Source organism: Diabrotica undecimpunctata, chromosome 9, assembly GCF_040954645.1.
Source record: "Diabrotica undecimpunctata isolate CICGRU chromosome 9, icDiaUnde3, whole genome shotgun sequence".
NCBI classification, from domain to species: domain Eukaryota; kingdom Metazoa; phylum Arthropoda; class Insecta; order Coleoptera; family Chrysomelidae; genus Diabrotica; species Diabrotica undecimpunctata.
In genome coordinates, this window is record NC_092811.1 from 17,967,818 (window position 1) to 18,029,883 (window position 62,066).

Here is a 62,066-nt window from a genome sequence, read left to right on the forward strand (position 1 = left end):
TCAGAAACATCCTGTGGGAATATCAAGCTTCCATTCAAGGGTATTTACAAGAAATAAGCAACAGAAACTGTAAGCCTTTAATTTTTATTACTATTTTTGTGTTAAACTTGCAATCACGGCAACAAACGATAAACACAGTTATTCGCTTAGGTCGACGACGGTTTTTAGTTCAAGCGAATCAACATCAGCAGAAATGTCTTCGGTAAATTTAACAAGCGAACAGTTTCAAGCCTTATTAAATACAATAGCAAGGCCTATTTCGGACTCAGGTAGTTTAGCAAAATGCGCTTCTCGCTTCGATGGATCAAAGGGGGCTGATGTAAAAGCTTTTATAGATGCGGTCGAGATCTATAAAGAGTGCACCCACGTGTCTGACGCGAACGCATTAAAGGGTATACCCATGCTGCTAGACGGTTTCGCCGCCACGTGGTTTCAAGGTGTTAAAAATACGGTAAACACGTGGGCCAGTGCCATTAATTTATTACGATCGACTTTTGGACCTCAAAAACCAGCCTACAGAGTGTATCGGGAACTGTTTTCGACGGAACAAGATGCTAAAACTCCGTGTGACATTTTTGTATGCAAAGCGCGCGCGATAATAGCTCAGTTACCGGCAGATACATTAACCGAAGCCACTCAATTAGATATGGTATACGGTTTGTTGCATAGGAGAATACGTGAAAAAGTAGCACGTGATAAGATCAATACATTTAAAATCCGAAATAAACATTAAAAACGAAAACGAATCAAAACGGGTACGGTGTAGCTTTTGCAAAAATCCAGGTCACGTGAAGGATGAATGTTGAAAATTGGCCGCAGTCAGAACCAGGGAAGCAGATTCTCGAAAATCTTCGGTTGAGCCCAAACCTAATCCTCTAGTAACTTCTCATACTAGCCCTAAACCAACCTTTCCTACTTCGAATCAGATTTCGTGTTATGGATGTAAGACTCCTGGATTCATTAAGAGTAATTGTCCAAAATGCAAATCATCCAGTAAATCCTCAGCAGTATCTGAATTTATGCTTGCTGAAACAGTTAATGTCGACCAACAGTTTGCCACAAACCTATCAACTAAACCCATTGTTCAGGTCACTATTGAAGGTCATGTAGGTCATTGTTATCTTGATTAGGGAGCACAGTGCAGTATTGCTGGCTCTCAGCTAAGAGATATCCTCTTGAAGGATGAGGTACCCTTTTCCACAAAAAGTGTAGACATGACCCTAGCGGATGGTAGGACTACTTCTACTACTGTTTTGGTCTTTGATTTAGTTGTTATCTTACAAAACCGCTCTCATAGCATTTCCTTAATTTCTGTGCCCACACACACAAATAGTCGTACCTTACTGGGGGCAGACTTCTTAAGAAAAGCTAACATCATTCTAGACATTCCTAATGACTCATGGTTTTATGGTGATGTCCCTAATATCCCCTACTCATTTGCTCCAGATCCAGCTCAGGTCAGCTCTCCTTGCCAGGTCAATAGCGTTACTCTTGCTCATTTAGAACTACGAGTAGATGAAGGAATTTCTCTATCCTTAGAAGAAAGATCCAATCTTAACAACATTGTTAAGGAAAATTCTGATTTATTCGTATATAATATAGACCCTACTCCATATGCTGAACACTCCATTGTATTGGTTGATGATGTACCAATATCTGTTCCACCTTACCGTATGTCAGAGCCCAAAAGGCAATTACTGCGTCAGGAATTAGATAAACTTTTGGCTCAAGGCATAATCGAAGAGTGTGAGTGTATTCAGCCATGGAGCGGTGTGGCTGTTACAATATATGTATAAATCACTGATCTCAAATATGTAAACACGCATGGGATAATGAACATAGGGTTCAATGGAATGATTCAAGTATAGGCTTAAAAGAAACGGATGGTAAAAAGGGAAAAATCAAAGAAGCGGCCCTAATTATGCTAAATTAATATGGGTTGCCCATATTAAAGAGGAAGTTATTAAAAGGAAAATATCAGTATAAGTCAGTAACATATCGAGGATACATCATTTATGTTTTTTAAACAACAAACAAATAAAATTAGAATTTGGTGTTTAATGTGAAATACTTACCATGTCGGGATAGTATTATGAAGTTTTTTTCCTGGTTTTACTTTCATGATTTATTATGGAATCACTAACAAGAGAATTTTACTGTCATCATGGCATGTGGTTGTCTTTTTAAAGACAAATTACATGCTATGACTTTTTCGACGGATATTCTCAAGTTAAAGTTGATTTCATGTAATCGAATGAACTATCTTACAAGTAAAGTCGTCCCACGAATGCAATTAACAATATTGGCAATATCATTTTAAAGTCGTCTACTTTAAAATGTATAATGCATGTCTGAATTGTCAATATAAATAAGTCAGATAAAATTAAATTATTATAGTCCTTTTCCATCATATTGATAGCACATTATGTATGCAAATCCTCATCAGGTCAAAAAACCATAGGCGTCACCCTATACTTGTTTTGAAATAAATAAAAAAAATTAATATTTTAAGATGCCGTCAACAATTCATTATCTTTTAAAAAATCTTCTGTAAAATAAGTGTCCACCAATCTCACCATACCTTTTTTGTGCGTAAAAAACGTCGGTATATATTCCACACGATTATTGTTAATTATACACGGGTGATTAACGAGAGAGTTCAATGTTTCACGAAATAAATTAATGTAAACAGTAATTTAAATTTTTTCGATTTTCCGGAAAAACGGTGCATAATTTCTAGACACATGTTATATTTTTTTAATCAGCAAGTCACCCTTAATCGAAATAATTCAAATTTCTAACAAAATATACACTTTTAATTTTCACGAAATATTCAGCAAAGACAGACATCCAAGTGGAAATTTTTCTCACGAACTGTTAGATCTAGGAAAATTCTAATTATGGCAGAAGAACGAGCAGCCACTTTTATGTAAGAAATGTCCATTCGCTTGACTCTCGGACCAAAATTGACACCAACATAGCCGATTAAAGAAATTTGATAAAAATCCAATGGTCTAAAGTTTTTTCGATTTTGCGGCAAAACGGTGCCTAATTTCTAGACACATGTTATATTTTTTAATCAGCAAGTCACCCTTAATCGAAATAATTCAAATTTTAAACAAAATATACACTATTAATTTTCACGACATTTTCAGCAAATACAGACATCCAAGTGGAAATTTTTCTCACGAACAGTTAGATCTAGCAAAATTCTGATTATGGCAGAAGAACGAGTGGCCAATTTTATGTAAGAAATGTACATTCGCTTGACTCTCGGACCAAAATTGACACCAACATAGCCGATAAAAGAAATTTGATAAAAATCCAATGGTCTATAGTTTTTTCGATTTTCCGGCAAAACGGTGCATAATTTTTAGCCACATGTTAGGATTTTTTTAATCAGCAAGTGACCCTTAATCGAAATAATTCAAATTTTAAACAAAATATAGACTTTTAATTTTCACGAAATTTTCAGCAAATACAGACATCCAAGTGGAAATTTTTCTCACGAACCGTTAGATCTAGGAAAATTCTGAGTATGACAGAAGAACGAGCAGCCAATTTTATGTAAGAAATGTCCATTCGCTTAACTCTCGGACCAAAATTGACGCCAACATAGCCGATTAAAGAAATTTGATATAAATCCAATGGTCTACAGTTTTTTCGATTTTCCGGCAAAACGGTGCATAATTTCTGGCCACGTATTTAGATTTTTTTAATCAGCAAGTCACCCTTAATCGGAAAAATTTAAATTTTAAACAAAATATATACTTTTAATTTTCACGAAATTTTCAGCAAATACAGACATCCAAGTGGAAATTTTTCTCACGAACTGTTAGATGTAGGAAAATTCCGAGTATGGCAGAAGAACGAACGAGCGGCCAATTTTATGTAGGAAATGTCTATTCGCTTGACCCTCGGACCAAAATTGACGCCAATATAGCCGATTAACCAAATTTGATAAAAATCCAAGGGTACCCCCTTGGAAAATTTTTGCCAAATTTTACAAAAAAAAATTTTGTTTAATGTTTTGGTATATGCACTTGATCCAGCTTATTCCAAAAATGTGTTTCTTTCTGATCCCTCAACCCCAGTTTGCCGGAAAAGAGGAAAAATAGAATTAAAAAAATTGCTGTTTTGGCATCACGTTGCTACGTTTTTTTACGACCGATAAGCGTTCTCGCGGGACAATTTGATTGACATCATCGTTGTTCTCGGAACCTTCTCCTCCTAACACCTGCTCGACAAACACTCTTCTTTCCTCAATTTCTGGTGGTTCTCTGCTGTCTGAATTTTGTAGAATCATCATAGCTTCAAGCTCTTGCATCACACTGTCGATGTTGAGATTGTTTTCGAACAGCTGGCGGCGTTCCATGATGGTATCCTTGTTATCATTGAACAGTTGTAGAAATTTATTGCTATCAAGACTGTCAGCTATTTCATTGCGGAAAGGCAAGAACAGCAATACCATTTCACGTTGATAATTAACAGTTTCATCTATTTCGTAGCGTCTGTATCGTATTATTCGTCCAATTTTTCGTCTGCGGTATTCATTTGATGTCGGCCTTCCCACAGTTGTCCTTTCCTCGGTCACCGGTTCTTCAATTTCGTCTTCTTGCACATCTACGTCATCTTCACTGTCGATGAAATCATGATAATCAGCGTAATACGAAGCGAACTCGGCCAAATATGAAGATTCCAGAGAGGGAGGTCGCTCTTCATATCGCTGAATGATGTTCTTGGTCCATACATCTGTACTGTCTGCTTCGATGTTTTCGCGATCCATTTGTTTCCGACGTTTGCGACAGCGTTGTCTTTCCGATGGCCAAACTGTTGGTATGTACATAATTTGACGGCTCGTTTCGCTCATCGGTTGCCGTAGTAAATACCATGCTGCTTCTTGAGCTGACATTTCAACTGCATTAAGAAGTTTGACACTCAATGCTTTCAATTGGCCCGTGTAGTCCCGGTCAGGATGCTCTTCCATCATCTTAGTCAGCTCACGATTCAAGTTACCCATTCCACGAGCTGATTTGTTCACATATTCTACGACATACTGTGCGCAGCTGTATTCATCCAAGATAAACTGGATATCGATGTTGGATTTGATTTCACCAGCGAGGTAAGGGTTGAATGTGTTCGTCATAAGTTGGTCGAAGTTGCGTTTGAACAACATAGATGGCCTGCGCAAAGTTGAACGCACTACGTCAAGGTATGCATCGAATGTCAAACTATGCTCCCTAAGAAAGTCGTCCATGCTAGCGTATGTACGTTCGCTGAGACAGTTGCGTAGCTCCTTGGCCTTTTTTTGGAATGCTATGCGGCGTCCATCAGTTTGAGGCATTGGGATCAATACACGGGTAGTGAGCATTGGCCAGTACGGGATTCCAAATCTACAAGTCGTTTCGCCTCGCTTCGTGCAGGTGAAAGTGTGCTTGTGGATTTGATTGGCGTAGATGGTATCGTTGGGCACATCTTCTTTGGCGACGGAACTCAGCTTCTCCACGAGCTCGATGGTCTTCGGCATATTTTCTGACACAGTCTCATGTGGATCATCGTGTAACCACAGTAAAATGTGAGCGTGCGGACTTACTCTATGTTGAAACTCAATGCGAAGGAAATAATCCTCCACGTAGTACTGGCCAAACGGATTGTATGACTGTTTTGATTTCAGCATTTTCATCAATGTACCAACGAGTTTGTGGAAATATATGCAGCATGTAATTGGATCGTCACTCACCAAGTTGCACCGCTCTGATGTGTTGAGATCTTCGGCGACTTTGCCAGGATATTTGTTGCTCAACTTGAGGAGTAAATTCAGCAATACTAACCAGCGTACCTCGTTTGCACTTAGAGTGAGAAAGATGGTCGGCTTACCAAGTTGACGGAGCATAGCGAAGAGATCTCGTTTACGAGAGGCCCAGTACTGGACAGAGTTTGGCACCGACTTCATAAAGGCGAGATTCTGCACAACGAATTCTTTGAGAAACTCCGGGTCCTCTAACATGCTTCGAGTTGCGCTCTCTGTGATCGAAACACTTCGGAATGTGCTGTAAATCCCATCGACCATTCGTAGACGTAGAATCTTCATTGCATCGTATAAGATTTTTTGAGGCGTGGCTCCGCGCCTGTCACTCCGTCGTATTTCACTGGTCGCCATCATGTACGGTGTCACTGAAATGTTCATGTTGAAACGGCGGGGCTCTCCGAAGTATATCGCAGGAAATGATAGTTCTTCTGCATGACGGTCATAAATGATGTTAAGAGGCGTTGCCCGATGTCCTGGTGCGATGTCAAGACAATCCTCTTCATTCCACAGTAGTGTGTGCTGTCTCGCAGCAAGAACTTCAGACTCGGGCGTATATTCGGCGGAGATTGCTTCGATCCGATTAGCAGGATCATCCTGAAGGCCTTCATCTGATGGCAATGCAGGCTGCAGTCTTGACAAATCTATTTTGATATCGTACAAACGAAATAGACTTGAATTTTGAAGTACATCTAACCATTCTTTGACCGTACGCTTAGACATGTACCCGCTGATGTAATTTGTTTTGTGTGCAAGATTCCTTTTGATGTTAACGTTGATAACATCGTCCTCTTCTAGATGGCGAGGCAAGCATTTTACCATGTCTTGTACGTTGACTGGGACGTTTATCACTTGTCCAATAATTCCATAAGAGAAATCATGACGCAGTCGACGCACTTGCATAAATGGAAGGCGCGGTGAGACCAAACGTTCACTGATAGGATCCAGAGGCGGTAGACCTGGAGGTATGTCAGGATATGAGAAGCCGTTGACCTTTGCGAGAGTAGGAAGCTTACGCTTATTCAGCGATTGTCTACAGGTGTTGCAAGACTTTGTATATTCTTCCTTGCGTAGCTGCCGATTTTCCTTAACGTACCAATCCGAGATTACCTTCAGTTGTAGTGCAGTGATGGTTTTAAGGTCATTCTTGAACCACAATCTGTCACAAACCGAGCAAGCATGGCCAAAATCGTTGTCCAGGAAAGTAGATTGAAATCTCCTTATTGACATTGACCATTTGGTATACCAGGTGGATTGTTCCAGTTGTATTGCTGTTTGGCTTGAAGAAGTATTCGGTTGTACATCAGTCCGTGAAGATGCAGCTCTACGTTGTCGGAATGCACGTTGCCGTTGAGCGTTAGTTAGGGGAACGCTCGTTCTCTCCGCCACGACAGGAACGCTTGTTCTCTCCACCACACAACAGGACGTTGAAGCAGGTGACTCTGACGTACCGCTGGTGAGGGCTATGTTAGCAGATTTACGTAGCTTGCACCTGCGTTGCCTCTCCGCGGCCGCTTTTGCAAAGGCTCTTGCTTGTTCAGGAGTTCTGGAGGCTGCTTGGCGTACTCTGGACTCACGTCGTTTCTCAGCGGCTTTTGCGAAGGCCGCCACCTGCTGCTCAGGAGTTCTGGTCAATGCTTGACGTTGTCTGTACTCACGTTGTCGCTGAGCATTCGTTCTGGCGGTAGAGGTGGTGTGTGGAACAACGAAAGGTACTGCAGACGTTGACGGCACGATATCCTCCGTCTCCACTGATGTACTGGACGTTGAAGGCATTTGCTCGTCCGTTTCCATTGTTTTGAGAGTGGTGATTCCTGTTGAACATTTGAAAATATATTAATTTATAAAACTTGTAAATTAAAATAATTCATTTTAAATTAAAAATGATAATAATATCATTTTTTATTTTATTTAATATTTATTTTATATATTATTTTATATTTTTTATATATTATTTTATATATTATATATTATTATATTATTATTTTATATATTATTTATATTTTATATATTATATTTTTATATATTATTTTATATATTATTTATTTTATATTATATTATTGATCTTATTATTTTCTACAAAATTTATTTGAAAATTTTTTCGATATATCAATTAGTTGCGGAGATATCGATCATTGAAGTTATTGTTTGCTACCAGTATTTTATATATTTATTTTTTTCAGTTATAAAAAATTACTATTTCCAATTGTGTCTACCAAGTATGGTCACATGTATTTGCCTACATATTAAATAATAATAAGTACAGATAATGTTATGTGACGTTCACTTCTGATTATATATATTTTAATATTTTTAATTTTAAAGAATCAATTTGAAAATCAAAACACTTATTCAGATCGAAGGTTCAAATTTTTGCTAAATAAATTTGAAATTAATTAAAATTTGTAATTGTAAATGGTAAAGTTGAAAATTAAAACATTTACTAAAATTGGAATTTGAAATTCTTGCTAAACACAGTTAAATTCTAACTCCGCGCGTGGTGATTGGTCGGTTTAGTTCGTTTGTTTGGTCGCCCTGTTTTGACAGGTTAGAGGTTATAATTTGTTATTTTAAATGTTTGACTAGCAATACGCGCTGTTTCTTCTCAATCGACTGAATTACGATTGATTGCAGAGTGATTTAAACTAATAATTTACTTAACACTATCAACATTTGTCAATAGTATGACATAACCTATAAACTCAGTTTCTCAACTTTTGTGTCAATCTAACAATTAATCAATCAATCATAGTTTGCGATAATGAAATATTAGTGTACAATTATTTACCTTTATTGTCGTAGTTGTTGTAAATGACGAATCTAAGCACTCCACATTTTCACTACAGACACAGCTGACGATACTTTAACCACACGTGTGAACTTGTATTATGACGCGTTCTCGGTTTTCCAACGACAAGAACGCTCGAGAAAGACAGAGACACAAGCACGCACCGATTCAACGCGCCTAATTCTCTAGTGCTGCGCGCGCAGCGGACCGATCATGTTTGAGTGGGAGAGAGACGCAAGGCATTCGCCGGTCCGGCGGGCCTCTCTCTCATTCGGTGACTCATCGTAACAGACGTGAGCGGGCGTTACACTTTTTCATGAGTGACTCCGAGCCACAACCTAATTTAAGACGTTGTCACGTCAAAATCTACAGTTTTTTCGATTTTCCGGCAAAACGGTGCATAATTTCTAGACACATGTTATATTTTTTTAATCAGCAAGTCACCCTTAATCGAAATAATTCAAATTCTAAACAAAATATACACTTTTAATTTTCACGAAATTTTCAGCAAAGACAGACATCCAAGTGGAAATTTTTCTCACGAACCGTAAGATCTAGGAAAATTCTGATTATGGCAGAAGAACGAGCAGCCACTTTTATGTAAGAAATGTCCATTCGCTTGACTTTCGGACCAAAATTGACGCCAATATAGCCGATTAACCAAATTTGATAGAAATCCAAGGGTACCCCCTTGGAAAATTTTTGCCAAATTTTACAAAAAAAAAAATTTTTGTTTAATGTTTTGGTATATGCACTTGATCCAGCTTATTCCAAAAATGTGTTTCTTTCTGATCCCTTAACCCCAGTTTGCCGGAAAAGAGGAAAAATCGAATTAAAAAAATCTACAGTTTTTTCGATTTTCCGGCAAAACGGTGCATAATTTCTAGACACATGTTAGGATTTTTTTAATCAGCAAGTCACCCTTAATCGAAATAATTCAAATTTCTAACAAAATATACACTTTTAATTTTCACGAAATTTTCAGCAAATACAGACATTCAAGTGCAAATTTTTCTCACGAACCGTTAGACCTAGGAAAATTCTGAGTATGACAGAAGAACGAGCAGCCAATTTTATGTAAGAAATGTCCATTCGCTTGACTCTCGAACCAAAATTGACACAAACATAGCCGATTAAAGCAATTTGATAAAAATCCAATGGTCTACAGTTTTTTCGATTTTCCGGCAAAACGGTGCATAATTTCTAGACACGTATTTAGATTTTTTTAATCAGCAAGTCACCCTTAATCGAAAAAATTCAAATTTTAAACAAAATATACACTTTTAATTTTCACGAAATTTTCAGCAAATACAGACATCCAAGTGGAAATCTTGGATTTTGGGACTCTCGGACCAAAATTGACACCAACATAGCCGATTAAAGAAATTTGATAAAAATCCAATGGTCTACAGTTTTTTCGATTTTCCGGCAAAACGGTGCATAATTTCTAGACACATGTTATATTTTTTTAATCAGCAAGTCACCCTTAATCGAAATAATTCAAATTTTAAACAAAATATACACTATTAATTTTCACGACATTTTCAGCAAATACAGACATCCAAGTGGAAATTTTTCTCACGAACCGTTAGATCTAGCAAAATTCTGATTATGGCAGAAGAACGAGCAGCCACTTTTATGTAATAAATAACCATTCGCTTGACTTTCGGACCAAAATTGACGCCAATATAGCCGATTAACCAAATTTGATAGAAATCCAAGGGTACCCCCTTGGAAAATTTTTGCCAAATTTTACAAAAAAAAATATTTTAGTTTAATGTTTTGGTACATGCACTTAATCTAGCTTATTCCAAAAATGTGTTTCTTTCTGATCCCTTAACCCCAGTTTGCCGGAAAAGAGGAAAAATTGAATTAAAAAAATCTAGTTTTTTCGATCTTCCGGCAAAACGGTGCATAATTTTTAGCCACATGTTAGGATTTTTTTAATCAGCAGGTCACCCTTAATCGAAATAATTCAAATTTCTAATAAAATATACACTTTTAATTTTCAAGAAATTTTCAGCAAATACAGACATCCAAGTGGAAATTTTTCTCACGAACCGTTAGATCTAGCAAAATTCTGAGTATGGCATAAGAACGAGTGGCCAATTTTATGTAAGAAATGTACATTCGCTTGACTCTCGGACCAAAATTGACGCCAACATAGCCGATTAAAGAAATTTGATAAAAATCCAATGGTCTACAGTTTTTTCGATTTTCCGGCAAAACGGTGCATAATTTCTAGACACATGTTATATTTTTTTAATCAGCTAGTCACCCTTAATCGAAATAATTCAAATTTCTAATAAAATATACACTTTTAATTTTCACGAAATATTCAGCAAAGACAGACATCCAAGTGGAAATTTTTCTCACGAACCGTTAGATCTAGGAAAATTCTGATTATGGCAGAAGAACGAGCAGCCACTTTTATGTAATAAACGTCCATTCGCTTGACACTCGGACCAAAATTGACGCCAATATAGCCGATTACCCAAATTTGATAAAAATCCAAGGGTACCCCCTTGGAAAATTTTTGCCAAATTTTACAAAAAAAAAAAATTTTTGTTTAATGTTTTGGTACATGCACTTGGTCCAGCGTATTCCAAAAATGTGTTTCTTTCTGATCCCTTAACCCCAGTTTGCCGGAAAAGAGGAAAAATCGAATTAAAAAAATCTAGTTTTTTCGATTTTCCGGCAAAACGGTGCATAATTTTTAGCCACATGTTAGGTTTTTTTTAATCAGCAAGTCACCCTTAATCGAAATAATTCAAATTTCTAACAAAATATACACTTTTGATTTTCACGAAATTTTCAGCAAATACAGACATCCAAGTGGAAATTTTTCTCACGAACCATTAGATCTAGGAAAATTCTGAGTATGACAGAAGAACGAGCGGCCAATTTTATGTAAGAAATGTCCATTCGCTTGACTCTCGGACCAAAATTGACGCAAACATAGCCGATTAAAGAAATTTGATAAAAATCCAATGGTCTACAGTTTTTTCGATTTTCCGGCAAAACGGTGGATAATTTCTAGACACATGTTATATTTTTTTAATCATCAAGTCACCCTTAATCGAAATAATTCAAATTTTAAACAAAATATACACTATTAATTTTCACGACATTTTCAGCAAATACAGACATCCAAGTGGAAATTTTTCTCACGAACCGTTAGATCTAGGAAAATTCTGAGTATGGCAGAAGAACGAGCAGCCAATTTTATATAATAAATTTCCATTCGCTTGACTCTCGGACCAAAATTGACGACAATATAGCCGATTAACCAAATTTTATAAAAATCCAATGGTCTACAGTTTTTTCGATTTTCCGGCAAAACGGTGCATAATTTCTGACCACGTATTTAGATTTTTTTAATCAGCCAGTCACCCTTAATCGAAAAAATTCAAATTTTAAACAAAATATACACTTTTAATTTTCACGAAATTTTTAGCAAATACAGACATCCAAGTGCAAATTTTTCTCACGAACTGTTAGATGTAGGAAAATTCCGAGTATGGCAGAATAACGAGCGGCCAATTTTATGTAGGAAATGTCTATTCGCTTGACCCTCGGACCAAAATTGACGCCAATATAGCCGATTAACCAAATTTGATAAAAATCCAATTTTTGCCAAATTTTACAAAAAAAAATTTTTGTTTAATGTTTTGGTATATGCACTTGATCCAGCTTATTCCAAAAATGTGTTTCTTTCTGATCCCTTAACCCCAGTTTGCCGGAAAAGAGGAAAAATCGAATTAAAAAAATCTAGTTTTTTCGATTTTCCGGCAAAATGGTGCATAATTTTTAGCCACATGTTAGGATTTTTTGACGTGACAACGTCTTAAATTAGGTTGTGGCTCGGAGTCACTCATGAAAAAGTGTAACGCCCGCTCACGTCTGTTACGATGAGTCACCGAACGAGAGAGAGGCCCGCCGGACCGGCGAATGCCTTGCGTCTCTCTCCCACTCAAACATGATCGGTCCGCTGCGCGCGCAGCACTAGAGAATTAGGCGCGTTGAATCGGTGCGTGCTTGTGTCTCTGTCTTTCTCGAGCGTTCTTGGCGTTGGAAAACCGAGAAAGCGTCATAATACAAGTTCACACGTGTGGTTAAAGTATCGTCAGCTGTGTCTGTAGTGAAAATGTGGAGTGCTTAGATTCGTCATTTACAACAACTACAACAATAAAGGTAAATAATTGTACACTAATATTTCATTATCGCAAACTATGATTGATTGATTAATTGTTAGATTGACACAAAAGTTGAGAAACTGAGTTTATAGGTTATGTCATACTATTGACAAATGTTGATAGTGTTAAGTAAATTATTAGTTTAAATCACTCTGCAATCAATCGTAATTCAGTCGATTGAGAAGAAACAGCGCGTATTGCTAGTCAAACATTTAAAATAACAAATTATAACCTCTAACCTGTCAAAACAGGGCGACCAAACAAACGAACTAAACCGACCAATCACCACGCGCGGAGTTAGAATTTAACTGTGTTTAGCAAGAATTTCAAATTCCAATTTTAGTAAATGTTTTAATTTTCAACTTTACCATTTACAATTACAAATTTTAATTAATTTCAAATTTATTTAGCAAAAATTTGAACCTTCGATCTGAATAAGTGTTTTGATTTTCAAATTGATTCTTTAAAATTAAAAATATTAAAATATATATAATCAGAAGTGAACGTCACACGTAGTTAAGTTTAAGTTTACATGTACAATGTTTTAGTAAACAAAATTTATTTCTATAGTTAAAATTTGTGCAATTCTTATTTTCATTCAATTCCTTGTTCCTATTGTGCAATTTAATAATATTCATAACAATAAATATTCTACCGAGAAAAAGACGTTGTCACGTAAAATCTTCGCCCGTAAAACCGACTTTACAGGCAACCGATTTTATTTAATCAGCAAGTCACCCTTAATCGAAATAATTCAAATTTCTAACAAAATATACACTTTTAATTTGCACGAAATTTTTAGCAAATACTGACATCCAAGTGGAAATTTTTCTCACGAACCGTTAGATCTAGGAAAATTCTGAGTATGGCATAAGAACGAGTGGCCAATTTTATGTAAGAAATGTACATTCGCTTGACACTCGGACCAAAATTGACGCCAACATAGCCGATTAAAGAAATTTGATAAAATCCAATGGTCTACAGTTTTTTCGATTTTCCGGCAAAACGCTGCCTAATTTCTAGACACATGTTATATTTTTTTAATCAGCAAGTCACCCTTAATCGAAATAATTCAAATTTTAAACAAAATATACACTATTAATTTTCACGACATTTTCAGCAAATACAGACATCCAAGTGGAAATTTTTCTCACGAACAGTTAGATCTAGCAAAATTCTGATTATGGCAGAAGAACGAGCAGCCACTTGTATGTAATAAATGTCCATTCGCTTGACTTTCGGACCAAAATTGACGCCAATATAGCCGATTAACCACATTTGATAAAAATCCAAGGGTACCCCCTTGGCAAATTTTTGCCAAATTTTACAAAAAAAAAAATTTTTGTTAAATGTTTTAGTACATGCACTTGGTCCAGCTTATTCCAAAAATGTGTTTCTTTCTGATCCCTTAACCCCAGTTTGCCGGAAAAAAAGAAAAATCGAATGAAAAAAATCTAGTTTTTTCGATTTTCCGGCAAAACGGTGCATAATTTTTAGCCACATGTTAGGATTTTTTTAATCAGCAAGTCACCCTTAATCGAAATAATTCAAATTTCTAACAAAATATACACTTTTAATTTTCACGAAATTTTCAGCAAATACAGACATCCAAGTGGAAATTTTTCTCACGAACCGTTAGATCTAGGAAAATTCTGAGTATGGCATAAGAACGAGTGGCCAATTTTATGTAAGAAATGTACATTCGCTTGACTCTCGGACCAAAATTGACACCAACATAGCCGATTAAAGAAATTTGATAAAAATCCAATGGTCTACAGTTTTTTCGATTTTCCGGCAAAACGGTGCATAATTTCTAGACACATGTTATATTTTTTTAATCAGCAAGTCACCCTTAATCGAAATAATTCAAATTTTAAACAAAATATACACTATTAATTTTCACGACATTTTCAGCAAATACAGACATCCAAGTGGAAATTTTTCTCACGAACCGTTAGATCTAGCAAAATTCTGATTATGGCAGAAGAACGAGCAGCCACTTTTATGAAATAAATAACCATTCGCTTGACTTTCGGACCAAAATTGACGCCAATATAGCCGATTAACCAAATTTGATAGAAATCCAAGGGTACCCCCTTGGAAAATTTTTGCCAAATTTTACAAAAAAAAAATTTTAGTTTAATGTTTTGGTACATGCACTTAATCTAGCTTATTCCAAAAATGTGTTTCTTTCTGATCCCTTAACCCCAGTTTGCCGGAAAAGAGGAAAAATTGAATTAAAAAAATCTAGTTTTTTCGATCTTCCGGCAAAACGGTGCATAATTTTTAGCCACATGTTAGGATTTTTTTAATCAGCAGGTCACCCTTAATCGAAATAATTCAAATTTCTAATAAAATATACACTTTTAATTTTCAAGAAATTTTCAGCAAATACAGACATCCAAGTGGAAATTTTTCTCACGAACCGTTAGATCTAGCAAAATTCTGAGTATGGCATAAGAACGAGTGGCCAATTTTATGTAAGAAATGTACATTCGCTTGACTCTCGGACCAAAATTGACGCCAACATAGCCGATTAAAGAAATTTGATAAAAATCCAATGGTCTACAGTTTTTTCGATTTTCCGGCAAAACGGTGCATAATTTCTAGACACATGTTATATTTTTTTAATCAGCTAGTCACCCTTAATCGAAATAATTCAAATTTCTAATAAAATATACACTTTTAATTTAAACGAAATATTCAGCAAAGACAGACATCCAAGTGGAAATTTTTCTCACGAACCGTTAGATCTAGGAAAATTCTGATTATGGCAGAAGAACGAGCAGCCACTTTTATGTAATAAACGTCCATTCGCTTGACACTCGGACCAAAATTGACGCCAATATAGCCGATTACCCAAATTTGATAAAAATCCAAGGGTACCCCCTTGGAAAATTTTTGCCAAATTTTACAAAAAAAAAAAATTTTTGTTTAATGTTTTGGTACATGCACTTGGTCCAGCGTATTCCAAAAATGTGTTTCTTTCTGATCCCTTAACCCCAGTTTGCCGGAAAAGAGGAAAAATCGAATTAAAAAAATCTAGTTTTTTCGATTTTCCGGCAAAACGGTGCATAATTTTTAGCCACATGTTAGGTTTTTTTTAATCAGCAAGTCACCCTTAATCGAAATAATTCAAATTTCTAACAAAATATACACTTTTGATTTTCACGAAATTTTCAGCAAATACAGACATCCAAGTGGAAATTTTTCTCACGAACCATTAGATCTAGGAAAATCTGAGTATGACAGAAGAACGAGCGGCCAATTTTATGTAAGAAATGTCCATTCGCTTGACTCTCGGACCAAAATTGACGCAAACATAGCCGATTAAAGAAATTTGATAAAAATCCAATGGTCTACAGTTTTTTCGATTTTCCGGCAAAACGGTGGATAATTTCTAGACACATGTTATATTTTTTTAATCATCAAGTCACCCTTAATCGAAATAATTCAAATTTTAAACAAAATATACACTATTAATTTTCACGACATTTTCAGCAAATACAGACATCCAAGTGGAAATTTTTCTCACGAACCGTTAGATCTAGGAAAATTCTGAGTATGGCAGAAGAACGAGCAGCCAATTTTATATAATAAATTTCCATTCGCTTGACTCTCGGACCAAAATTGACGACAATATAGCCGATTAACCAAATTTTATAAAAATCCAATGGTCTACAGTTTTTTCGATTTTCCGGCAAAACGGTGCATAATTTCTGACCACGTATTTAGATTTTTTTAATCAGCCAGTCACCCTTAATCGAAAAAATTCAAATTTTAAACAAAATATACACTTTTAATTTTCACGAAATTTTTAGCAAATACAGACATCCAAGTGCAAATTTTTCTCACGAACTGTTAGATGTAGGAAAATTCCGAGTATGGCAGAATAACGAGCGGCCAATTTTATGTAGGAAATGTCTATTCGCTTGACCCTCGGACCAAAATTGACGCCAATATAGCCGATTAACCAAATTTGATAAAAATCCAATTTTTGCCAAATTTTACAAAAAAAAATTTTTGTTTAATGTTTTGGTATATGCACTTGATCCAGCTTATTCCAAAAATGTGTTTCTTTCTGATCCCTTAACCCCAGTTTGCCGGAAAAGAGGAAAAATCGAATTAAAAAAATCTAGTTTTTTCGATTTTCCGGCAAAACGGTGCATAATTTTTAGCCACATGTTAGGATTTTTTGACGTGACAACGTCTTAAATTAGGTTGTGGCTCGGAGTCACTCATGAAAAAGTGTAACGCCCGCTCACGTCTGTTACGATGAGTCACCGAACGAGAGAGAGGCCCGCCGGACCGGCGAATGCCTTGCGTCTCTCTCCCACTCAAACATGATCGGTCCGCTGCGCGCGCAGCACTAGAGAATTAGGCGCGTTGAATCGGTGCGTGCTTGTGTCTCTGTCTTTCTCGAGCGTTCTTGGCGTTGGAAAACCGAGAAAGCGTCATAATACAAGTTCACACGTGTGGTTAAAGTATCGTCAGCTGTGTCTGTAGTGAAAATGTGGAGTGCTTAGATTCGTCATTTACAACAACTACAACAATAAAGGTAAATAATTGTACACTAATATTTCATTATCGCAAACTATGATTGATTGATTAATTGTTAGATTGACACAAAAGTTGAGAAACTGAGTTTATAGGTTATGTCATACTATTGACAAATGTTGATAGTGTTAAGTAAATTATTAGTTTAAATCACTCTGCAATCAATCGTAATTCAGTCGATTGAGAAGAAACAGCGCGTATTGCTAGTCAAACATTTAAAATAACAAATTATAACCTCTAACCTGTCAAAACAGGGCGACCAAACAAACGAACTAAACCGACCAATCACCACGCGCGGAGTTAGAATTTAACTGTGTTTAGCAAGAATTTCAAATTCCAATTTTAGTAAATGTTTTAATTTTCAACTTTACCATTTACAATTACAAATTTTAATTAATTTCAAATTTATTTAGCAAAAATTTGAACCTTCGATCTGAATAAGTGTTTTGATTTTCAAATTGATTCTTTAAAATTAAAAATATTAAAATATATATAATCAGAAGTGAACGTCACACGTAGTTAAGTTTAAGTTTACATGTACAATGTTTTAGTAAACAAAATTTATTTCTATAGTTAAAATTTGTGCAATTCTTATTTTCATTCAATTCCTTGTTCCTATTGTGCAATTTAATAATATTCATAACAATAAATATTCTACCGAGAAAAAGACGTTGTCACGTAAAATCTTCGCCCGTAAAACCGACTTTACAGGCAACCGATTTTATTTAATCAGCAAGTCACCCTTAATCGAAATAATTCAAATTTCTAACAAAATATACACTTTTAATTTGCACGAAATTTTTAGCAAATACTGACATCCAAGTGGAAATTTTTCTCACGAACCGTTAGATCTAGGAAAATTCTGAGTATGGCATAAGAACGAGTGGCCAATTTTATGTAAGAAATGTACATTCGCTTGACACTCGGACCAAAATTGACGCCAACATAGCCGATTAAAGAAATTTGATAAAAATCCAATGGTCTACAGTTTTTCGATTTTCCGGCAAAACGCTGCCTAATTTCTAGACACATGTTATATTTTTTTAATCAGCAAGTCACCCTTAATCGAAATAATTCAAATTTTAAACAAAATATACACTATTAATTTTCACGACATTTTCAGCAAATACAGACATCCAAGTGGAAATTTTTCTCACGAACAGTTAGATCTAGCAAAATTCTGATTATGGCAGAAGAACGAGCAGCCACTTGTATGTAATAAATGTCCATTCGCTTGACTTTCGGACCAAAATTGACGCCAATATAGCCGATTAACCACATTTGATAAAAATCCAAGGGTACCCCCTTGGCAAATTTTTGCCAAATTTTACAAAAAAAAAAATTTTTGTTAAATGTTTTAGTACATGCACTTGGTCCAGCTTATTCCAAAAATGTGTTTCTTTCTGATCCCTTAACCCCAGTTTGCCGGAAAAAAAGAAAAATCGAATTAAAAAAATCTAGTTTTTTCGATTTTCCGGCAAAACGGTGCATAATTTTTAGCCACATGTTAGGATTTTTTTAATCAGCAAGTCACCCTTAATCGAAATAATTCAAATTTCTAACAAAATATACACTTTTAATTTTCACGAAATTTTCAGCAAATACAGACATCCAAGTGGAAATTTTTCTCACGAACCGTTAGATCTAGGAAAATTCTGAGTATGGCATAAGAACGAGTGGCCAATTTTATGTAAGAAATGTACATTCGCTTGACTCTCGGACCAAAATTGACACCAACATAGCCGATTAAAGAAATTTGATAAAAATCCAATGGTCTACAGTTTTTTCGATTTTCCGGCAAAACGGTGCATAATTTCTAGACACATGTTATATTTTTTTAATCAGCAAGTCACCCTTAATCGAAATAATTCAAATTTTAAACAAAATATACACTATTAATTTTCACGACATTTTCAGCAAATACAGACATCCAAGTGGAAATTTTTCTCACGAACCGTTAGATCTAGCAAAATTCTGATTATGGCAGAAGAACGAGCAGCCACTTTTATGTAATAAATAACCATTCGCTTGACTTTCGGACCAAAATTGACGCCAATATAGCCGATTAACCAAATTTGATAGAAATCCAAGGGTACCCCCTTGGAAAATTTTTGCCAAATTTTACAAAAAAAAAAATTTTAGTTTAATGTTTTGGTACATGCACTTAATCTAGCTTATTCCAAAAATGTGTTTCTTTCTGATCCCTTAACCCCAGTTTGCCGGAAAAGAGGAAAAATTGAATTAAAAAAATCTAGTTTTTTCGATCTTCCGGCAAAACGGTGCATAATTTTTAGCCACATGTTAGGATTTTTTTAATCAGCAGGTCACCCTTAATCGAAATAATTCAAATTTCTAATAAAATATACACTTTTAATTTTCAAGAAATTTTCAGCAAATACAGACATCCAAGTGGAAATTTTTCTCACGAACCGTTAGATCTAGCAAAATTCTGAGTATGGCATAAGAACGAGTGGCCAATTTTATGTAAGAAATGTACATTCGCTTGACTCTCGGACCAAAATTGACGCCAACATAGCCGATTAAAGAAATTTGATAAAAATCCAATGGTCTACAGTTTTTTCGATTTTCCGGCAAAACGGTGCATAATTTCTAGACACATGTTATATTTTTTTAATCAGCTAGTCACCCTTAATCGAAATAATTCAAATTTCTAATAAAATATACACTTTTAATTTAAACGAAATATTCAGCAAAGACAGACATCCAAGTGGAAATTTTTCTCACGAACCGTTAGATCTAGGAAAATTCTGATTATGGCAGAAGAACGAGCAGCCACTTTTATGTAATAAACGTCCATTCGCTTGACACTCGGACCAAAATTGACGCCAATATAGCCGATTACCCAAATTTGATAAAAATCCAAGGGTACCCCCTTGGAAAATTTTTGCCAAATTTTACAAAAAAAAAAAATTTTTGTTTAATGTTTTGGTACATGCACTTGGTCCAGCGTATTCCAAAAATGTGTTTCTTTCTGATCCCTTAACCCCAGTTTGCCGGAAAAGAGGAAAAATCGAATTAAAAAATCTAGTTTTTCGATTTTCCGGCAAAACGGTGCATAATTTTTAGCCACATGTTAGGTTTTTTTTAATCAGCAAGTCACCCTTAATCGAAATAATTCAAATTTCTAACAAAATATACACTTTTGATTTTCACGAAATTTTCAGCAAATACAGACATCCAAGTGGAAATTTTTCTCACGAACCATTAGATCTAGGAAAATTCTGAGTATGACAGAAGAACGAGCGGCCAATTTTATGTAAGAAATGTCCATTCGCTTGACTCTCGGACCAAAATTGACGCAAACATAGCCGATTAAAGAAATTTGATAAAAATCCAATGGTCTACAGTTTTTTCGATTTTCCGGCAAAACGGTGGATAATTTCTAGACACATGTTATATTTTTTTAATCATCAAGTCACCCTTAATCGAAATAATTCAAATTTTAAACAAAATATACACTATTAATTTTCACGACATTTTCAGCAAATACAGACATCCAAGTGGAAATTTTTCTCACGAACCGTTAGATCTAGGAAAATTCTGAGTATGGCAGAAGAACGAGCAGCCAATTTTATATAATAAATTTCCATTCGCTTGACTCTCGGACCAAAATTGACGACAATATAGCCGATTAACCAAATTTTATAAAAATCCAATGGTCTACAGTTTTTTCGATTTTCCGGCAAAACGGTGCATAATTTCTGACCACGTATTTAGATTTTTTTAATCAGCCAGTCACCCTTAATCGAAAAAATTCAAATTTTAAACAAAATATACACTTTTAATTTTCACGAAATTTTTAGCAAATACAGACATCCAAGTGCAAATTTTTCTCCGAACTGTTAGATGTAGGAAAATTCCGAGTATGGCAGAATAACGAGCGGCCAATTTTATGTAGGAAATGTCTATTCGCTTGACCCTCGGACCAAAATTGACGCCAATATAGCCGATTAACCAAATTTGATAAAAATCCAATTTTTGCCAAATTTTACAAAAAAAAATTTTTGTTTAATGTTTTGGTATATGCACTTGATCCAGCTTATTCCAAAAATGTGTTTCTTTCTGATCCCTTAACCCCAGTTTGCCGGAAAAGAGGAAAAATCGAATTAAAAAAATCTAGTTTTTTCGATTTTCCGGCAAAACGGTGCATAATTTTTAGCCACATGTTAGGATTTTTTGACGTGACAACGTCTTAAATTAGGTTGTGGCTCGGAGTCACTCATGAAAAAGTGTAACGCCCGCTCACGTCTGTTACGATGAGTCACCGAACGAGAGAGAGGCCCGCCGGACCGGCGAATGCCTTGCGTCTCTCTCCCACTCAAACATGATCGGTCCGCTGCGCGCGCAGCACTAGAGAATTAGGCGCGTTGAATCGGTGCGTGCTTGTGTCTCTGTCTTTCTCGAGCGTTCTTGGCGTTGGAAAACCGAGAAAGCGTCATAATACAAGTTCACACGTGTGGTTAAAGTATCGTCAGCTGTGTCTGTAGTGAAAATGTGGAGTGCTTAGATTCGTCATTTACAACAACTACAACAATAAAGGTAAATAATTGTACACTAATATTTCATTATCGCAAACTATGATTGATTGATTAATTGTTAGATTGACACAAAAGTTGAGAAACTGAGTTTATAGGTTATGTCATACTATTGACAAATGTTGATAGTGTTAAGTAAATTATTAGTTTAAATCACTCTGCAATCAATCGTAATTCAGTCGATTGAGAAGAAACAGCGCGTATTGCTAGTCAAACATTTAAAATAACAAATTATAACCTCTAACCTGTCAAAACAGGGCGACCAAACAAACGAACTAAACCGACCAATCACCACGCGCGGAGTTAGAATTTAACTGTGTTTAGCAAGAATTTCAAATTCCAATTTTAGTAAATGTTTTAATTTTCAACTTTACCATTTACAATTACAAATTTTAATTAATTTCAAATTTATTTAGCAAAAATTTGAACCTTCGATCTGAATAAGTGTTTTGATTTTCAAATTGATTCTTTAAAATTAAAAATATTAAAATATATATAATCAGAAGTGAACGTCACACGTAGTTAAGTTTAAGTTTACATGTACAATGTTTTAGTAAACAAAATTTATTTCTATAGTTAAAATTTGTGCAATTCTTATTTTCATTCAATTCCTTGTTCCTATTGTGCAATTTAATAATATTCATAACAATAAATATTCTACCGAGAAAAAGACGTTGTCACGTAAAATCTTCGCCCGTAAAACCGACTTTACAGGCAACCGATTTTATTTAATCAGCAAGTCACCCTTAATCGAAATAATTCAAATTTCTAACAAAATATACACTTTTAATTTGCACGAAATTTTTAGCAAATACTGACATCCAAGTGGAAATTTTTCTCACGAACCGTTAGATCTAGGAAAATTCTGAGTATGGCATAAGAACGAGTGGCCAATTTTATGTAAGAAATGTACATTCGCTTGACACTCGGACCAAAATTGACGCCAACATAGCCGATTAAAGAAATTTGATAAAAATCCAATGGTCTACAGTTTTTTCGATTTTCCGGCAAAACGCTGCCTAATTTCTAGACACATGTTATATTTTTTTAATCAGCAAGTCACCCTTAATCGAAATAATTCAAATTTTAAACAAAATATACACTATTAATTTTCACGACATTTTCAGCAAATACAGACATCCAAGTGGAAATTTTTCTCACGAACAGTTAGATCTAGCAAAATTCTGATTATGGCAGAAGAACGAGCAGCCACTTGTATGTAATAAATGTCCATTCGCTTGACTTTCGGACCAAAATTGACGCCAATATAGCCGATTAACCACATTTGATAAAAATCCAAGGGTACCCCCTTGGCAAATTTTTGCCAAATTTTACAAAAAAAAAAATTTTTGTTAAATGTTTTAGTACATGCACTTGGTCCAGCTTATTCCAAAAATGTGTTTCTTTCTGATCCCTTAACCCCAGTTTGCCGGAAAAAAAGAAAAATCGAATTAAAAAAATCTAGTTTTTTCGATTTTCCGGCAAAACGGTGCATAATTTTTAGCCACATGTTAGGATTTTTTTAATCAGCAAGTCACCCTTAATCGAAATAATTCAAATTTCTAACAAAATATACACTTTTAATTTTCACGAAATTTTCAGCAAATACAGACATCCAAGTGGAAATTTTTCTCACGAACCGTTAGATCTAGGAAAATTCTGAGTATGGCATAAGAACGAGTGGCCAATTTTATGTAAGAAATGTACATTCGCTTGACTCTCGGACCAAAATTGACACCAACATAGCCGATTAAAGAAATTTGATAAAAATCCAATGGTCTACAGTTTTTTCGATTTTCCGGCAAAACGGTGCATAATTTCTAGACACATGTTATATTCTTTTAATCAGCAAGTCACCCTTAATCGAAATAATTTAAATTCTAAACAAAATATACACTTTAATTTTCACGAAATATTCAGCAAAGACAGACATCCAAGTGGAAATTTTTCTCACGAACCGTTAGATCTTGGAAAATTCTAATTATGGCAGAAGAACGAGCAGCCAATTTTATGTAATAAATTTCCATTCGCTTCACTGTCGGACCAAAATTGACGCCAATATAGCCGATTAAAGAAATTTGATAAAAATCCAATGGTCTACAGTTTTTCCGATTTTCCGGAAAAACGGTGCATAATTTGTGGCAACGTGTTTAAAATTTTTTAATCAGCAGGCCACCCTTAGTCGAAATAATTCAAATTTTAAACAAAATATACACTTTTATTTTTACGAAATTTTCAGCAAATACAAACATCCAAGTGGAAATTTTTCTCACGAACGTTAGATGTAGGAAAATTCTGAGTATGGCAGAAGAATGAGCGGCCAATTTTATGTATGAAATGTGTATTCGCGTGACTCTCGGACGAAAACTGACGCCAATATAGCCGATTAACGAAATTTGATAAAAATCCAATGATCCACAGTTTTTTCGATTTTCCGGCAAAACGGTGCATAATTTCTGGCAACGTGTTTAGATTTTTTTAATCAGCGGGTCACCCTTAATCGAAATAATTAAAATTTTAAACAAAATATACACTTTTATTTTTACGAAATTTTCAGCAAATACAAACATCCAAGTGGAAATTTTTCTCACGAACCGTTAGATGTAGGAAAATTCTGAGCATGGCAGAAGAACGAGAGGCCAATTTTATGTACGAAATGTTCATTCGCTTGACTCTCGGACCAAATTGACGCCAATATAGCCGATTAACGAAATTTGATAAAAATCTAATGATCTACAGTTTTTTCGATTTTCCGGCAAAACGGTGCATAATTTCTAGACACATGTTATATTTTTTTAATCATCAAGTCACCCTTAATCGAAATAATTCAAATTTTAAACAAAATATACACAATTAATTTTCACGACATTTTCAGCAAATACAGACATCCAAGTGGAAATTTTTCTCACGAACCGTTAGATCTAGGAAAATTCTGAGTATGACAGAAGAACGATCGGCCAATTTTATGTAAGAAATGTCAATTCGCTTAACTCTCGGACCAAAATTGACGCCAACATAGCCGATTAAAGAAATTTGATAAAAATCCAATGGTCTACAGTTTTTTCGATTTTGCGGCAAAACGGTGCATAATTTCTGGCCACGTATTTAGATTTTTTTAATCAGCAAGTCACCCTTAATCGAAAAAATTCAAATTTTAAACAAAATATAGACTTTTAATTTTTACGAAATTTTCAGCAAATACAGACATCCAAGTGCAAATTTTTCTCACGAACTGTTAGATGTAGGAAAATTCCGAGTATGGCAGAAGAACGAGCGGCCAATTTTATGTAGGAAATGTCTAATCGCTTGACCCTCGGACCAAAATTGACGCCAATATAGCGGATTAACCAAATTTGATAAAAATCCAATGGTCTACAGTTTTTTCGATTTTCCGACAAAACGGTGCATAATTTCTAAACACATGTTATATTTTTTTAATCAGCAAGTCACCCTTAAACGAAATAATTCAAATTCTAAACAAAATATACCTACACTTTTAATTTTCACGAAATTTTCAGCAGACAGACATCCAAGTGGAAATTTTTCTCACGAACCGTTAGATCTAGGAAAATTCTGATTATGGCAGAAGAACGAGCAGCCACTTTTATGTAATAAATGTCCATTCGCTTGACTCTCGGACCAAAATTGACGCCAATATAGCCGATTAACCAAATTTGATAAAAATCCAATGGTCTACAGTTTTTTCGATTTTCCGGCAAAACGGTGCATAATTTCTAGACACACGTTATATTTTTTTAATCAGCAAGTCACCCTTAATCGAAATAATTCAAATTCTAAACAAAATACACACTATTAATTTTCACGACATTTTCAGCAAATACAGACATCCAAGTGAAAATTTTTCTCACGAACCGTTAGATCTAGGAAAATTCTGAGTATGACAGAAGAACGAGCGGCCAATTTTATGTAAGAAATGTCCATTCGCTTGACTCTCGGACCAAAATTGACACCAACATAGCCGATTAAAGAAATTTGATAAAAATCCAATGGTCTACAGTTTTTTCGATTTTCCGGCAAAACGGTGCATAATTTCTAGACACAAGTTATATTTTTTTAATCAGCAAGTCACCCTTAATCGAAATAATTTAAATTCTAAACAAAATATACACTTTTAATTTTCACGAAATATTCAGCAAAGACAGACATCCAAGTGGAAATTTTTCTCACGAACCGTTAGATCTAGGAAAATTCTGATTATGGCAGAAGAACGAGCAGCCACTTTTATGTAATAAATGTCCATTCGCTTGACTTTCGGACCAAAATTGACGCCAATATAGCCGATTAACCAAATTTGATAAAAATCCAAGGGTACCCCCTTGGAAAATTTTTGCCAAATTTTACAAAAAAAAAAAATTTGTTTAATGTTTTGGTACATGCACTTGGTCCAGCGTATTCCAAAAATGTGTTTCTTTCTGATCCCTTAACCCCAGTTTGCCGGAAAAGAGGAAAAATCGAATTAAAAAAATCTAGTTTTTTCGATTTTCCGGCAAAACGGTGCATAATTTTTAGCCACATGTTAGGATTTTTTTAATCAGCAAGTCACCCTTAATCGAAATAATTCAAATTTCTAACAAAATATACACTTTTAATTTTCACGAAATTTTCAGCAAATACAGACATCCAAGTGGACATTTTTCTCACGAACCGTTAGATCTAGGAAAATTCTGAGTATGACAGAAGAACGAGCAGCCACTTTTATGTAATAAATGTCCATTCGCTTGACTCTCCGACCAAAATTGACGCCAATATAGCCGATTAACCAAATTTGATAAAAATCCAATGGTCTACAGTTTTTTCGATTTTCCGGCAAAACGGTGCATAATTTCTAGACACACGTTATATTTTTTTAATCAGCAAGTCTCACTTAATCGAAATAATTCAAATTCTAAACAAAATATACACTTTTAATTTTCACGACATTTTCAGCAAATACAGACATCCAAGTGGAAATTTTTCTCACGAACCGTTAGATCTAGGAAAATTCTGAGTATGACAGAAGAACGAGCGGCCAATTTAATGTAAGAAATGTCCATTCGCTTGACTCTCGGACCAAAATTGACGCCAATATAGCCGATTAACCAAATTTGATAAAAATCCAATGGTCTACAGTTTTTTCGATTTTCCGGCAAAACGGTGCATAATTTCTAGACACACGTTATATTTTTTTAATCAGCAAGTCACCCTTAATCGAAATAATTCAAATTCTAAACAAAATATACACTATTAATTTTCACGACATTTTCAGCAAATACAGACATCCAAGTGAAAATTTTTCTCACGAACCGTTAGATCTAGGAAAATTCTGAGTATGACAGAAGAACGAGCGGCCAATTTTATGTAAGAAATGTCCATTCGCTTGACTCTCGGACCAAAATTGACACCAACATAGCCGATTAAAGAAATTTGATAAAAATCCAATGGTCTACAGTTTTTTCGATTTTCCGACAAAACGGTGCATAATTTCTAAACACATGTTATATTTTTTTAATCAGCAAGTCACCCTTAATCGAAATAATTCAAATTCTAAACAAAATATACCTACACTTTTAATTTTCACGAAATTTTCAGCAAAGACAGACATCCAAGTGGAAATTTTTCTCACGAACCGTTAGATCTAGGAAAATTCTGATTATGGCAGAAGAACGAGCAGCCACTTTTATGTAATAAATGTCCATTCGCTTGACTCTCGGACCAAAATTGACGCCAATATAGCCGATTAACCAAATTTGATAAAAATCCAAGGGTACCCCCTTGGAACGTTTTTGCCAAATTTTACAAAAAAAAATTTTTGTATAATGTTTTGGTACATGCACTTGTTCCAGCTTATTTCAAAAATGTGTTTCTTTCTGATCCCTTAACCCCAGTTTGCCGGAAAAGAGGAAAAATCGAATTAAAAAAATCTAGTTTTTTAGATTTTCCGGCAAAACGGTGCATAATTTTTAGCCACATGTTAGGATTTTTTTAATCAGCGAGTCACCCTTAATCGAAATAATTCAAATTTTAAACAAAATATACACTATTAATTTTCACGACATTTTCAGCAAATACAGACATACAAGTGGAAATTTTTTTCACGAACCGTTAGATCTAGGAAAATTCTGAGTATGGCAGAAGAACGAGCAGCCAATTTTATGTAAGAAATGTCCATTCGCTTAACTCTCGGACCAAAATTGACGCCAACATAGCCGATTAAAGAAATTTGATAAAAATCCAATGGTCTACAGTTTTTTCGATTTTCCGGCAAAACGGTGCCTAATTTCTGGCCACGTATTTAGATTTTTTTAATCAGCAAGTCACCCTTAATCGAAAAAATTCAAATTTTAAACAAAATATACACTTTTAATTTTCACGAAATTTTCAGCAAATACAGACATCTAAGTGCAAATTTTTCTCACGAACTGTTAGATGTAGGAAAATTCCGAGTATGGCAGAAGAACGAGCGGCCAATTTTATGTAGGAAATGTCTATTCGCTTGACCCTCGGACCCAAATTGACGCCAATATAGCCGATTAACCAAATTTGATAAAAATCCAAGGGTACCCCCTTGGAAAATTTTTGCCAAATTTTACAAAAAAAAAATTTTTGTTTAATGTTTTAGTACATGCCCTTGGTCCAGCTTATTCCAAAAATGTGTTTCTTTCTGATCCCTTAACCCCAGTTTGCCGGAAAAGAGGAAAAATCGAATTAAAAAAATCTAGTTTTTTCGATTTTCCGGCAAAACGGTGCATAATTTTTAGCCACATGTTAGGATTTTTTTAATCAGCAAGTCACCCTTAATCGAAATAATTCAAATTTCTAACAAAATATACACTTTTAATTTTCACGAAATTTTCAGCAAATACAGACATCCAAGTGGAAATTTTTCTCACGAACCGTTAGATCTAGGAAAATTCTGAGTATGACAAAAGAACGAGCAGCCAATTTTATGTAAGAAATGTCCATTCGCTTGACTCTCGGACCAAAATTGACACCAACATAGCCGATTAAAGAAATTTGATAAAAATCCAATGGTCCACAGTTTTTTCGATTTTCCGGCAAAACGGTGCATAATTTCTAGACACATGTTATATTCTATTAATCAGCAAGTCACCCTTAATCGAAATAATTTAAATTCTAAACAAAATATACACTTTTAATTTTCACGAAATATTCAGCAAAGACAGACATGCAAGTGGAAATTTGTCTCACGAACCGTTAGATCTAGGAAAATTCTGATTATGGCAGAAGAACGAGCAGCCACTTTTATGTAATAAATGTCCATTCGCTTGACTCTCGGACCAAAATTGACGCCAATATAGCCGATTAACCAAATTTGATAAAAATCCAAGGGTACCCCCTTGGAAAATTTTTGCCAAATTTTACAAAAAAAAAATTTTTGTTTAATGTTTTGGTACATGCACTTGGTCCAGCGTATTCCAAAAATGTGTTTCTTTCTGATCCCTTAACCCCAGTTTGCCGGAAAAGAGGAAAAATCGAATTAAAAAAATCTAGTTTTTTCGATTTTCCGGCAAAACGGTGCATAATTTTTAGCCACATGTTAGGATTTTTTTAATCAACAAGTCACCCTTAATCGAAATAATTCAAATTTCTAACAAAATATACACTTTTAATTTTCACGAAATTTTCAGCAAATACAGACATCCAAGTGGACATTTTTCTCACGAACCGTTAGATCTAGGAAAATTCTGAGTATGACAGAAGAACGAGCGGCCAATTTTATGTAAGAAATGTCCATTCGCTTGACTCTCGGACCAAAATTGACGCCAATATAGCCGATTAACCAAATTTGATAAAAATCCAATGGTCTACAGTTTTTTCGATTTTCCGGCAAAACGGTGCCTAATTTCTAGACACATGTTATATTTTTTTAATCAGCAAGTCACCCTTAATCGAAATAATTCAAATTTTAAACAAAATATACACTATTAATTTTCACGACATTTTCAGCAAATACAGACATCTAAGTGGAAATTTTTCTCACGAACCGTTACATCTAGGAAAATTCTGAGTATGACAGAAGAACGAGCGGCCAATTTTATGTAATAAATGTCCATTCGCTTGACTCTCGGACCAAAATTGACGCCAATATAGCCGATTAACCAAATTTGATAAAAATCCAAGGGTACCCCCTTGGAACATTTTTGCCAAATTTTACAAAAAAAAAATTTTTGTTTAATGTTTTGGTACATGCACTTGTTCCAGCTTATTTCAAAAATGTGTTTCTTTCTGATCCCTTAACCCCAGTTTGCCGGAAAAGAGGAAAAATCGAATTAAAAAAATCTAGTTTTTTAGATTTTCCGGCAAAACGGTGCATAATTTTTAGCCACATGTTAGGATTTTTTAATCAGCGAGTCACCCTTAATCGAAATAATTCAAATTTTAAACAAAATATACACTATTAATTTTCACGACATTTTCAGCAAATACAGACATCCAAGTGGAAATTTTTCTCACGAACCGTTAGCTCTAGGAAAATTCTGAGTATGACAGAAGAACGAGCGGCCAATTTTATGTAAGAAATGTCCATTCGCTTGACTCTCGGACCAAAATAAACACGAACATAGCCGATTAAAGAAATTTGATAAAAATCCAATGGTCTACAGTTTTTTCGATTTTCCGGCAAAACGGTGCATAATTTCTAGACACATGTTATATTTTTTTAATCAGCAAGTCACCCTTAATCGAAATAATTCAAATTCTAAACAAAATATACACTTTTAATTTTCACGAAATTTTCAGCAAAGACAGACATCCAAGTGGAAATTTTTCTCACGAACTGTTAGATCTAGGAAAATTCTGATTATGGCAGAAGAACGAGCAGCCACTTTTATGTAATAAATGTCCATTCGCTTGACTCTCGGACCAAAATTGACGCCAATATAGCCGATTAACCAAATTTGATAAAAATCCAAGGGTACCCCCTTGGAAAATTTTTGCCACATTTTACAAAAAAAAAAATTTTTGTTTAATGTTTTGGTACATGCATTTGGTCCAGCTTATTCCAAAAATGTGTTTCTTTCTGATCCCTTAACCCCAGTTTGCCGGAAAAGAGGAAAAATCGAATTAAAAAAATCTAGTTTTTTCGATTTTCCGGCAAAACGGTGCCTAATTTCTAGACACATGTTATATTTTTTTAATCAGCAAGTCACCCTTAATCGAAACAATTCAAATTTCTAACAAAATATACACTTTTAATTTTCGCGAAATTTTCAGCAAATACAGACATCCAAGTGGAAATTTTTCTCACGAAACGTTAGATCTAGGAAAATTCTGAGTATGGCAGAAGAACGAGCAGCCAATTTTATGTAATAAATTTCCATTCGCTTGACTCTCGGACCAAAATTGACGCCAATATAGCCGATTAACCAAATTTGATAAAATTCAAGGGATACCACCCCCTTGGAAAATTTTTGCCAAATTTTACAAAAAAAAATTTTTGTTTAATGTTTTGGTACATGCACTTGGTCCAGCTTATTCCAAAAATGTGTTTCTTTCTGATCCCTTAACCCCAGTTTGCGGGAAAAGAGGAAAAATCGAATTAAAAAAATCTAGTTTTTTCGATTTTCCGGCAAAACGGTGCCTAATTTCTAGACACATGTTATATTTTTTTAATCATCAAGTTACCCTTAATCGAAATAATTCAAATTTCTAACAAAATATACACTTTTAATTTTCACGAAATTTTCAGCAAATACAGACATCCAAGTGGAAATTTTTCTCACGAAACGTTAGATCTAGGAAAATTCTGAGTATGGCAGAAGAACGAGCAGCCAATTTTATGTAATAAATTTCCATTCGCTTGACTCTCGGACCAAAATTAACACGAACATAGCCGATTAAAGAAATTTGATTAAAATCCAATGGTCTACAGTTTTTTCGATTTTCCGGCAAAACGGTGCATAATTTCTAGACACATGTTATATTTTTTTAATCAGCAAGTTACCCTTAATCGAAATAATTCAAATTCTAAACAAAATATACACTTTTAATTTTCACGAAATTTTCAGCAAAGACAGACATCCAAGTGGAAATTTGTCTCACGAACCGTTAGATCTAGGAAAATTCTGATTATGGCAGAAGAACGAGCAGCCACTTTTATGTAATAAATGTCCATTCGCTTGACTCTCGGACCAAATTGACGCCAATATAGCCGATTAACCAAATTTGATAAAAATCCAAGGGTACCCCCTTGGAACATTTTTGCCAAATTTTACAAAAAAAAAAATTTTTGTTTAATGTTTTGGTACATGCACTTGTTCCAGCTTATTTCAAAAATGTGTTTCTTTCTGATCCCTTAACCCCAGTTTGCCGGAAAAGAGGAAAAATCGAATTAAAAAAATCTAGTTTTTTAGATTTTCCGGCAAAACGGTGCATAATTTTTAGCCACATGTTAGGATTTTTTAATCAGCGAGTCACCCTTAATCGAAATAATTCAAATTTTAAACAAAATATACACTATTAATTTTCACGACATTTTCAGCAAATACAGACATCCAAGTGGAAATTTTTCTCACGAACCGTTAGATCTAGGAAAATTCTGAGTATGACAGAAGAACGAGCGGCCAATTTTATGTAAGAAATGTCCATTCGCTTGACTCTCGGACCAAAATTAACACGAACATAGCCGATTAAAGAAATTTGATTAAAATCCAATGGTCTACAGTTTTTTCGATTTTCCGGCAAAACGGTGCATAATTTCTAGACACATGTTATATTTTTTTAATCATCAAGTCACCCTTAATCGAAATAATTCAAATTTCTAACAAAATATACACTTTTAATTTTCACGAAATTTTCAGCAAATACAGACATCCAAGTGGAAATTTTTGCCAAATTTTACAAAAAAAAATTTTTGTTTAATGTTTTGGTACATGCACTTGGTCCAGCTTATTCCAAAAATGTGTTTCTTTCTGATCCCTTAACCCCAGTTTGCAGGAAAAGAGGAAAAATCGAATTAAAAAAATCTAGTTTTTTCGATTTTCCGGCAAAACGGTGCCTAATTTCTAGACACATGTTATATTTTTTTAATCATCAAGTCACCCTTAATCGAAATAATTCAAATTTCTAACAAAATATACACTTTTAATTTTCACGAAATTTTCAGCAAATGCAGACATCCAAGTGGAAATTTTTCTCACGAAACGTTAGATCTAGGAAAATTCTGAGTATGGCAGAAGAACGAGCAGCCAATTTTATGTAATAAATTTCCATTCGCTTGACTCTCGGACCAAAATTAACACGAACATAGCCGATTAAAGAAATTTGATTAAAATCCAATGGTCTACAGTTTTTTCGATTTTCCGGCAAAACGGTGCATAATTTCTAGACACATGTTATATTTTTTTAATCAGCAAGTTACCCTTAATCGAAATAATTCAAATTCTAAACAAAATATACACTTTTAATTTTCACGAAATTTTCAGCAAAGACAGACATCCAAGTGGAAATTTGTCTCACGAACCGTTAGATCTAGGAAAATTCTGATTATGGCAGAAGAACGAGCAGCCACTTTTATGTAATAAATGTCCATTCGCTTGACTCTCGGACCAAAATTGACGCCAATATAGCCGATTAACCAAATTTGATAAAAATCCAAGGGTACCCCCTTGGAACATTTTTGCCAAATTTTACAAAAAAAAAATTTTTGTTTAATGTTTTGGTACATGCACTTGTTCCAGCTTATTTCAAAAATGTGTTTCTTTCTGATCCCTTAACCCCAGTTTGCCGGAAAAGAGGAAAAATCGAATTAAAAAAATCTAGTTTTTTAGATTTTCCGGCAAAACGGTGCATAATTTTTAGCCACATGTTAGGATTTTTTAATCAGCGAGTCACCCTTAATCGAAATAATTCAAATTTTAAACAAAATATACACTATTAATTTTCACGACATTTTCAGCAAATACAGACATCCAAGTGGAAATTTTTCTCACGAACCGTTAGATCTAGGAAAATTCTGAGTATGACAGAAGAACGAGCGGCCAATTTTATGTAAGAAATGTCCATTCGCTTGACTCTCGGACCAAAATTAACACGAACATAGCCGATTAAAGAAATTTGATTAAAATCCAATGGTCTACAGTTTTTTCGATTTTCCGGCAAAACGGTGCATAATTTCTAGACACATGTTATATTTTTTTAATCATCAAGTCACCCTTAATCGAAATAATTCAAATTTCTAACAAAATATACACTTTTAATTTTCACGAAATTTTCAGCAAATACAGACATCCAAGTGGAAATTTTTGCCAAATTTTACAAAAAAAAAATTTTTGTTTAATGTTTTGGTACATGCACTTGGTCCAGCTTATTCCAAAAATGTGTTTCTTTCTGATCCCTTAACCCCAGTTTGCAGGAAAAGAGGAAAAATCGAATTAAAAAAATCTAGTTTTTTCGATTTTCCGGCAAAACGGTGCCTAATTTCTAGACACATGTTATATTTTTTTAATCATCAAGTCACCCTTAATCGAAATAATTCAAATTTCTAACAAAATATACACTTTTAATTTTCACGAAATTTTCAGCAAATGCAGACATCCAAGTGGAAATTTTTCTCACGAAACGTTAGATCTAGGAAAATTCTGAGTATGGCAGAAGAACGAGCAGCCAATTTTATGTAATAAATTTCCATTCGCTTGACTCTCGGACCAAAATTGACGCCAATATAGCCGATTAACCAAATTTGATAAAAATCCAAGGGTACCACCCCCTTGGAAAATTTTTGCCAAATTTTACAAAAAAAAAATTTTTGTTTAATGTTTTGGTACATGCACTTGGTCCAGCTTATTCCAAAAATGTGTTTCTTTCTGATCCCTTAACCCCAGTTTGCCGGAAAAGAGGAAAAATCGAATTAAAAAAATCTAGTTTTTTCGATTTTCCGGCAAAACGGTGCCTAATTTCTAGACACATGTTATATTTTTTTAATCATCAAGTCACCCTTAATCGAAATAATTCAAATTTCTAACAAAATATACACTTTTAATTTTCACGAAATTTTCAGCAAATACACACATCCAAGTGGAAATTTTTCTCACGAACCGTTAGATGTAGGAAAATTCTGAGGTCTAATCCTCTCGGTTCAAGGCATGCTCCTCCTCCAAACCTGTCGATTCCATCGCTCTGCTAATTCCTTCATTCCATGAGCGTCGAGGTCTACCTCTTTTTTTTCTTCCAGGGGGCTTCCGTTTGTGAGGTTTTTGGGGCCAACGTTTGTCAGGCATTCTCAATAGATGTCCAAACCATTTTGAACCTCTTCTTTCTATTCTGTCAATGACCGTTTCTGTAGCATTCATGTTATTTCGTTGAGTATATAGATTATGTAGATGTATATAGATTCGTTGGTATTCCTTTGCTGCCTTGATGTTCTAGCACTTCTTCTCAAATAATCCATTTTAACTGCCAGCAATCTTCTCTTCAGGTGTGCATTAATTGTCCATACTTCAGAGCCATAACAAAGAATAGATTCAACCATGGTTTCCCTATTTTTTTTTTGTTCCTTTTGGAAATGTGATCCCACCATAAGGAGTTCAGACATCCTACAATTTTACGTCCCTGATTAATTCGTGTTTAATTTCGGTTTCTTCCAAGCCGTTCGTAGCAATGAGTTGACCTAAATATTTAAATTTTTCCACTTGTTTGATTTCCACGTCCTTGTCTATCAACACTTCAAACCTTGCATCTGAATTGATAACTAAGTAAATATTCTGTTTTCTTCATGCTGACTTGTAACCCCCATTTTAAAAATTCTCTCTATAGACGCTTTATCATAAATTCTGGATCATAAGAATCTTGAGCTAGGCTGACTTGGTCATCCGCAAAGTTCAGGGAGAACAGTACGTCATTTCCTATGGGGATTCCCATTCCCTGGCAGTGGTTTTTCCAATTTTGGAGGGCTGCCTCAATATATAAATTAAACAGTAAGGGTGACATACTGCATCCTTATTTTAGTCTTTTAGTTACTGTTATTGGCTCTGATAGTCTATATCCGATTTTTAGGTAAGTAGTGTTATCCCTGTATACTTCTGTGATTATTCCTAAAAGGTATGGACTAATGTCAAGTTGTTGTTAAGCTTGCCACAATTTAAGTCTTGGAACTGTATTATACGCCTTTTCTACGTCGATGAAGGCTAAATGTACTTCGGTACCAAACGCTATTCTTTTTTCTATTAATTGTTGGAGTATAAACAAGTTATCAGTGCAAGATGAAAGATTCAAACGTCAATAAACTTATTTTAACTTTCAATTGCGACTTATTCCCAATAAAATAGTAATTAGATCTTATCTCTGTCGTTAGCCCGGTTGGTGTTTCTCTTTTTCTTCTTTCTTTTTAATGACTGCTCGGATGTAATTGTGAACACTATTCCATTCCTCCGTATTTCCCGTCATCTTCACGATCATCTCTCTTACAGTCACAGGGTTCATACCTATTTCTTTATACATTCTGTTTCTCTCCACTGTACATCTATTACACACCAGCATTGTGTGAGTAACAATGTCGGAATATTCGCAGTATAGGCATTTATCTGTATCTGTCTTTCTGAACCTATGAAGATACGCCGTAAAACAGACAATATACCCAGTCCCTTAGACTCGAGATCAGCATCTTTGTCCACTGAGCAACATATTCCTTGTTGTTCCACTCTTCTTGCAATCTTTCCATTGAGCTTTCCCTTTCTTCTTTTTTTTATAGCTGTTGTCAAATGCTTTCTTCTCCCACAGAGATGTCTCTTTTCTACTGCTAACACATGAAGAGGAACACAACCAATGACAAGGCCGCCGCAGATACAGTCCTGTAGGCGCATGCTACTCGCAACAGACTCGTTCTGTCTACTTTTTCATAAGCCTAATATTAGGTATCTATATCTAAATATAATGAAAAATATTATTAGTTATTGTGTATTTATACAATAATTATTGTGTTCTACATATTTAAAGTGGTAATTGAATTATTCAATCAGCGTTTTGGATTTGTTGTATTGTGTGTGAAAGACACGTTACATTTTCCTACTATTCTTTATATATTGTTTACTTTATATGCCCTGGGGGGGGGGGGGGGGGGTGCCACAGAATCAGTCAGGTTTTCATAAAAAGTATTCATGCGAAACTGCACTGCAACTGCCACTTTGTAAATTTAGGTCTGAATTGGACAATGATAATTATTTAGTAGTAGTATTTCTTGATTTAAAAAGAGCTTTTGAAACGATTGATCATAATATACTCTCACTAAATTAGAAGACTATGGTATTGGAGGAAATGTTCTTGAATGGTTTAAAGATTACTTATTGGATAGAAAGCAACAAGTGAGGATTGATGATATTACTTCGTCTGCAATAAGTGTTAATATTGGGGTACCTTAAGGTAGTGTCTTAGGACCGCATTTGTTCATATTGTATTTAAATGATATAAACTTATTTGTTAAATGTGATTTCTTTAATTTGTATGCAGATGACACCCTACTTGCATGTTTTGATTCAAACTTAGAAAATGCTGTATCTAAAATGAATTCAGCATTGCAGTCTGTTAATAAACATTTAAAGATCAACAAACTAAAGTTAAATGTATTAAAAACGAAGGCCATGATAATAACAACCAAATACAAATACTCAAATATTGATATAAATACTACTGATCTTCAAATTGACAATGACAAAATAAAAATCATCACAATTAAGTACCTTGGTTTTCAATTGGATAATTTATTATCTTTTAATGACCATTTTAATTACATATAAAAGAGATTTCTAAAAAATTATACTTTTTTCAAGAATATCTAAAAATTTGTCAACTTGAACTAAAATTACAGTTTTTATTGCAATTATTCAACCTCACTTCGATTTTTGCTCGTCAGTTATTGTTCTCTTCAATTTAAATCAATCGGCCCAGTTGCAAAAATTACAAAATCGTGGAATGAGAATCATTCTTGGTGGAAGTAGATATACACCTATAGCAACAATGCTTAGCAGGCTGCAGTGGGTTTTAGTTCAACAAAGGGTCTTTTACCTTACAATGGTGTTCATTTATAAAATTCTAAATAATTTGGCCCCTGCTTACTTTTGTGAGTTTATTACACGGAATTGTGATATTCACAATTACCCTACTGGGGGTAAGTGCAATTTACACATTGTGAAAATAAAAAGGACGGCTTCAAGAAACTCTTTGTTGTTTAAAGGTTTCGATCTTTTTAATAAGCTTCCTCAAACAGTTAAAAGTTGTTCATCTACACAAATGTTTAAAAGCAAATTAATGGACCATATTAAAAGCACCAGTAGTTAGGTAGTTGTTTTGTTGTCATGTTTTATGTTATATATTATTGTTTTATATTTTTTAATAAGTGTAGGTACTATATTTTAAGTGTAATTGAAGGGCTTGGGGGAAAAAGGTAACAAGCCACATAAATCTAAAAAATTAGATTTCCTCTAAAAGATACCTGCAAGTGTGCAACGAAACTGCTGATCAATTATTTCAGCTATTGATAAAGAGATGGCGCCTCTATACGCGAATTTTTTTCTTAACAATTGCCAAAATTCAGAACTTTTTGGTTAGAAAAGGAACATGCTACAGGCGATTTTCAAGATGGATGACTATAAATTACGCCGAGCTAAAAGAAAAGTTGATTTTGAGAGTAGTAGTGGAAGTGAATTCTCTGATTTTGATTCCGATGACGATCTGAATGATAAAGAGTACAGTGTTACTGAAAGTGACTGTTCAACAGGAGTTACACATATATTGGTAAGTTTATTTCTATGCGGCTTATTCCCTTTTTTAGCAAAATATTTTGTTATTTTTAAGCTATATATATAAATAGATGTAAAATTTCATATTTTACCTATGTATCGAAATATGTATTGTTTCCTTTACGTACAATACGTCTACATAACGCAGTAATGTTGTGTAACTACGATGTGTACTGCGTTATATCTCCGGCTGCAATATTTTTGTTCATATGCCTAGCAGAATTTCTACGAAAAATGTGTGTGGCTTATTATTTATTGCAAAAATTTATAAATCTTTTTTTTTTTCAGGACGAAAATGAGTCCAACGATCCCTCGGATCAGAAACAAGATATTTCTAGAGGTTATCTGAGTTTTCCAGAAAATTCAACGCCCTCATGCTGGAGAAAAGTTCATTCTAAGAAACGGGACCGGGAGAAAACAAGAAGAAATCTGGGCCATGGATACAAAACATACCAAGGGACTGAAATGGAACCTAAAGCTATTGGAGAACCATGTAAATGAAAAAACCCAAATGTAGAACAAGCCTGATGGATGAAGAAGAAGAAATTGTTCATGCATTTTGGAATCTGGGGACTCGACAGCAACAAAATAACTACTTATTTGGTAAAATAAAATGCATTCCCAAAAAAAGAAGTTACCCAAAAAAAATCAAACGCCAAACATCTTGTAGAAGTGTATCATTTAAATATTATATAAAGATTAATGCCACCGACAAAGAAGTATGCAAATCTGAATTTTTGGCAGTTCATGGTCTCCAGCAGTCAAAAAAGCGGATATATAATATCTGTTGCCAAATAAAGGAAGGAAAGTCTACTCCAAAAACTAATATCTGAATAGAGAATTCTGTCCATCCATTGACATATTCAAGCAATACCCAAATATTCCAGCCACTACAGCAGGCAAGATAACTCCAACCGCACTTACATCAATCACGATTTATCCATATCATCTTTATATACAGATTATTATATACCTTGGTGCAATGCCAAACATATTGTCCCAGTGAAAGAAAATTATTACAGAAGAGTTTTTTGCTCACAATACAATATAGGATTTAAACTGCCAAAAATGGATACATGCCAAACATGCGATTCATACAATGTCTTGCTCGAATCAAATAAAGAAAATGCTGAAGAATATCAACAAATTAAGTTAAAGTTAGAGTTGCATCAAAGAAGGGCTGAGGCGATGCAACAGGACTTGATAAAAGAGTCTGCACACAGCAAATTAACAGATGAAAAGGAAGTAATTTCATTTGATTTACAACAGGCATTGCTAGTGCCGAATTTGACTGTGGGAAAAGCATTTTATTTGAGAAAGGCATGAATGTACAATTTGGGCATCCATAACTGCAACAAAAAGCCGGGGTACATGTTCACTTGGACCGAAAATGTGGCAAAGAGAGGTAGTGATGAAATTGCCAGTGCACTACTGAAATATATTGAAATGTTCCTAACAATTACTGACAATAAAGAGCTTATCATTTACACCGATAACTGTGGAGGTCAAAATAAAAACTGGGCTCTGATGTCAGTATATATGCAACTAGTCAGAGAAAAACAGTTTTTGGCTATCGAACATTGTTTTCTTGTAAGTGGGCATATGCGCTTACCCTCAGATCGTGATTTCGCCCTAATTGAGAAGAAAAAAATATTTACGGCACAAATCTACCATCCCAATCAATGGTGCGACGTTATAAGAAAAGCCAAAAAACCAATCCATTTGAAGTTATCAAGATGCAACAAAAAGATTTTATTTCCTTTGACGAGCTGCAAAGGCAAACTAACAAAAAACAGACGACAGACGATAAAGAACCTTTACGTTTTAGTCAAGTTAGATGTTTTAGATTTGAGGCGGATAAACCCAACACAATGCTTGTGAAACACTTTTTAAACGAAGAGTTTAAATCGGTCAATATTGGTAAGCGAGGAGTAAAAGATGGAAATCGAATAAAAAATCAAAGAGAAGATCTTCCTCCAAAATAAACATCTGTAACTCTTAACGAAAATAAGCTAAAAAATTTAAGGGAACTCATGCCTTATATTCCTTTAGTTTATCACGACTTTTACGTTGAGCTGGGCGTTCGACAACAGCCAACAGACCTGGCAGAAGATCCGGAAACAGAGAATTTAGACTTGGACGAGTAAAATAGAAACATCGCCTTAGATAAGAAAATCTTACAAAAATATTTTTGTAAAAAAGGAGTAAGCGACGTTGTTCAAGAAAAATATTTTTTCTCTTTTAGTTAAGACTTGTTTGTTTTTTTTTAGTTTGTAAATTGCTTATATTCTGTTCCTGGTCTGGTTTTTCTGATATTGTTAAACCTAGTCTTTTATCTTGAGTGAGGCCTTCTATATATTCTTTCCATTTTCATAAGTGTCTTTTTAAGTTCTTTTACTGAATGTTTGCTTTTTTGTTATCAGTTGTAGCTTGCTGTAGTTCTTGATTTATCCTTTTTTCAATGTTAAATAGTTTTGTTTCCCTGTTTCTTGGTATGGAAAGATCGATGTTGTGTCTATTTTAGCTCTGTTTGTTTTAGATTTAACATGAACTCATCAAAAACTGGATTGTGGTCAGAAGCTGTATCAGAGCTTAAATACATCTTTGCGAATTTGATAGAACTTCCATATCTTCTTCATATCATAATAGAGTCTATCTGGTTTCTTATGATTTTATCCTCTGTATCCTGAAGCACTTTTAATCTTGGTGAAAGCTTGTCTAACATGTTTTTTATTACCATATTAACATGTTTTTTATTACCTTATTCCTTAGGCAATAATAATCCTTACACTTTTCTTATACAGGTTAAGAGTGTGACTTTTTAATATTACATGGTTTTATATTATTAGTCTGCCGCTCGCCTTACATCTCCTTCTTTATAGAAAATATCACATACGTTTCTTTGTTTAACAATTAGTTAACTCTTTCTAGATAGGTGTGTGGTTATGTATGGCATTAAATATTAAATAAACATACCATAGATCATGGTTGCAAAACATAATAACACATAGTATTTTATAACTGAAAGTTAATATACTTAATTTTCTCTTATATTTGAAAAATTATTTGAGAAATAATTTTTCATTTTATTTGGGTATTGCGTTTTCCAAATCCATTGTATAGCAATTTTTTAATGGCAATTAGAATTGTTGACAATGAAGAAATTTCAATCAGAAAGGAATAGTGGTAATAGAAATATTGAAGAAGATAATTCCAAAGTATGATTTAATTTTATGTTAGCTCATGAGTAGGTATATTGAAAATTCTACAATACTGCACACCACCACTGTAATTTGCCTACCTTTGGCACAACTCAGCTACTTACAATGATGTTAGTCAATTGCTATATTAACCTATAATTGTTACTTTTATTCTAAACATTTTGTGTTTTTTTTTAACATTTAACCAACTTTAACTTATTGTACCTATAACTTTTAACATTTGTGGGGATACCTATTATTAGACAATTAAAAGGAAATAGTTGTACTAGTTGGCAAGATGAGAGCAGTTTAATTTACATAATTGCTTTTTATTTACTTACCATCATCTTGTTCTATTTTAGATTTTATTGGACATTTCTTTACGTCTAAATAATCAAATGTATCATTATTTGTACTTTCACTAGGTTCCTCTTTAATTTCAATTTTAAAGGTATCCAGTAGAACATCATCCACCTCATTATCTATTTCTCTTTTACACGTCGTCTCATCAACTTCTTGTTTTACTTTCGTTTGATTAAACATTATTTTATGTGTTTCAGAGATTTGTTTACCTTATCCTTGTATTACAAAATTTGGCAAAAATATAGAGAAAGTGCTGATGAAGTTAGCTACAAATGAGGGACAAATTTGTACTTGGCAGGGTTGCCATATCACAAATAAATCACGAAAGAGTTTTTAAAAGAAGTTTAATTAATTTAAATTTAATTTATTATAATTTAAATTATCTTTAACTTTTTAAGCTTTTAAATTCTGAAGTTTTTAAGGTATTCAGGTACCACTCCATTCCAAAATTATAAGAAAATAGGCATAACATTGAAATATGCTGAACATCTGTTGCGATCTGGCAACTAGTGTTTTCAAAGTTTTGACAATATTGCAGGTTTATTTGCTAATCTACCAAAGGCCAATTATAAATTTTTTTTTCTAATAACTAACTGCAACTAATTTCAAAAGGCACAAATGTTGTATATTTAAGAATTAAGTTTTATGTTTAGAGTAGAATCTAAGTTTTATTTTAGACATTACTGTTTGTGTTAGTCTGTATGCAGCTTAAGATCATGAACTTTAGTGTGTAGACAGCTTAAGCTGACAGACAACAATGATGGCCGCTAGTTAGAGCCGGTAATGTAAGTTTATATGTTTAAAAAATAATAAAATAAAGTTCTCCAGAATAGTTATTTTTATAATATCCACCACCAACGAAATAAAACATGGTATCAAGTGTGTTTTAACGTGCTTGTAAGTGGCGATTCGTAGCAGAAAGTGTGTGAATACGAGAAATACGAAGGGGCGTTTATCCACTCTAGTTTTTGGAAAACCTCTAGGAAATTGATAAAATGGAGTGCAGGGCACCAGAAACATTTGATGTAAGCGATCCAACCAAATGGCCGCGATGGAAACAAAGGTTTGAAATATATCTCCTAGCAGCAGGAAAGGATTCAGCACAGGAAAAAATTAAAATTGCATTACTGTTACACAGTTTGGGGGAATCATGTTTAGATGTATATAATACTTTTCCCAAAGACAAGAAAACCAGTCTGGAGGATGTACTCAATAATTTTGATGAATATTTTCTCCCAAAAAGAAATGTGACAATGGAAACATTCAAATTTAATAATATTACACAAAAGGAGGATCAAACTGTGGATGCATTTGTTACAGAACTTAAAAATCAAGCTGATAATTGTAGTTTTTTATGCCAGAATGATGAATGCAAAACATCTTATAGTGAACGCATGATAAAAGACAGAGTTGTTTTGGGTGTACATGATAAACAAGTACAACAAAAGTTGTTAAGAGAGTAACATAGAGCTGGTGTTTGAGAGTGACTCAGAAACTGATAAAAATAGTGAAATAAACGAATACCCTTCCGACAGACGTAAAACTAAAAAACCAAATTATCTTAAGGACTTTTTCTTGTATTAATGTTTTTGTTAAAAAAAAAAAAAAAAAGAAAAAGCGTGTTGTATATTTAAGAATTAAGTTTTATGTTTAGAGTAGAATCTAAGTTTTATTTTAGACATTACTGTTTGTGTTAGTCTGTATGCAGCTTAAGATCATGAACTTTAGTGTGTAGACAGCTTAAGCTGACAGCTGACAGACAACAATGATGGCCGCTAGTTAGAGCCGGTAATGTAAGTTTATATCGCCGCTTCGCAAGAACGTAGGCTTAAGTCAAAAAATACGATTTTAGAGGAGAGACATTTTAAAGTTTTGTAGAAATGATTATGCACATAACTCCGAATAAGTTGTTACTTTAAAGGAAAAACCTATACAATTTGGTTAGAAATTCATCGAAATATAAACTGTGATAAGTAGATAAATTTATTAATTGTAAAAAGGGTTAAATTTAGATTTAAGTCTTTTTTTCCTAAGAAACATTTACTTAAACTTTGTTAATAGGGCTATTATATATATATATATATATATATATATATATATATATATATATATATATATATATATATATATATATATGTATATATATATATATATATATATATATATATATATAATGAGTCTTACACACCGGTCCAATATGTAAAACAGTCGGTACTGAACAGAAGAGATGTCAAAGCTCAAACAATAAAAGGCCAATGAAATGAAATCGTTTATTCTTTTATATCTTGTTTTTTAACAATACTAAAAAAATTTAAAAAAATTATAAGCTTTCGTAAAATGGTTGATAGTGCCCAGGAATAACTTTTTTTTGAATCAAATGCAATAATCCACTTTTCTTTTTAGCAGTGATAGACGGTTTTTTTGTATAAACATTTTTCAAGGTATAAGTTTGGTTAAAAGCTTTTGATGTTTTGTTACTAGTTGGCACTTTAACTACTTTGTATTCTTGTTGGGCAAAAGATGTCTTATAAAAAAAATAACCCTCATGATCACTACTTACATGTATTATTTTGATATCATTTAGTTTTAAGATTTCGTTTTCTGTAGTTTTAGAAAAATTACTACCAATATCTGCTGCTAGAGACTTCAAGTCAAAAAAACTTGTGGAAGACATTTCAAAAACTTTGTACGGCGGACCCGACTTTTTGGCATTTCTGATAATTGAAATATACTGGTCGGGTGTGTAGATTGGGCCCGACTTTAAGGATTTTTCTATACTTCTTTGAATTACAGAATGGGCTGAATCGCCCTCATTCTGTGTATGTCCCTTTATGAGGAATTTATGTGTAATGGTGTTAATGTAAGGTAACTTTTTCACAGCGTATATGTATAGGGAAATTAAGAAGCGGTTTTTCTGTTGCCCACAACAATTGTCTGAAAAGAAAATAACATTAATTTTCTGATCATCTATTACTGTAGTGTGTAGACTCTGTAAATAATTAAAGACGCAGGTACCAATCTCATTGGCACCTCTATTGGCTTCAGCCTCATGCCAAACATAACACGAGACATCTTTAGATTTTAAATTAAATATTGTGAAATTATACGTGTTTAATTTCGACACATAATAAAAATTTGATACGTCACCTCGCGGACATGGCATAGACGCTTGCAGGTCATAAACACAGACAACAAGTGATGGATCGTTTTCGGCTCTTAATTTGTCTTTATTTTTTTCATCTCTTGCCAAATCTTTTTCTTTTAAATGTATATCAATATTAAGACGCATTTTTTCTCGTTCACTTACAGATGCATTTTTAAAAGAAGTACAGTCTTCGCATTGGTCTTTCTTCGGTTGGAAATAACCAATATTAAATTCTTTTTGGAATATTTTGTGGAACATAACATAATTAACGTAAGCTTCTTTGTTTTCTTCTTTTTCTTTAATATAATCTCTGTGTATATCTGAAAGTGATCTTCCACCATCAATATATTCTTTTTTAGAATCGGCTCTACAATAGTGGCTTTCAATTCTGGGTATATTATTAATGAAGTTGCGAGCACCTTGCTTTATATTCTCATCAATATGATAATGATTCTTATGTTTTCCACGTAAATCATCAAACTGTATACCTAAAATGTCTTTGCGTGATTTATCCTTAACAGTTCGTACAACCCTATCAGAAATATCTAACGTGGATAAGAAGAATGTTTTACATACACGGGTTCGTATCATATCACCATTTGTAAGAAAAAATGCCATATTTGGTTGTCGTGTTCCTTTCTTATATTGATATTTCGGTTCAATATGTGTCATATTAAAAGATATAAAATCTCTTTTTCGTTCAATGTCTGGTAAGTCATAATACCCTTCAAAAATTATCTGCCTTTGCTCCTCTGTGAATTTAGTAGTACATTGTAATTTGCATTTATCTGTACACGGTCTTCCCACTTTTCTCATTGGTTTTATTTTTTTTTCTTTGGACTTAGTAACGTATTCTTTTCCACTATTTCTTAATCGCTTCGCCTTATTTCTAATCCACTCATCAGGTTGTGACTTTCGTTTCATAGGTAATTTCTTATCTTTCTTAGTTGGTTGGGGCATGTCGTCGTCTGAATCTGATAAATCATTCTGATCTTGAGTGTAATCCGGGTCCGCTACGCTGTCGCTAGATGAAAACTCTTCTAATTGTTCTTCGATATTCCGAATCTCATTCTTATCTTGTTCAATGGTTTCAGCAGGATTTTTTATTCTATTTTCTTCTGTCTCAAAATTATTTATAAGTCCTGACCCTGTATTTATATCATAGTTTACATTACTTTGATAATTTCTAGCATCCATATTAGTTTCAATGCCTTCCTGGGTACATTCTGTATCCGGGTCCGCTATGACGTCGCCAGATGAAAAATCTTGTAATTGTTCTTCGTTATTTCCAGTCTGATTTTCATCTTGTTCAACGGCTTCAGCAGGATTTTTTATTCTATTTTCTTCTATCTCAAAATTATGTACATGTCCTGTCTCTGTATTTATATCATAGTTTACATTTACATTAGTTTGATAATTAATACCATCCATATTAGTTTCAATGTCTTTATCCGTACATTCAGTATCCTTATTATTAGATGATTCAGAGTCGGATGACTCAGAATCTGAGGAGTTAGATGACGACGAAGAGGAGGAGGTAGATGAAGACGACGTAGAGGACGTAAATGAAGCTGATTGATGATTAGTGATTTGCTCCATATTATCAGATTTATGAATAAAAGTGTGCACTGGTTCTAACTGCATACTAAGTTTCATAGTATCTGTAAGGAAAAAAATATTTATATATTATCTTAGATATCATAGTTATTATTAACGTAATAATAAACATGATAAATTCACAAACACCTACGACATATATTTCGACTCTTTTCTTAAAATAAATTGAAAATTTTTCAGGTGGCTCAAAACTATGACTTTATTTAAGAAAATAAATTCGGAAATTTTGTAAAGAATTGTTGGATGAAATTGGCGCAAAATGGGGATTTTATTTACAGCAACAATTTATTTATATTGCATAAAAGCCTATAAGAGCTATCTTTTAATACCAAAAAATAATTTTTATGAAATTTGCAAAGTGGAGGTATAGGTAAAGAGTTGATTTATTATCACTCACGAATTCTCTCGCAAGTGCACTAAATACTAAATTAAACCCATAACATAAATATCCGTTAAAATACACAGTAAGATAATAAAAAAAATTACCATCCACAACGGAATCATCGTCTTGTCGGTTATTTCCTTTTTTTAAACGTAGATTTAATATCACATTTTCATGATTCAAATCATTTTCCAAATTAGCAGCTTGATCAATTTCATCATCTGAAAATTAAGAATACGAAAATAACAGGTAAATATCTTACCAAATAATAGACTAGAAATTATTATTTACACATTATTTCATATACAAATATTACCATAAACTTGAGAAGGGCCAGGCATTGTTATTGGCAATTCATCTTCTTGATTCACTGATTTTTGTTTTGTAATATTTTCTCGCAGTTTTGCTAAGAACCCAACCCTTTTCGACATTCTGAAACAACACGATCATTTAAGTAAAAAAATATATTTATATAATCAATGTACCTAACTATTATTTTCATATAACACAAGAAATTAAACATTCTCGTAATATACCATAAAAACAATTCATATTTTGTATGAACAAAGACTGATTTTGTTATTGTGTCATTAACCCTTAACAAATATTCTCGCGAACACAGACTTATCATTGTTGTAACTTAACAGTATACTATAATTTCGCGTGGATATAGACCTAATTCAATTCCGTCTATAATATTACCTAGTATTTCTTGTAAAAATAGACTCAAAACATAAATATATCATAAAATTGTACTTACTTTCTCAAAAACACTGACCTAATACAAAAAGGGTCCTTATTTCAGACAAAACTTTCACAAAAACTAATCGTAAATCTAAGATCGGTCGTTCTTGACGAAAAGTCAACACACATGTGCTTCGCAGTCTGCGGCGTAACTAACTTCGGGCTGTATTCATACGAAAATATTAAGTGTTTAACTAGTTTCGCGCCAAACAAATATAGACACTTGGTGCCATCTCTTAGCGATTATTATTATTAACGTAATAGGTCTTTATTCACGCGATAGATAAAATTATTTTTAGTAGATCTGCATTAATAACTCCATTTTGTCAAATTTTGACTTAAGCCTACGTTCTTGCGAAGCGGCGATATGTTTAAAAAAAAATAAAATAAAGTTCTCCAGAATAGTTATTTTTATAATATCCACCACCAACGAAATAAAACAACATATATTCATTCGATCGTAATTTATATAAATTTAAAAAATTTTAAAAAATACCGGATTTCATAAAATAATATATTAAAAATGTACTGTTTCAAAGCATATTTGAGGCATAAAACAAATACATAATAAGGACATGGCAATACCGCAAACACAAATTTGACGGATCATTTGTAGCTAACCTCATCGGCATTTTCTCTATTCTATACTTTTGCCCAAAATTTTTGTATAATGCCTACGCAGAATAAAAATAGTCAAGTCCAGGTCAAAACAATACAACGGACAAAAGTGTAGATTGGTATAGAAAAAGTGCCGATGAAGTTAGCTATAAATGAGGGACAGATTTGTATTTGGCAGTGTTGCCATATCACAAATAAATCACGAAAGAGCATGCGATATAATATTAACACTTTGACCGCCGTGTGTATCCAAAAGTATACACACGTGGGGGTCAAAATCGCTGCGTGTATACTTTTAGATACACATGTAATGTTTTGGTTGAAGCCATGTGTATATTCAAAGAGCGCAATACCTATGTATTTCATATGGGTAAGTAACTGACATGGCCGGAGGCTGCATAAAAATATACTTAGCAGTAGAAAATTATAAAGTTTGCATTTTTTATTACGATTTTATTAGCTATACCATTTTATACTATTAATCACATATAGTAATACTTCAATCTTGATTATTCAAATGGCAAATAATAAATAAAAATCAACTATTTATTACAAAAGTTTTATGTACGTACAAGTAAAAAAGTTAACAAAAAATTTTATACGATAAAAGAAATAAAAAAAACTCAAAAAATTATTTTCTATTATTAAAAATATGATTGTAAAAAAAGCATTCCAGACACAAAAAATGTTCCTCGCAAGTTTCACATTTGGTTTTAATTTGCCTTAAATTTTTTCTTGCATATGCGCGTCCATTGGCATCCTTGTATTTTTTTAGCATAGGTATAACACAACGTAGGGGAGTGGTAGGAACACTGAGACGAAAAAATTTCAATGCCAATAACTTTTTTATTAAATGCTACTTTAAACTTATATTGTACAATGATATTTGGTATATAAATAAGAACTGAAAAATCATGTCGTTTTCTCATAAAAATTAATGTTAAAACCTCAAAAATATAAAAATTAAAAATTAGTAAATGTCTCACTGTTCCTTTCAATGTGGGAACACTGAGACGTAACAATTAACATTATTTGACGTTAAGACTATCAAAGTTTAATTCAAATTTTAAAAGCGAACTTTGGCGCTTGGTTAACCCTTGCATTAAAGGGGGCGGCAAAATCATTTTAATGTCTCTTTTTAATACATGTGAGACATCTGGGACAACTGGAAAGAAGAATCTATTTTCACATTTAGCGCTTTTTCGCAAAAACGATATTTTAAAATCATTTTCTTTTATTTGAGACAAGACTTTGCCTACATAATATGTCTTTTGCTTAGAGTTGAATTCGACGAGCACATAATTCCCATCATTTGGACAGCGATCAAGATCTTCGAAAATAATTGGTTCTGGATCTTCACCAATAAAATCCTCCCCTCCGCTGAAATCTTGTAGTTCCATCTCATTTTCGTCTTGCTCGTCAGAATCACTATCTAATACGCGCCGTGCTACTTTTTTCTGTTTTGGTGTTTTTTCTTTAGATTTAATCAGCTCCATTTTTTCCGGGGTATCCGTAGCTATCATCGTCCTTCCTTTGCGTCTTTTGTTGCCCTCTACAGATTTTCTTGTCGGAGCTTTAGGATAACCCTTAAAAACTGTTGGACTAACAAAGGTTTTAGTAGTAGTAGCAGTATGACTTGGACCTGGATTTTCTACATCTGGAGATTCACTTATCTTTTCAGCAGCAGCTTTAACTGCAACAAGCGGCCTATCTGTCACAAAACTTGACAAAAATCTTCTTCAGCGAAGACATGCCGATCGAATGTAAATATTCCAGATTTTCGAAAAGCGCTTGCGATGTTAACTGGCGTCATTGCTCGTGGATATGCTGTGCCCACACAGGCTGCTACGTTGTAAATTGTAAATGTCTGACCGGGATGGTTCATCATCCATGCATCTACTGCAGCATTGTAGAAAGTCTGAAATGGCTTAAATAAACCTACGTCCAACGGCTGTAATCTGTTCGTGCAGTGTGGCGGTATAGTCAGGATTGTAACGCCATTATTTTTACATAAATCGATTGCCTCAATCGATAAATGACTTTGATGATTATCCATTAGCAATAAAGAAGGGTTTTCTCTAGTACTACCAGTGTGCTTAATAAAATGCCTAACAACTTGCACAAAGCACTCTGTATTCATCCAACCTGTTTTTGAAGCTAGTCCTAAAGTTCCAGGAGGCGACCCATTTATCATAAAATCTTTAAAGTGTACTCTTGGGAATACCAGAGCAGGAGGAATAGCTACTCCAGATGCTCCAACAATACAGCATGTTGTAACGAGTGTTCCACGTTCGCCACTTGTGGCTTTACTAACCTGTCGTATACCTCTTTCTGCAAACACTTTTTGGGACTTTTGAACGGTAACGGTTCCTGTCTCATCTAAATTAAAGATGCGACTACCATCTCCAAACACAAGGAAACGCTGTAAAACGGTTTCAAGTTTACTGAAAAACATTTCAACATTAAATTTATTGAAACCGGTTGCCCTTGCAAGACTACAACCTTCTGGGGTCCGGAGGGATAAATTATTGGAATGACGTTTCTGAAATCCTTTAATCCAGGCAAGTGAAGCGATTTTTGAAGTATGCCAGTTTGCTGGAACCACTATGTTATTGTAGACTGCGGCTTCATATGACAGTTTTCGGGTATCTTCTCTTGATAGGCCATAAAACATTTTAGAACATTTAATTATATATTCGCACAAGTCGTTCTCCTGTTCGATAGTAAAAATTTGTTTTACTTTGTAATTAGGACATAAACGGACGTTCTCATCTTGTTGATATTTTTTAACATATCTGTGGACTGTTTGGAAAGATACTCCTTTTATTCGTGCTGCTTGCCGTATAGAAGTGCCACCTTGTACTAATTCAACAGCCTGTCTCATCATATCTTCAGAGAATCTTCCTATTTTCCGATCTGTTTTATTTTTTCTTGGCATCTTCGTTCTGTAAGAGAAATTATTTTGCAAATGACCTGGCTTATACAACTATAACGGAACAGTGAGACAGTAAAGGAGACGCGTCTCACTGTTCCATCTGCTGTGTTGTCTCACTGTTCCTTAAAAAATCGTTAATAAAAATATATGAAAAAAACTAATAATATATGTACAAAAATCGTTTGTTTTAATTTAATTGTTTCGTAAAATGGTTTACTTTGTAGTTAGAATAACCTACCTTGTCTAAGAAACTTCAATTTTGGTGAAAACAGCGGCCACGTGGATACGGTATATTTACTACGATGCACTCACTTCAAATGACCAGCGATAACTAAAACATTTCTTGTTGAATCTTAATGGTTTCTTGTTTGCTTCACTTTAAGGTGGTAATAGGCATGTTCGTTTAGTTCTACCTTATAATACCGAACATGGTAAGCTCTACCGCGTTTGTCTCAGTGTTCCGACCGTCTCACTGTACCTACCTCTCCCCTACTCGTTGGAAAGATAAGAGGAGCAGTTTAATGTACATAATTGTTTATTTACTTACCATCATCTTGTTCTATTTTAGATTTTATTGGACATTTCTTTACGTCTAAATAATCAAATGTATCATTATTTGTACTTTCACTGGTAGGTTTCTCTTTATTTTCAATTTTAAAGGTATCCAGTAGAACATCACCCACCTCATTATCTATTTCTCTTTTACACGTCGTCTCACCAACTACTTGTTTTACTTCCGTTTGATTAAACATTATTTTTTATTTATGTGTTTCAGAGATTTATTTTTCTTATCCTTGTATTACAAAGATTTGTATAATGCCTACACAGAATAAAAATTACATACAAGATTCAAGTCCAGGTCAGAGTTTGGTGGATATATATTGTGGTCCAGGTCAAAACAGAACAAAACGAACTGTGCTTGTATTTTTCTTTTATACATTGTACATACAACCAACACAAAATACACCAACGTATTCTGTGATACAACCAAAACCTACTGTTAACTCTACCTGTTACACGATCATTCAAATTTGATCAAATTGAAGTATGTCAAGGAAATTAATTGTCTTTTTTGCTTATTTTATTAGTTACTTGGGCTTTATTTACGATTTTAATTTTTCTTATACACAAAAAAAATAAATAGGGTGAAAGGATTTTTATAATAATAATATTATTCATCCATATTATGGATGTTTGACATTATATAAACAGCTTCTTTCTCGGTATAAATCGGTAGAAGTCTTTCTCGGTAGAAACTTGTTCCTGGCTGCAAGATATTTTAATTTTTATTTTATAACAAAATAGGAAGACAAATAAACCACACACTGTCAACCAAAGAAAAAAAAGAAAATTAATTTAAATCCGTTATGTCTAAAGTAGACTTTACACTACATGATTTTTATCATATGACAATACCATATGAGATTTGTTATGATTCCTCGTTTCTATGTTTTAAAAAATCGTGTTTACACTGCATGATAAGTTATGACTTATGATATGAGTGACAATAATAAGTGAGGTTTTATTGATTTTTCTTTTTGTTTATGGTCATAGAGATATTAGACACAGTATAGGTATCAACTATTAGATTTTGAAACCATTATAATGGAAAATAAATCTTTGATTGCTTCCCGACTTTTAATAATAATACGCCGCAAAAACTGCGTACAGCATACAGCAGTAAGAAGAAAAATGTTGCTAAAAGAATAAAATAAGCTAAATAAATAGAAAAATACGACACAATAGCATACATTAGATAATAGGTTCAATGTCAGTGCAACAAACAATAAATAAATAATGTTGTCTCTCGGTAAGGGAATGTTGCTGAATTGACATAAGAATAAGGCGCGATATTTAAATATGTTGGTGTTACTCGTATTAATAACGAAAATCATATGATTTTATCATGCGGAATAGGTACTGTCCTATTCTCCTGTGACAAGCTATGACGAGCCGCATGACAAATCACACAGTGTAAACATGTAAATTTCACTTCACATGATAAATCATGTAGTGTAAAGTGTGTATTACGACTGATTGTCATTTGATTTTAGATATTTTTCGACCAATCAAAATTAAAGTTTGATCAAACTGATCTTGACAAATAAAAGATCCTCTATTTTTAGGGGATTTGATCAAATTCAGGATGTGACGTCATATGCTGTCAATTTGTTGGTTTGGTCAAATATTTGACCGTCTGACACGGACTTAAGATCCTCTATTTTTAGAGGATTTGATCTAACTCAGGATGTGACGTCATATGCTGTCAATTTTTTGGTTTAGTCAAACTAGTTTGATCAAATATTTGACCGCCTGAAACGGACTTAAAATATGCTGCAGTGAAGATAGCTACACTACAACGATCAGAAGCACAGAATAAGAAACAATATTCTTATTCTGTGTCAGAAGTAACAGAACTATATATTTGCGTTTGACAGTGTTGCCATGTTCTTATATTGTATGGTTGTAGAGCTTCAAATGTGCAGAGAAAGCTTTGAAAAAGTAAGTTTTTATTATTCTCTCCGTGCGTGACTGACGCGACACCTACCGCCTTCATCTGACAGTTTTGAAGTCTACCAATTTTCAGGTTAAACATATGACATATGTTTGACATTGTTAAATACAGGCGAAATTGACAATTATTAATAATTAACTTTTTAACTATATTTTTTCAGTTTATGTACAAAATAAATGTAGTATTAAAAACTGGGTTTCTCAAATTCATCATAATATATCTTTTTAAGCCCAAACGGAAAAGAAAAGTTAAAAATCTAGTACTGGCAAATCAAGTTTTTCACGTGAAAGAGCATATAATTAAAAACAGTAATAGTAAAAGTTATGATATAAAAGCTAAAGTCATCAGGCACTCTGCAGTTAGCTTGAAGCCTTATAAAATATCATTTAACCCTAGAATACTAACCATCGTAATTTTTACGACGCCAATGTCATTGTTGTAGGATATTGTGGAAGGGGTACACCAGTATCTCTCGCCCGCTCATCTATTCTTACATTAGTGTATATCGAAACGTTTTACAAGTACAGTGACGCCTACACTATTAGTGAAGTACCTGCAAATGAGCACAGCTTCGTAAATATTACGAAAGTAACTGGTAACGTTATAATTGCCAAAAACAACGATATTGTCAGTTTTTATTTTTTTTATTGTCAGTTTTTATTTTTTTATTATCAGTTATTTTTTTATTATCAGTTTATATTTTTTTTTAGTGTGAAATATGAATATGAAACAGAGAGACATGCACAGGCCCCTCACGCAGCGGGAGTTGGAAGCTGAGTTGCAATTGTGCCTGGAAGAAATTTGGCCAGATGAATCAGATAACAATTCTGATAAATCGGAAAGTGGATCTGAAACAGAAGATGTCGTTTTAGAAGCATTCAGTCCATCTGAATCAGAGTTCGAAACATCAAGCGAAAACGACTCAGATTCCGACCATGACTTGCCATCCACTAGTAAGAAAAGAAAAAGAAGTTCTAAAAAGAGTAATGAGTTGGAAAAACAGTTTACTTCAGTGTTTCCAAGAAAAGAAAGTAATGGCTCTAAAATCGACAAGGAAAATAAATGTCCTGCTCAGCAAACTCTACCAAAAGAAGAAAAATCTCCAGAAATTGCAGCTAAAGAGAAGCAAATTCGGTTGCCGTCGCGTCTAAAAGGTAAAAATGGACACAGATGGTCCTCTCAACCAAAAGCCGCAACTAAAACTCCAAAACGTAATTTCGTACATTTTGTTCAAGGCCCCACTAATAAAACCAAGGAAGCACAAACTTCCTTAGATGCTTTTCATTGTTTTATGAGTCCAAATTCACTGGAAAAAATTCTAGAATATACAAATGCCGAAATTTCTGTTAGGGCACAAAAATATAAAGTCGAAAAACTTACAAACTCGAAAGTGAATATTGACGAATTGCATGCACTCCTAGGACTACTTATTTTTGCTGCGGCCCACAAAGACAATCATTTAGCGACAAGACAAATGTTTGATGACAAAATTTCTGGTGCGATATATAAAGCAACTATGGGCCGGGAAAGATTTGAATTTCTTGTAGAATATTTACGTTTTGATGATAAAATATCTAGACCACACAGAAAGGAAACAGACCTATTAGCAGCCATTCGTGAAATATGGGATGATCTTATACAGAACTGCAAAACGTCCTATAAGCCCGGATCATACCTAACAATCGATGAGCAGCTACTGGCTTTTAGGGGAAGATGTCCTTTCCGGATGTATATCCCAAACAAGCCAGCCAAATATGGAATGAAAATAGTAATGCTGTGTGACGTAGGTACCAAATATATGTTCGATGCAGAATTGTATTTAGGAAAGGGAACTAAAACCAATGGACAGCCTCTAGGAGAATATTATGTAAAACAATTAACTCAGGGTGTATACGGAAGTAAGCGTAACATAACCATGGATAATTGGTTTACGTCAGTACCACTAGCAACGGAGCTCTTAAAACCTCCTTACGATTTAACTATTGTTGGTACCCTATGGCAAAATAAAAGAGAAATACCTCCCGAGATGATAAATCTCAAAAATCGTGAAATTGGTCATTCCTTATTTTGCTTTGATGGTGAAAAAACAATGGTATCCTATAAGACAAAAGTAAATAAGTCTGTGCTTCTTCTGTCGACAATCCACAATGGTCCAGTAGAATGTGATCGAACAGGAAAGCCAGATATCATTAAATTTTATAATGCAACCAAGTACGGAGTAGACACATTTGACCAAATGTGCGGAAACATGAATATTTCCAGAAAAACACGAAGATGGCCTCTTTGCCTGTTCTATGGCATGTTAAATATAGCTTGCATAAACTCTTGGATAATTTATAATCATAACCAACAACGACAGCAGAAAAAAACCATCACCAGAAAAAAATTTATGGCCATTTTGTCTGAACAACTGACTAAACCTTGGCTACAGCATCGTGTAAATTGGCCAACTTTGAACCGCTCGGTAAAGTTACTTATTGAAAATATTTTAAATCTGGAGCCGCAGCAAGAACGAATATGCCCTACTGTGTCAAAACGTGCCATGTGTCAATTTTGTCCGTCTAAAAAACGTCGAATGACAACTCATCATTGCGAACACTGCCGACGTCCATTTTGTGGTGAACATCGCGCCCTTTGTTGTCAGCAGTGTAGTTCTAAAATTTAGAATTTATATTTTTTTGTGATTTTCAGGTTTTAGAAACATCTCTTTGTTCAAAATAATTTGTAAAATTACGTTAAATAAAATACTTTTTCAGTGACCACATTTTTTTTCTCGGCGTAGTAAATTTTACGATGGTTAGTATAAATGAAGGTAAAAATAAGGTTAGTATTCTAGGGTTAAGGTAAATTATTTAAATATTTCAATTGCATAAAAATGAGGTTACGTGATATTTCCTTTTTCATATTAATAGCACGGATCCATCTTTTCTTTTCTCTAATTTATATGTAATCTTTGGGAACCTATAAAAACTACACTTACTATTTTTGCTATTATTAGCACAACTAAATACGCAACATGTATTTGCACACATTTTTGATAAAATTTATGCGTAAAAAGGTAGGGCCAATTGTGTCATATTTCGCCGCTACGCACGCTGGCATCGTTTCAAGGTACCCCTACCATGGTCACGCACGGAGCGAATATCATTTTATGGATTCTGCATTTTTTAAATTTATATAAAACACGAACAAATAAATATTTATTTCTTTCGATATTAATTACAGTTAATTAATGGAAACTTTTTTTGGCAATTGTCTTTGATAGATTTGACAATTCTCGAACCACCAGTTGCCAGTAGTCTTTTTAACTTTATTTACACTGAAATTTTATTATTTACTGTTGAATCTAAGCTTCTATACTGCCGGTTTATTACTTTTTTCTATAATAGTAAAACGCTAAAATGCATCACATAACTAGCACCACGAGGAAAAAACGTCACAAAATATCGGTCTTGATCATTCGTTTCTAGTCATCATATATTTATTCTAAGTTTCTAAGTAGGTTTAAATTAACAACTACATGAAAGATAACTAATAATACACAGACATTAAATGAAAAGTAAAAAATTAAAAGAATATCTATCAATGAATTTTTTTTATATTACTTCTCGTTTTAAAATAATTTCACGTAAATATAATTATTATTTTTAAACATCTTATTTAGTTGATATAATAATTTACTATCAAATGGTTTTTATTTATATCTTATTATTAATTCAAAATCTTGTCTGAATTAGACATGTGTCAGAAGAAAACAACGTATGCTTTGTTAATACGTTAGCAGGTGGCGGGTCCTAATAGATTAGGAGCAAACATAATAATTTATTGAAATATTGAACATTATGCTGCAGACGTATTCACTCTTCAAAGGTGATACTCGATGAGTCTCTGATGCCATTATTACGTAGGATGGCCAGTGTTACGTTCAGAATTTAAGAGTTTTCATAGTTAATTACAGGTGTGAGATTGCATATATGTGCTTTTAAACCAGAATTATGTGAAAATTATCTGGAGCATAGTTTGCGTGTAAATCGGTTTTCACCAGTACGCACTGAAATATGCGATTTAAAAACATGTTTTCTTGAAAATTGTTTGGTGCAAATTTCACATTGAAATGGTTTGCCATCAGTACCTATGCACTGTCATATGTCTTTTTAACTTACACATTGTCGACAACTGTTTGGTGCAAATTTCACATTCAAATGGTTTTTCACCAGTATACACTCTCATATGGTTTTAAATTGTCCTTTCTTGAACATTTTTTGGTGCAAATTTCACATTTAAATGGTTTTCCACCAGTGTGCACTCTAATAGGCGTAATTAAAACTTTTTTCGTTGAAAACTGTTGATACATTGTTGTCAACCTTTTTGGCCAACAACAAATGGCTTTTCTTCAGTATGTACTCTTCATATGTGATATTAAATTATCTTTTCTTAAATATTTTTTAAAACAATTTTTTTTTCATAATAGATTTTTATATGTATGCACTCCCATAATATGCGAATGTAAAACTTTTTTTCGTTGAAAACAGTTTGGTACAAATTTCGCATTAAAATGGTTTTTCAACAGTATGCACTCTCATATGCGTATTTAAAGTTTGTTTTCTTGAAAACTGTTTGGTGCAGATTTCACATCCAAATGGTTTTTCACTAGTATGCACTCTCATATGCATATTTAAAATATGTTTCATTGAAAACTGTTTGGTGCAAATATTACATTCAAATGGTTTTTCACCAGTATGAACAATCATATGCGATTTTAAATGTTGTTTCATTGAAAAATGTCTGGTACAAATCCCACATTCAAATCGGTTTTCACCAGTATGCACTGAAATATGCGATTTCAAACCACGTTTTGTTGAAAATTGTTTGGTGCAGATTTCACATCCAAATGGTTTTTCACCAGTATGCACTCTCATATGCATATTTAAAATATGTTTCATTGAAAACTGTTTGGTGCAAATATTACATTCAAATGGTTTTTCACCAGTATGAACAATCATATGCGATTTTAAATGTTGTTTCATTGAAAAATGTCTGGTACAAATCCCACATTCAAATCGGTTTTCACCAGTATGCACTGAAATATGCGATTTTAAACCACGTTTTGTTGAAAATTGTTTGGTGCAAATTTCACATTCAAATAGTTTTTCACCACTATGCACTCCCATATGCGCTTTTAAATGTTGTTTCATTGAAAACTGTTTGGTGCAAATATTACATTCAAATGGTTTTTCACCAGTATGAACAATCATATGCGATTTTAAATGTTGTTTCATTGAAAATTGTCTAGTACAAATCCCACATTCAAATGGGTTTTCACCAGTATGCATTGCCATATGCGATTTCAAAATTTGATTGGTTGACAATTTTTTGGTGCAAATTTTACATTCAAATAGTTTTTCACCAGTATGCACTCTCATATGCCTATTTAAAGCTGGTTTCCTTGAAAACTGTTTGGAGCAGATTTCACATTCAAATAGTTTTTCACCAGTATGCAATATCATATGTGATTTTAGATTATCCTTTCTTGAAAACTGTTTGGTGCAAATTTCACATTTAAATGGTTTTTTCCCAGTGTGTATCCTCATATGTAGTTCTAAACGATAATTGTTTGACAATTGTTTCCTGCAAATGATACATATAAAACGTTGTCCTATAGGGGTCCCATTGATAGTGGAAGTTATATATTGGTTCAAATTACTGTCACTTCTATCATGATTTGTTAATAGGCTATTGGCATCAGATGTCATATCTTTGCAAAAGAAACCTAAAATGATAATTACCTGTTAAACCAGAATTATGTAATTAAATGAAACTGTTGAGTTGAAGAAATATGTTTTTGTATGTCGTACAAATTGTAATAATAAAAAATGGGTGTGGCAGTCCAGTGGGACTGCCGGTGGAAGTTACACTTCTATACACGCATTCGCCGTTACAAATTTATTTGGGAGTCAATCTGCACAATCATTACATATGTAATTCTATAGGTAAGACATAGCAGAAAGAGAAACATAATTAATAACAACTTACTAACAATGAAGGATTGAATCAATATTTTGATGAAAATGTATATTTTTATTTTCATATATGTATGAAAGGAGTTGAATGCAAAATTTTTTTACACATACTCTGCAGTAAAATTCATTGTTTATTTTGTTATTAATATAATAATACAATACAAATTAAACTGCAATATTCATAAGTATTTAAAAATGACAATAATATACAAAAAAAATACACTACAATACAGTGTAACATAATTCCATAATATAATAATATAATACAAATTAAAATGCAATATCCATAAGTATTTAAAAATGACAATAATGTAATAATATTAATAAAAAAGTCCTCCCCGACTGGGAATCGAACCCCGGTCTCCCGCGTGACAGGCGGGGATACTGACTACTACACTATCGAGGACATGACACAGATGTATTTCAAAATTGACAGTTCTGGATCATACAGTGATTTATTGAGATTATTATTTTGAAATACAAAAGAATAATATAATTATGAACATTTAATAAATAATACAAAACATATCACATAAATAATATTAATAAATATTTTATTATATGTATAATATTATGTGTATATATATATATATATATATATATATATATATATATATATATCTTTATATAATATATATAGTATTAAATTATATATACAAAAGGAACATTTATATATTCGAGAGGGAAAATATATCTTCTGTCTCTCTCTTACTCATTATCTTACATATGTAATGGTTTCACAGATTCACTCCCATACAAATTTCCAACGTGGAACGCGCGTATAGAAGTATACGCGCGATTTGTAAAAAGCCGTTAGTTGCAATCTGACCTTCAAAACACACGTATAAATTTGCATCTTCGCATTGTTGTTCGATGACCAGCATTAAGCAGAGAATCGTAGAGCACTGTTAACTTTTCGCGGGGATCATGTGAAATGGGAAGGAGCGGATTGGCATACAAGTGATAGAATAGGTCGTGCTTTTATAAGGCTAAATAAATTATATGCATAATGTAACATAGCAAACACTATTTTATTTGGTGGATCTGGCTGGGTGAATATGTCCTTTTACATCGTGAAAATTGTAATAATAAAAATATTAGGCATTCGAGTTTTACTAATTACCTATATAATTTTATAAGCAAAAGTATTCACAAGCAATTAAATTTAAAATTTTATAACAAAGCTATCGGAAAATGAATATTAAATTATGAGGGGTATACGAAAAATATTCGAAAGCTCAACTAATATCTAAAGATTTTAGGATTAGACGGTGCAGGCATATTCACTCTTGAAAGCTGATACTCGGTGTGTCTCTGATATCATTATTCCGTAGGAAAGACAGTGTTACGCTAAAGAATTTAAGAGTTTTCATAGGTAATCATCGATGTGAGTTTGTAGATGTGCTTTTAAACCAAAATTATGGAAAAAATTTCTGAAGCATATTTTGCATGTAAAAGGTTTATCACCATTATTCATTCTCATATGTTATTTTAAACTATCCTCTGTTGAACATTTTTTGGCGCAAATTTTACTAGGTGGTATGTATTCTTACATGTAAATTTAAAACTTTGATATCAGTACCTATGCACTGTCATATGTCTTTTTAACTTACACATTGTTGACAACTGTTTGGTGCAAATTTCAAATTTAATGGGTTTTCAGCAGTATGCCCTCATATGCTTATTTAAAACTTGTTTCGTTGAAAATTGTTTGCTACAAATTTCACATTCAAATGGTTTTTCACCAATATGCACTCTTATATGATTTTAAATTACTTTTTTCTGTAAATTTTTTGGTGCAAATTTCATATGCAAATGGTTTTTCACCAGTATGCACTCTCATATACGCATTTAAAACTTGTTTCGTTGAAAA

The 62,066-nt window shown here is 33.5% G+C and overlaps 2 protein-coding genes across 2 annotated transcripts; one reads left to right on the forward strand and one right to left on the reverse strand.

The window, feature by feature from the left end:
- Window positions 1–824: 824 nt before the first annotated feature.
- LOC140449618 (uncharacterized) lies at window positions 825–42,454 on the reverse strand. The gene is made up of 2 exons (XM_072542849.1): window positions 42,196–42,454; window positions 825–7,620 (listed from the first exon to the last, which is right to left on the reverse strand). The coding sequence occupies exons 1-2, from the start codon at window positions 42,395–42,397 to the stop codon at window positions 4,121–4,123; spliced, it is 3,702 nt and encodes a 1,233-aa protein (XP_072398950.1). The 5' UTR covers window positions 42,398–42,454; the 3' UTR covers window positions 825–4,120.
- LOC140449918 (uncharacterized) lies at window positions 38,494–41,695 on the forward strand. The gene is made up of 2 exons (XM_072543334.1): window positions 38,494–38,649; window positions 38,943–41,695. The coding sequence occupies exons 1-2, from the start codon at window positions 38,494–38,496 to the stop codon at window positions 39,153–39,155; spliced, it is 369 nt and encodes a 122-aa protein (XP_072399435.1). The 3' UTR covers window positions 39,156–41,695.
- Window positions 42,455–62,066: the final 19,612 nt, after the last annotated feature.

Coding starts and splice junctions, on each gene's coding strand:
- LOC140449618 (XM_072542849.1), bottom strand. CDS start 42,397: ATGTTTAATCAAACGAAAGTAAAACAAGAAGTTGATGAGACGACGTGT. Junction 7,621..42,195: donor TAAAATAGAACAAGATGATG/GTAAGTAAATAA, acceptor AATGTTCAACAG/GAATCACCACTCTCAAAACA.
- LOC140449918 (XM_072543334.1), top strand. CDS start 38,494: ATGGATGACTATAAATTACGCCGAGCTAAAAGAAAAGTTGATTTTGAG. Junction 38,650..38,942: donor CAGGAGTTACACATATATTG/GTAAGTTTATTT, acceptor TTTTTTTTTCAG/GACGAAAATGAGTCCAACGA.